This window comes from Pseudophryne corroboree, unplaced genomic scaffold (assembly GCF_028390025.1).
Source record: "Pseudophryne corroboree isolate aPseCor3 unplaced genomic scaffold, aPseCor3.hap2 scaffold_851, whole genome shotgun sequence".
Taxonomy (NCBI): Eukaryota; Metazoa; Chordata; class Amphibia; order Anura; family Myobatrachidae; genus Pseudophryne; species Pseudophryne corroboree.
In genome coordinates, this window is record NW_026970430.1 from 1 (window position 1) to 65,800 (window position 65,800).

Consider the following 65,800-nt stretch of genomic DNA (forward strand, 5'->3'; position numbering starts at 1 on the left):
GGGAGAACACATATTTTCAGATGAACATGGGAGGGCAGAAGGCTGCCTAATACTGAAGCACCCCCAAACAACAAACCAAATGCAACAACTAGTGCAAGCATTCCTGGGGGAAGTTCTGCAGAAGACGGATTTGCATACGGTGATGTCATCCAAGCAGTGGGTCAAAGTTGGCTTCAACCCTCATCTGCATATGAAAAGAGAAAAGGGGCGTGCAGGGCATGGCGGCCTTTTGCGGTGCTTGGATGACCCCTAGTTCGCATTAAACACCTCCACCCTCCTTTGGTGTGGGGCTCATGTTGGCCATGCCCCATCCCCTGAAGCATTCAAGCTGATTTCTTGCAGCAGCTGGGCACTGTAACAGCTCCAGAGCTGCTCTGTAAGGCAAGTAAAAGGGTGTGGGCCCTGCAGCACTACCTGTAGTTTGCATTGTGCATTGGAAGGCACAAAGTAAGCAGACGGGAGGAGAAGTCAGGATAGTGCACAAGGGTATAAAAGGGAGCGGCTGAAGAAAAGAGAAGTGGAAACAGACAGCAAACTAGGCTGGAGAGAGACCTGAGACAAAGAGATCTGAATTATACGAGAGCCGACCAGGGGAAACACAAATTAGGCAGTCAAGTTTCCCACATTTGGGGAAATCGCAGGAGCAGCACACCCAGAGTACAATGGGTGAGCCTTGCCCTGGGAGAAGCACCTTCATGATCATAGTATCTCACCTGGCAGGTAAGTAGGAGTTGGGCTAGAGCTGGGGAGGGTCGCTGCTCGGGTACCCCCCTGTAAAGTGAAGGAGATCCAACTGAGGCAGCACAAGGGAACTCTCGAAAAAAGAACAAGGCTAAAGGAAAATCTGAGACAAAGAAATCTGACTTTTACCAGAGCTGACCAGAGGAAAGCACAAACACAGTCTCCCACTACCACAAATAATGCAGTCAAGTTTCCCACATTTGGGGAAATCACAGGGGTCAGCATACCCAAAATGCAATGAATGAACCTCACCCTGGGAGAAAAATCTTCATGACCATGGTATCTCCTATGCAAAATAAGTATGATTTGGAATAGGGCTGGGGAGGGCCGCTGCTCATGCACATCTCTGTCAAGTAAAGGAGATTCAACTGAGGCAGCACAAGGGAACTCTCATCTTGGGACAACAACTGCAGGGAGAACATATATTTTCAGATGAACATGGGAGGGCAGAAGGCTGCCTAATACTGAAGCACCCCCAAACAACAAACCAAATGCAACAACTAGTGCAAGCATTCCTGGGGGAAGGCCTGCCGCAGATGGATTTGCATATGGTGATGTCATCCAAGCAGTGGGTCAAAGTTGGCTTCAACCCTCGTCTGCATATGAAAAGAGAAAAGGGGCGTGCAGGGCATGGTGGCCTTTTGCGGCGCTTGGCTGACCCCTAGTTTGCATTAAACACCTCCACCCTCCTTTGGTGTGGGGCTCATGTTGGCTATGCCCCAGCCCCTGAAGCATTCAAGCTGATTTCTTGCAGCAGCTGGGCACTGTAACAGCTCCAGAGCTGCTCTGTAAGGCAAGTAAAAGGGTGTGGGCCCTGCAGCACTACCTGTAGTTTGCATTGTGCATTGGAAGGCACAAAGTAAGCAGACGGGAGGAGAAGTCAGGATAGTGCACAAGGGTATAGAAGGGAGCGGCTGAAGAAAAGAGAAGTGGAAACAGACAGCAAACTAGGCTGGAGAGAGACCTGAGACAAAGAGATCTGAATTATACGAGAGCCGACGAGGGGAAACACAAATTATGCAGTCAAGTTTCCCACATTTGGGGAAATCGCAGGAGCAGCACACCCAGAGTGCAATGGTTGAGCCTTGCCCTGGGAGAAGCACCTTCATGATCATAGTATCTCACCTGGCAGGTAAGTAGGAGTTGGGCTAGAGCTGGGGAGGGTCGCTGCTCGGGTTCCCCCCTGTGAAGTGAAGGAGATCCAACTGAGGCAGCACCAGGGAACTCTCGAAAGAAGAACAAGGCTAGAGGAAGATCTGAGACAAAGAAATCTGACTTTTACCAGAGCTGACCAGAGGAAAGCACAAACACAGTCCCCCACTACCACAAATAATGCAGTCGAGTTTCCCACATTTGGGAAAATCACAGGGGTCAGCATACCCAGAATGCAATGAATGAACCTCACCCTGGGAGAACAATGTTCATGACCATGGAATCTCCTATGCAAAATAAGTATGATTTGGGATAGGGCTGGTGAGGGCAGCTGCTCAGGCACATCTCTGTCAAGTAAAGGAGATTCAACTGAGGCAGCACAAGTGAACTCTCATCTGGGGACAACAACTGCAGGGAGACCACATCTTTTCAGATGAACATGGGAGGGCGGAAGGCTGCCTAATACTGAAGCACCATCAAATATCAAACCATATGCAACAACTAGTACAAGCACTCCTGGGGGAAGGTCTGCAGCAGACGGATTTGCATACGGTGATGTTATCCAAGCAGTGGGCCAAAGTTGACTGGAACCCTCATCTGCATATGAAAAGAGAAAAGGGGCATGCAGGGCATGGCGGCCTTTCGCAGTGCTTGGATGACCCCTAGTTCGCATTAAACACCTCCCCCCTCCTTTGGTGTGGGGCTCGTGTTGGCCATGCCCCATCCCCTGAAGCATTCAAGCTGATTTCTTGCAGCAGCTGGGCACTGTAACAGCTCCAGAGCTGCTCTGTAAGGCAAGTAAAAGGGTGTGGGCCCTGCAGCACTACCTGTAGTTTGCATTGTGCATTGGAAGGCACAAAGTAAGCAGACGGGAGGAGAAGTCAGGATAGTGCACAAGGGTATAGAAGGGAGCGGCTGAAGAAAAGAGAAGTGGAAACAGACAGCAAACTAGGCTGGAGAGAGACCTGAGACAAATAGATCTGAATTATACGAGAGCCGACCAGGGGAAACACAAATTATGCAGTCAAGTTTCCCACATTTGGGGAAATCGCAGGGGCAGCACACCCAGAGTGCAATGGGTGAGCCTTGCCCTGGGAGAAGCACCTTCATGATCATAGTATCTCACCTGGCAGGTAAGTAGGAGTTGGGCTAGAGCTGGGGAGGGTCGCTGCTCGGGTACCCCCCTGTCAAGTGAAGGAGATCCAACTGAGGCAGCACAATGGAACTCTCGAAAGAAGAACAAGGCTAGAGGAAAATCTGAGACAAAGAAATCTGACTTTTACCAGAGCTGACCAGAGGAAAGCACAAACACAGTCCTCCACTACCACAAATAATGCAGTCAAGTTTCCCACATTTGGGGAAATCACAGGGGTCAGCATACCCAAAATGCAATGAATGAACCTCACCCTGGGAGAACAATCTTCATGACCATGGTATCTCCTATGCAAAATAAGTATGATTTGGAATAGGGCTGGGGAGGGCCGCTGCTCATGCACATCTCTGTCAAGTAAAGGAGATTCAACTGAGGCAGCACAAGGGAACTCTCATCTGGGGACAACAACTGCAGGGAGAACACATATTTTCAGATGAACATGGGAGGGCAGAAGGCTGCCTAATACTGAAGCACCCCCAAACAACAAACCAAATGCAACAACTAGTGCAAGCATTCCTGGGGGAAGTTCTGCAGAAGACGGATTTGCATACGGTGATGTCATCCAAGCAGTGGGTCAAAGTTGGCTTCAACCCTCATCTGCATATGAAAAGAGAAAAGGGGCGTGCAGGGCATGGCGGCCTTTTGCGGTGCTTGGATGACCCCTAGTTCGCATTAAACACCTCCACCCTCCTTTGGTGTGGGGCTCATGTTGGCCATGCCCCATCCCCTGAAGCATTCAAGCTGATTTCTTGCAGCAGCTGGGCACTGTAACAGCTCCAGAGCTGCTCTGTAAGGCAAGTAAAAGGGTGTGGGCCCTGCAGCACTACCTGTAGTTTGCATTGTGCATTGGAAGGCACAAAGTAAGCAGACGGGAGGAGAAGTCAGGATAGTGCACAAGGGTATAGAAGGGAGCGGTTGAAGAAAAGAGAAGTGGAAACAGACAGCAAACTAGGCTGGAGAGAGACCTGAGACAAAGAGATCTGAATTATACGAGAGCCGACCAGGGGAAACACAAATTATGCAGTCAAGTTTCCCACATTTGGGGAAATCGCAGGGGCAGCACACCCAGAGTGCAATGGGTGAGCCTTGCCCTGGGAGAAGCACCTTCATGATCATAGTATCTCACCTGGCAGGTAAGTAGGTGTTGGGCTAGAGCTGGGGAGGGTCGCTGTTCGGGCACCCCCCTGTCAAGTGAAAGAGATCCAACTGAGGCAGCACAAGGGAACTCTCGAAAGAAGAACAAGGCTAGAGGAAGATCTGAGACAAAGAAATCTGACTTTTACCAGAGCTGACCAGAGGAAAGCACAAACACAGTCCCCCACTACCACAAATAATGCAGTCGAGTTTCCCACATTTGGGAAAATCACAGGGGTCAGCATACCCAGAATGCAATGAATGAACCTCACCCTGGGAGAACAATCTTCATGACCATGGTATCTCCTATGCAAAATAAGTATGATTTGGGATAGGGCTGGTGAGGGCCGCTGCTCAGGCACATCTCTGTCAAGTAAAGGAGATTCAACTGAGGCAGCACAAGGGAACTCTCATCTGGGGACAACAACTGCAGGGAGACCACATCTTTTCAGATGAACATGGGAGGGCGGAAGGCTGCCTAATACTGAAGCACCATCAAATATCAAACCATATGCAACAACTAGTACAAGCACTCCTTGGGGAAGGTCTGCAGCAGACGGATTTGCATACGGTGATGTTATCCAAGCAGTGGGCCAAAGTTGACTGGAACCCTCATCTGCATATGAAAAGAGAAAAGGGGCATGCAGGGCATGGCGGCCTTTTGCAGTGCTTGGATGACCCCTAGTTCGCATTAAACACCCCCACCCTCCTTTGGTGTGGGGCTCATGTTGGCCATGCCCCATCCCCTGAAGCATTCAAGCTGATTTCTTGCAGCAGCTGGGCACTGTAACAGCTCCAGAGCTGTTCTGTAAGGCAAGTAAAAGGGTGTGGGCCCTGCAGCACCACCTGTTGTTCGCATTGTGCGTTGGAAGGCACAAATTAAGCAGACGGGAGGAGAAGTCAGGATAGTGCGCAAGGGCATACTTTTCTCTTAGTCCGGGGGCAAGGCTTCAAAATGGGGTCTGCAACGGAGGAGACACAGGGGGCGTGGTCACAGCAGCTTTTCTCTACAGCCTGCACCAGCAGGAGCCTACACCATTTTTTATGATCACGCTGAACTGCAGTGCGACTGCAATTACAGCATGGTCAAGAAGGGAGGCGTCATGCTGGGTGGCCATGCCCTGTCACTGTGCAGGAGCCAGCACAGCTCACACACTAGTCCCCGGGTGCAGCCCCCAACCCCCGGGACACCCGGAGCAACAAAATGTAGATTCAGGCCACCAGGCCACGCCCCTACCTATGAAACCATGCCTCCTTTTTACCATTGCGCTGTTTATCTGCGCGCACTGCATTACAATCTCCCTCGCCACCTTTCTGGGTGTCACCAGTGATAGTGACACCTCTGCCATGCTTGTAGCAGCTGGTCCTAAGATCTACGCCTCAAGCCCTGAGTGTTTGCCCTTGTGACTTGTTGATCATCATAGCGAAGCAGATGCTTACAGAAAACTGCAGGGGCTTAGATTGAAAATAAAAAAATTGATGGGTATAAGGTAGAGAGGAGCGGGTTCGGTTCTCCGAGAACCGAATTCCCCACGAACTCCACGTGGTTTACACTGGTCCGAGGCAGGCTCGGTTGTTCCCGCCTGACTCGGAAAACCTGAACAAGGGAAAATGTCATCATCCCGCTGTCGGATTCTTGCGAGATTCGGATTCCATATAAAGAGCTGCGCGTTGCTGCCATTTTTACTCGTGCATTGAAGAGAGAGCGGAGAGGACGTGGCTATGTTCTCTCAGTGGAAATCTCAATATCAGTGCTCAGTATCAGTGGTTACTTATTGCTGCTCAGTAATACTAGTAGTGTGTCTCTCCTGCTCAGTGTCAGTTCTCAGTAGTATCCTCATCAGTGCTCAGTATCACTGCTCATTGTCTTGTGCTGCATTGTGGTGCTCAGCATACTACAGTACATTACTAATAGTCCAGTGCTGCATCTTGCTGCTCAGTGTCAGTTCTAGTATCCTCATCAGTGCTCACTATCACTGCTCATTGCATTGTGGTGTTCTGTATACTACAGTAACATAGTAATATAGTATATATAGAGGAGCGGGTTCGGTTCTCCGAGAACCGAATTCCCGACGAACTCCACGTGGTTTACACTGGTCCGTGGCAGGCTCGGTTGTTCCCGCCTGACTCGGAAAACCTGAACAAGGGAAAATGTCATCATCCCGCTGTCGGATTCTCGCGAGATTCGGATTCCATATAAAGAGCTGCGCATTGCCGCCATTTTTACTCGTGCATTGAAGAGAGAGCGGAGAGGACGTGGCTATGTTCTCTCAGTGGAAATCTCAATATCAGTGCCCAGTATCAGTGGTTACTTATTGCTGCTCAGTAATACTAGTAGTGTGTCTCTCCTGCTCAGTGTCAGTTCTCAGTAGTATCCTCATCAGTGCTCAGTATCACTGCTCATTGTCTTGTGCTGCATTGTGGTGCTCAGCATACAACAGTACATTACTAATAGTCCAGTGCTGCATCTTGCTGCTCATGTTGGCTATGCCCCAGCCCCTGAAGCATTCAAGCTGATTTCTTGCAGCAGCTGGGCACTGTAACAGCTCCAGAGCTGCTCTGTAAGGCAAGTAAAAGGGTGTTGGCCCTGCAGCACTACCTGTAGTTTGCATTGTGCGTTGGAAGGCACAAAGTAAGCAGACAGGAGAAGTCAGGAGAGTGCACAAGGGCATAGAAGGCAGGGGCTCAAGAAAAGAGAAGTGGAAACAGACAGCAAACTAGGCTGGAGAGAGACCTGAGACAAAGAGATCTGAATTATACGAGTAGCCGACCAGAGGAAACACAAATTATGCAGTCAAGTGTCCCACATTTGGGGAAATCGTAGGAGCAGCACACCCAGAGTGCAATGGGTGAGCCTTGCCCTGGTAGAAGCACCTTCCTGATCATAGTATCTCACTTGGCAGGTAAGTAGGAGTTGGGCTTGAGCTGGGGAGGGTCGCTGCTCGGGCACCCCCCTGTCAAGTGAAGGAGATCCAACTGAGGCAGCACAAGGAAACTCTCAAAAAAAGAACAAGGCTAGAGGAAGATCTGAGACAAAGAAATCTGACTTTTACCAGAGCTGACCAGAGGAAAGCACAAACACAGTCCCCCACTACCACAAATAATGCAGTCGAGTTTCCCACATTTGGGGAAATCACAGGGGTCAGCATACCCAGAATGCAATGAATGAACCTCACCCTGGGAGAACAATCTTCATGACCATGGTATCTCCTATGCAAAATAAGTATGATTTGGGATAGGGCTGGGGAGGGCCGCTGCTCAGGCACATCTCTTTCAAGTAAAGGAGATTCAACTGAGGCAGCACAAGGGTACTCTCATCTGGGGACAACAACTGCAGGGAGAACACATATTTTCAGATGAACATGGGAGAGCTGAAGGCTGCCTAATACTGAAGCACCCCAAACAACAAACCAAATGCAACAACTAGTACAAGCATTCCTGGGGGAAGGTCTGCAGAAGACGGATTTGCATACGGTGATGTCATCCAAGCAGTGGGCCAAAGTTGGCTGGAACCCTCATCTGCATATGAAAAGAGAAAAGGGGTATGCAGGGCATGGCGGCCTTTTGCGGCGCTTGGATGACCCTTAGTTCGCATTAAACACCTCCACCCTCCGTCGGTGTGGGGCTCATGTTGGCTATGCCCCAGCCCCTGAAGCATTCAAGCTGATTTCTTGCAGCAGCTGGGCACTGTAACAGCTCCAGAGCTGCTCTGAAAGGCAAGTAAAAGGGTGTGGGCCCTGCAGCACTACCTGTAGTTTGCATTGTGCGTTGGAAGGCACAAAGTAAGCAGACAGGAGAAGTCAGGAGAGTGCACAAGGGCATAGAAGGCAGCGGCTCAAGAAAAGAGAAGTGGAAACAGACAGCAAACTAGGCTGGAGAGAGACCTGAGACAAAGAGATCTGAATTATACGAGTAGCCGACTAGAGGAAACACAAATTATGCAGTCAAGTGTCCCACATTTGGGGAAATCGTAGGAGCAGCACACCCAGAGTGCAATGGGTGAGCCTTGCCCTGGGAGAAGCACCTTCCTGATCATAGTATCTCACCTGGCAGGTAAGTAGGAGTTGGGCTAGAGATGGGGAGGGTCGCTGCTCGGGCACCCCCCTGTCAAGTGAAGTTCTGCAGAAGACGGATTTGCATACGGTGATGTCATCCAAGCAGTGGGTCAAAGTTGGCTTCAACCCTCATCTGCATATGAAAAGAGAAAAGGGGCGTGCAGGGCATGGCGGCCTTTTGCGGTGCTTGGATGACCCCTAGTTCGCATTAAACACCTCCACCCTCCTTTGGTGTGGGGCTCATGTTGGCCATGCCCCATCCCCTGAAGATGAACATGGGAGGGCAGAAGGCTGCCTAATACTGAAGCACCCCCAAACAACAAACCAAATGCAACAACTAGTGCAAGCATTCCTGGGGGAAGGCCTGCCGCTGATGGATTTGCATATGGTGATGTCATCCAAGCAGTGGGTCAAAGTTGGCTTCAACCCTCGTCTGCATATGAAAAGAGAAAAGGGGCGTGCAGGGCATGGTGGCCTTTTGCGGCGCTTGGCTGACCCCTAGTTTGCATTAAACACCTCCACCCTCCTTTGGTGTGGGGCTCATGTTGGCTATGCCCCAGCCCCTGAAGCATTCAAGCTGATTTCTTGCAGCAGCTGGGCACTGTAACAGCTCCAGAGCTGCTCTGTAAGGCAAGTAAAAGGGTGTGGGCCCTGCAGCACTACCTGTAGTTTGCATTGTGCATTGGAAGGCACAAAGTAAGCAGACGGGAGGAGAAGTCAGGATAGTGCACAAGGGTATAGAAGGGAGCGGCTGAAGAAAAGAGAAGTGGAAACAGACAGCAAACTAGGCTGGAGAGAGACCTGAGACAAAGAGATCTGAATTATACGAGAGCCGACGAGGGGAAACACAAATTATGCAGTCAAGTTTCCCACATTTGGGGAAATCGCAGGAGCAGCACACCCAGAGTGCAATGGTTGAGCCTTGCCCTGGGAGAAGCACCTTCATGATCATAGTATCTCACCTGGCAGGTAAGTAGGAGTTGGGCTAGAGCTGGGGAGGGTCGCTGCTCGGGTTCCCCCCTGTGAAGTGAAGGAGATCCAACTGAGGCAGCACCAGGGAACTCTCGAAAGAAGAACAAGGCTAGAGGAAGATCTGAGACAAAGAAATCTGACTTTTACCAGAGCTGACCAGAGGAAAGCACAAACACAGTCCCCCACTACCACAAATAATGCAGTCGAGTTTCCCACATTTGGGAAAATCACAGGGGTCAGCATACCCAGAATGCAATGAATGAACCTCACCCTGGGAGAACAATCTTCATGACCATGGTATCTCCTATGCAAAATAAGTATGATTTGGGATAGGGCTGGTGAGGGCAGCTGCTCAGGCACATCTCTGTCAAGTAAAGGAGATTCAACTGAGGCAGCACAAGTGAACTCTCATCTGGGGACAACAACTGCAGGGAGACCACATCTTTTCAGATGAACATGGGAGGGCGGAAGGCTGCCTAATACTGAAGCACCATCAAATATCAAACCATATGCAACAACTAGTACAAGCACTCCTTGGGGAAGGTCTGCAGCAGACGGATTTGCATACGGTGATGTTATCCAAGCAGTGGGCCAAAGTTGACTGGAACCCTCATCTGCATATGAAAAGAGAAAAGGGGCATGCAGGGCATGGCGGCCTTTTGCAGTGCTTGGATGACCCCTAGTTCGCATTAAACACCCCCACCCTCCTTTGGTGTGGGGCTCATGTTGGCCATGCCCCATCCCCTGAAGCATTCAAGCTGATTTCTTGCAGCAGCTGGGCACTGTAACAGCTCCAGAGCTGTTCTGTAAGGCAAGTAAAAGGGTGTGGGCCCTGCAGCACCACCTGTTGTTCGCATTGTGCGTTGGAAGGCACAAATTAAGCAGACGGGAGGAGAAGTCAGGATAGTGCGCAAGGGCATACTTTTCTCTTAGTCCGGGGGCAAGGCTTCAAAATGGGGTCTGCAACGGAGGAGACACAGGGGGCGTGGTCACAGCAGCTTTTCTCTACAGCCTGCACCAGCAGGAGCCTACACCATTTTTTATGATCACGCTGAACTGCAGTGCGACTGCAATTACAGCATGGTCAAGAAGGGAGGCGTCATGCTGGGTGGCCATGCCCTGTCACTGTGCAGGAGCCAGCACAGCTCACACACTAGTCCCCGGGTGCAGCCCCCAACCCCCGGGACACCCGGAGCAACAAAATGTAGATTCAGGCCACCAGGCCACGCCCCTACCTATGAAACCATGCCTCCTTTTTACCATTGCGCTGTTTATCTGCGCGCACTGCATTACAATCTCCCTCGCCACCTTTCTGGGTGTCACCAGTGATAGTGACACCTCTGCCATGCTTGTAGCAGCTGGTCCTAAGATCTACGCCTCAAGCCCTGAGTGTTTGCCCTTGTGACTTGTTGATCATCATAGCGAAGCAGATGCTTACAGAAAACTGCAGGGGCTTAGATTGAAAATAAAAAAATTGATGGGTATAAGGTAGAGAGGAGCGGGTTCGGTTCTCCGAGAACCGAATTCCCCACGAACTCCACGTGGTTTACACTGGTCCGAGGCAGGCTCGGTTGTTCCCGCCTGACTCGGAAAACCTGAACAAGGGAAAATGTCATCATCCCGCTGTCGGATTCTTGCGAGATTCGGATTCCATATAAAGAGCTGCGCGTTGCTGCCATTTTTACTCGTGCATTGAAGAGAGAGCGGAGAGGACGTGGCTATGTTCTCTCAGTGGAAATCTCAATATCAGTGCTCAGTATCAGTGGTTACTTATTGCTGCTCAGTAATACTAGTAGTGTGTCTCTCCTGCTCAGTGTCAGTTCTCAGTAGTATCCTCATCAGTGCTCAGTATCACTGCTCATTGTCTTGTGCTGCATTGTGGTGCTCAGCATACTACAGTACATTACTAATAGTCCAGTGCTGCATCTTGCTGCTCAGTGTCAGTTCTAGTATCCTCATCAGTGCTCACTATCACTGCTCATTGCATTGTGGTGTTCTGTATACTACAGTAACATAGTAATATAGTATATATAGAGGAGCGGGTTCGGTTCTCCGAGAACCGAATTCCCGACGAACTCCACGTGGTTTACACTGGTCCGTGGCAGGCTCGGTTGTTCCCGCCTGACTCGGAAAACCTGAACAAGGGAAAATGTCATCATCCCGCTGTCGGATTCTCGCGAGATTCGGATTCCATATAAAGAGCTGCGCGTTGCCGCCATTTTTACTCGTGCATTGAAGAGAGAGCGGAGAGGACGTGGCTATGTTCTCTCAGTGGAAATCTCAATATCAGTGCCCAGTATCAGTGGTTACTTATTGCTGCTCAGTAATACTAGTAGTGTGTCTCTCCTGCTCAGTGTCAGTTCTCAGTAGTATCCTCATCAGTGCTCAGTATCACTGCTCATTGTCTTGTGCTGCATTGTGGTGCTCAGCATACAACAGTACATTACTAATAGTCCAGTGCTGCATCTTGCTGCTCATGTTGGCTATGCCCCAGCCCCTGAAGCATTCAAGCTGATTTCTTGCAGCAGCTGGGCACTGTAACAGCTCCAGAGCTGCTCTGTAAGGCAAGTAAAAGGGTGTTGGCCCTGCAGCACTACCTGTAGTTTGCATTGTGCGTTGGAAGGCACAAAGTAAGCAGACAGGAGAAGTCAGGAGAGTGCACAAGGGCATAGAAGGCAGGGGCTCAAGAAAAGAGAAGTGGAAACAGACAGCAAACTAGGCTGGAGAGAGACCTGAGACAAAGAGATCTGAATTATACGAGTAGCCGACCAGAGGAAACACAAATTATGCAGTCAAGTGTCCCACATTTGGGGAAATCGTAGGAGCAGCACACCCAGAGTGCAATGGGTGAGCCTTGCCCTGGTAGAAGCACCTTCCTGATCATAGTATCTCACTTGGCAGGTAAGTAGGAGTTGGGCTTGAGCTGGGGAGGGTCGCTGCTCGGGCACCCCCCTGTCAAGTGAAGGAGATCCAACTGAGGCAGCACAAGGAAACTCTCAAAAAAAGAACAAGGCTAGAGGAAGATCTGAGACAAAGAAATCTGACTTTTACCAGAGCTGACCAGAGGAAAGCACAAACACAGTCCCCCACTACCACAAATAATGCAGTCGAGTTTCCCACATTTGGGGAAATCACAGGGGTCAGCATACCCAGAATGCAATGAATGAACCTCACCCTGGGAGAACAATCTTCATGACCATGGTATCTCCTATGCAAAATAAGTATGATTTGGGATAGGGCTGGGGAGGGCCGCTGCTCAGGCACATCTCTTTCAAGTAAAGGAGATTCAACTGAGGCAGCACAAGGGTACTCTCATCTGGGGACAACAACTGCAGGGAGAACACATATTTTCAGATGAACATGGGAGAGCTGAAGGCTGCCTAATACTGAAGCACCCCAAACAACAAACCAAATGCAACAACTAGTACAAGCATTCCTGGGGGAAGGTCTGCAGAAGACGGATTTGCATACGGTGATGTCATCCAAGCAGTGGGCCAAAGTTGGCTGGAACCCTCATCTGCATATGAAAAGAGAAAAGGGGTATGCAGGGCATGGCGGCCTTTTGCGGCGCTTGGATGACCCTTAGTACGCATTAAACACCTCCACCCTCCGTCGGTGTGGGGCTCATGTTGGCTATGCCCCAGCCCCTGAAGCATTCAAGCTGATTTCTTGCAGCAGCTGGGCACTGTAACAGCTCCAGAGCTGCTCTGAAAGGCAAGTAAAAGGGTGTGGGCCCTGCAGCACTACCTGTAGTTTGCATTGTGCGTTGGAAGGCACAAAGTAAGCAGACAGGAGAAGTCAGGAGAGTGCACAAGGGCATAGAAGGCAGCGGCTCAAGAAAAGAGAAGTGGAAACAGACAGCAAACTAGGCTGGAGAGAGACCTGAGACAAAGAGATCTGAATTATACGAGTAGCCGACTAGAGGAAACACAAATTATGCAGTCAAGTGTCCCACATTTGGGGAAATCGTAGGAGCAGCACACCCAGAGTGCAATGGGTGAGCCTTGCCCTGGGAGAAGCACCTTCCTGATCATAGTATCTCACCTGGCAGGTAAGTAGGAGTTGGGCTAGAGATGGGGAGGGTCGCTGCTCGGGCACCCCCCTGTCAAGTGAAGTTCTGCAGAAGACGGATTTGCATACGGTGATGTCATCCAAGCAGTGGGTCAAAGTTGGCTTCAACCCTCATCTGCATATGAAAAGAGAAAAGGGGCGTGCAGGGCATGGCGGCCTTTTGCGGTGCTTGGATGACCCCTAGTTCGCATTAAACACCTCCACCCTCCTTTGGTGTGGGGCTCATGTTGGCCATGCCCCATCCCCTGAAGATGAACATGGGAGGGCAGAAGGCTGCCTAATACTGAAGCACCCCCAAACAACAAACCAAATGCAACAACTAGTGCAAGCATTCCTGGGGGAAGGCCTGCCGCAGATGGATTTGCATATGGTGATGTCATCCAAGCAGTGGGTCAAAGTTTGCTTCAACCCTCGTCTGCATATGAAAAGAGAAAAGGGGCGTGCAGGGCATGGTGGCCTTTTGCGGCGCTTGGCTGACCCCTAGTTTGCATTAAACACCTCCACCCTCCTTTGGTGTGGGGCTCATGTTGGCTATGCCCCAGCCCCTGAAGCATTCAAGCTGATTTCTTGCAGCAGCTGGGCACTGTAACAGCTCCAGAGCTGCTCTGTAAGGCAAGTAAAAGGGTGTGGGCCCTGCAGCACTACCTGTAGTTTGCATTGTGCATTGGAAGGCACAAAGTAAGCAGACGGGAGGAGAAGTCAGGATAGTGCACAAGGGTATAGAAGGGAGCGGCTGAAGAAAAGAGAAGTGGAAACAGACAGCAAACTAGGCTGGAGAGAGACCTGAGACAAAGAGATCTGAATTATACGAGAGCCGACGAGGGGAAACACAAATTATGCAGTCAAGTTTCCCACATTTGGGGAAATCGCAGGAGCAGCACACCCAGAGTGCAATGGTTGAGCCTTGCCCTGGGAGAAGCACCTTCATGATCATAGTATCTCACCTGGCAGGTAAGTAGGAGTTGGGCTAGAGCTGGGGAGGGTCGCTGCTCGGGTTCCCCCCTGTGAAGTGAAGGAGATCCAACTGAGGCAGCACCAGGGAACTCTCGAAAGAAGAACAAGGCTAGAGGAAGATCTGAGACAAAGAAATCTGACTTTTACCAGAGCTGACCAGAGGAAAGCACAAACACAGTCCCCCACTACCACAAATAATGCAGTCGAGTTTCCCACATTTGGGAAAATCACAGGGGTCAGCATACCCAGAATGCAATGAATGAACCTCACCCTGGGAGAACAATCTTCATGACCATGGTATCTCCTATGCAAAATAAGTATGATTTGGGATAGGGCTGGTGAGGGCAGCTGCTCAGGCACATCTCTGTCAAGTAAAGGAGATTCAACTGAGGCAGCACAAGTGAACTCTCATCTGGGGACAACAACTGCAGGGAGACCACATCTTTTCAGATGAACATGGGAGGGCGGAAGGCTGCCTAATACTGAAGCACCATCAAATATCAAACCATATGCAACAACTAGTACAAGCACTCCTGGGGGAAGGTCTGCAGCAGACGGATTTGCATACGGTGATGTTATCCAAGCAGTGGGCCAAAGTTGACTGGAACCCTCATCTGCATATGAAAAGAGAAAAGGGGCATGCAGGGCATGGCGGCCTTTTGCAGTGCTTGGATGACCCCTAGTTCGCATTAAACACCTCCCCCCTCCTTTGGTGTGGGGCTCATGTTGGCCATGCCCCATCCCCTGAAGCATTCAAGCTGATTTCTTGCAGCAGCTGGGCACTGTAACAGCTCCAGAGCTGCTCTGTAAGGCAAGTAAAAGGGTGTGGGCCCTGCAGCACTACCTGTAGTTTGCATTGTGCATTGGAAGGCACAAAGTAAGCAGACGGGAGGAGAAGTCAGGATAGTGCACAAGGGTATAGAAGGGAGCGGCTGAAGAAAAGAGAAGTGGAAACAGACAGCAAACTAGGCTGGAGAGAGACCTGAGACAAATAGATCTGAATTATACGAGAGCCGACCAGGGGAAACACAAATTATGCAGTCAAGTTTCCCACATTTGGGGAAATCGCAGGGGCAGCACACCCAGAGTGCAATGGGTGAGCCTTGCCCTGGGAGAAGCACCTTCATGATCATAGTATCTCACCTGGCAGGTAAGTAGGAGTTGGGCTAGAGCTGGGGAGGGTCGCTGCTCGGGTACCCCCCTGTCAAGTGAAGGAGATCCAACTGAGGCAGCACAATGGAACTCTCGAAAGAAGAACAAGGCTAGAGGAAAATCTGAGACAAAGAAATCTGACTTTTACCAGAGCTGACCAGAGGAAAGCACAAACACAGTCCCCCACTACCACAAATAATGCAGTCAAGTTTCCCACATTTGGGGAAATCACAGGGGTCAGCATACCCAAAATGCAATGAATGAACCTCACCCTGGGAGAACAATCTTCATGACCATGGTATCTCCTATGCAAAATAAGTATGATTTGGAATAGGGCTGGGGAGGGCCGCTGCTCATGCACATCTCTGTCAAGTAAAGGAGATTCAACTGAGGCAGCACAAGGGAACTCTCATCTGGGGACAACAACTGCAGGGAGAACACATATTTTCAGATGAACATGGGAGGGCAGAAGGCTGCCTAATACTGAAGCACCCCCAAACAACAAACCAAATGCAACAACTAGTGCAAGCATTCCTGGGGGAAGTTCTGCAGAAGACGGATTTGCATACGGTGATGTCATCCAAGCAGTGGGTCAAAGTTGGCTTCAACCCTCATCTGCATTTGAAAAGAGAAAAGGGGCGTGCAGGGCATGGCGGCCTTTTGCGGTGCTTGGATGACCCCTAGTTCGCATTAAAAACCTCCACCCTCCTTTGGTGTGGGGCTCATGTTGGCCATGCCCCATCCCCTGAAGCATTCAAGCTGATTTCTTGCAGCAGCTGGGCACTGTAACAGCTCCAGAGCTGCTCTGTAAGGCAAGTAAAAGGGTGTGGGCCCTGCAGCACTACCTGTAGTTTGCATTGTGCATTGGAAGGCACAAAGTAAGCAGACGGGAGGAGAAGTCAGGATAGTGCACAAGGGTATAGAAGGGAGCGGTTGAAGAAAAGAGAAGTGGAAACAGACAGCAAACTAGGCTGGAGAGAGACCTGAGACAAAGAGATCTGAATTATACGAGAGCCGACCAGGGGAAACACAAATTATGCAGTCAAGTTTCCCACATTTGGGGAAATCGCAGGGGCAGCACACCCAGAGTGCAATGGGTGAGCCTTGCCCTGGGAGAAGCACCTTCATGATCATAGTATCTCACCTGGCAGGTAAGTAGGAGTTGGGCTAGAGCTGGGGAGGGTCGCTGTTCGGGCACCCCCCTGTCAAGTGAAAGAGATCCAACTGAGGCAGCACAAGGGAACTCTCGAAAGAAGAACAAGGCTAGAGGAAGATCTGAGACAAAGAAATCTGACTTTTACCAGAGCTGACCAGAGGAAAGCACAAACACAGTCCCCCACTACCACAAATAATGCAGTCGAGTTTCCCACATTTGGGAAAATCACAGGGGTCAGCATACCCAGAATGCAATGAATGAACCTCACCCTGGGAGAACAATCTTCATGACCATGGTATCTCCTATGCAAAATAAGTATGATTTGGGATAGGGCTGGTGAGGGCAGCTGCTCAGGCACATCTCTGTCAAGTAAAGGAGATTCAACTGAGGCAGCACAAGTGAACTCTCATCTGGGGACAACAACTGCAGGGAGACCACATCTTTTCAGATGAACATGGGAGGGCGGAAGGCTGCCTAATACTGAAGCACCATCAAATATCAAACCATATGCAACAACTAGTACAAGCACTCCTGGGGGAAGGTCTGCAGCAGACGGATTTGCATACGGTGATGTTATCCAAGCAGTGGGCCAAAGTTGACTGGAACCCTCATCTGCATATGAAAAGAGAAAAGGGGCATGCAGGGCATGGCGGCCTTTTGCAGTGCTTGGATGACCCCTAGTTCGCATTAAACACCTCCCCCCTCCTTTGGTGTGGGGCTCATGTTGGCCATGCCCCATCCCCTGAAGAATTCAAGCTGATTTCTTGCAGCAGCTGGGCACTGTAACAGCTCCAGAGCTGCTCTGTAAGGCAAGTAAAAGGGTGTGGGCCCTGCAGCACTACCTGTAGTTTGCATTGTGCATTGGAAGGCACAAAGTAAGCAGACGGGAGGAGAAGTCAGGATAGTGCACAAGGGTATAGAAGGGAGCGGCTGAAGAAAAGAGAAGTGGAAACAGACAGCAAACTAGGCTGGAGAGAGACCTGAGACAAAGAGATCTGAATTATACGAGAGCCGACCAGGGGAAACACAAATTATGCAGTCAAGTTTCCCACATTTGGGGAAATCGCAGGGGCAGCACACCCAGAGTGCAATGGGTGAGCCTTGCCATGGGAGAAGCACCTTCATGATCATAGTATCTCACCTGGCAGGTAAGTAGGAGTTGGGCTAGAGCTGGGGAGGGTCGCTGCTCGGGTACCCCCCTGTCAAGTGAAGGAGATCCAACTGAGGCAGCACAATGGAACTCTCGAAAGAAGAACAAGGCTAGAGGAAAATCTGAGACAAAGAAATCTGACTTTTACCAGAGCTGACCAGAGGAAAGCACAAACACAGTCCCCCACTACCACAAATAATGCAGTCAAGTTTCCCACATTTGGGGAAATCACAGGGGTCAGCATACCCAAAATGCAATGAATGAACCTCACCCTGGGAGAACAATCTTCATGACCATGGTATCTCCTATGCAAAATAAGTATGATTTGGAATAGGGCTGGGGAGGGCCGCTGCTCATGCACATCTCTGTCAAGTAAAGGAGATTCAACTGAGGCAGCACAAGGGAACTCTCATCTGGGGACAACAACTGCAGGGAGAACACATATTTTCAGATGAACATGGGAGGGCAGAAGGCTGCCTAATACTGAAGCACCCCCAAACAACAAACCAAATGCAACAACTAGTGCAAGCATTCCTGGGGGAAGTTCTGCAGAAGACGGATTTGCATACGGTGATGTCATCCAAGCAGTGGGTCAAAGTTGGCTTCAACCCTCATCTGCATATGAAAAGAGAAAAGGGGCGTGCAGGGCATGGCGGCCTTTTGTGGTGCTTGGATGACCCCTAGTTCGCATTAAACACCTCCACCCTCCTTTGGTGTGGGGCTCATGTTGGCCATGCCCCATCCCCTGAAGCATTCAAGCTGATTTCTTGCAGCAGCTGGGCACTGTAACAGCTCCAGAGCTGCTCTGTAAGGCAAGTAAAAGGGTGTGGGCCCTGCAGCACTACCTGTAGTTTGCATTGTGCATTGGAAGGCACAAAGTAAGCAGACGGGAGGAGAAGTCAGGATAGTGCACAAGGGTATAGAAGGGAGCGGTTGAAGAAAAGAGAAGTGGAAACAGACAGCAAACTAGGCTGGAGAGAGACCTGAGACAAATAGATCTGAATTATACGAGAGCCGACCAGGGGAAACACAAATTATGCAGTCAAGTTTCCCACATTTGGGGAAATCGCAGGGGCAGCACACCCAGAGTGCAATGGGTGAGCCTTGCCCTGGGAGAAGCACCTTCATGATCATAGTATCTCACCTGGCAGGTAAGTAGGAGTTGGGCTAGAGCTGGGGAGGGTCGCTGCTCGGGTACCCCCCTGTCAAGTGAAGGAGATCCAACTGAGGCAGCACAATGGAACTCTCGAAAGAAGAACAAGGCTAGAGGAAAATCTGAGACAAAGAAATCTGACTTTTACCAGAGCTGACCAGAGGAAAGCACAAACACAGTCCCCCACTACCACAAATAATGCAGTCAAGTTTCCCACATTTGGGGAAATCACAGGGGTCAGCATACCCAAAATGCAATGAATGAACCTCACCCTGGGAGAACAATCTTCATGACCATGGTATCTCCTATGCAAAATAAGTATGATTTGGAATAGGGCTGGGGAGGGCCGCTGCTCATGCACATCTCTGTCAAGTAAAGGAGATTCAACTGAGGCAGCACAAGGGAACTCTCATCTGGGGACAACAACTGCAGGGAGAACACATATTTTCAGATGAACATGGGAGGGCAGAAGGCTGCCTAATACTGAAGCACCCCCAAACAACAAACCAAATGCAACAACTAGTGCAAGCATTCCTGGGGGAAGTTCTGCAGAAGACGGATTTGCATACGGTGATGTCATCCAAGCAGTGGGTCAAAGTTGGCTTCAACCCTCATCTGCATATGAAAAGAGAAAAGGGGCGTGCAGGGCATGGCGGCCTTTTGTGGTGCTTGGATGACCCCTAGTTCGCATTAAACACCTCCACCCTCCTTTGGTGTGGGGCTCATGTTGGCCATGCCCCATCCCCTGAAGCATTCAAGCTGATTTCTTGCAGCAGCTGGGCACTGTAACAGCTCCAGAGCTGCTCTGTAAGGCAAGTAAAAGGGTGTGGGCCCTGCAGCACTACCTGTAGTTTGCATTGTGCATTGGAAGGCACAAAGTAAGCAGACGGGAGGAGAAGTCAGGATAGTGCACAAGGGTATAGAAGGGAGCGGTTGAAGAAAAGAGAAGTGGAAACAGACAGCAAACTAGGCTGGAGAGAGACCTGAGACAAAGAGATCTGAATTATACGAGAGCCGACCAGGGGAAACACAAATTATGCAGTCAAGTTTCCCACATTTGGGGAAATCGCAGGGGCAGCACACCCAGAGTGCAATGGGTGAGCCTTGCCCTGGGAGAAGCACCTTCATGATCATAGTATCTCACCAGGCAGGTAAGTAGGAGTTGGGCTAGAGCTGGGGAGGGTCGCTGTTCGGGCACCCCCCTGTCAAGTGAAAGAGATCCAACTGAGGCAGCACAAGGGAACTCTCGAAAGAAGAACAAGGCTAGAGGAAGATCTGAGACAAAGAAATCTGACTTTTACCAGAGCTGACCAGAGGAAAGCACAAACACAGTCCCCCACTACCACAAATAATGCAGTCGAGTTTCCCACATTTGGGAAAATCACAGGGGTCAGCATACCCAGAATGCAATGAATGAACCTCACCCTAGGAGAACAATCTTCATGACCATGGTATCTCCTATGCAAAATAAGTATGATTTGGGATAGGGCTGGTGAGGGCCGCTGCTCAGGCACATCTCTGTCAAGTAAAGGAGATTCAACTGAGGCAGCACAAGGGAACTCTCATCTGGGGACAACAACTGCAGGGAGACCACATCTTTTCAGATGAACATGGGAGGGCGGAAGGCTGCCTAATACTGAAGCACCATCAAATATCAAACCATATGCAACAACTAGTACAAGCACTCCTGGGGGAAGGTCTGCAGCAGACGGATTTGCATACGGTGATGTTATCCAAGCAGTGGGCCAAAGTTGACTGGAACCCTCATCTGCATATGAAAAGAGAAAAGGGGCATGCAGGGCATGGCGGCCTTTTGCAGTGCTTGGATGACCCCTAGTTCGCATTAAACACCTCCCCCCTCCTTTGGTGTGGGGCTCATGTTGGCCATGCCCCATCCCCTGAAGAATTCAAGCTGATTTCTTGCAGCAGCTGGGCACTGTAACAGCTCCAGAGCTGCTCTGTAAGGCAAGTAAAAGGGTGTGGGCCCTGCAGCACTACCTGTAGTTTGCATTGTGCATTGGAAGGCACAAAGTAAGCAGACGGGAGGAGAAGTCAGGATAGTGCACAAGGGTATAGAAGGGAGCGGCTGAAGAAAAGAGAAGTGGAAACAGACAGCAAACTAGGCTGGAGAGAGACCTGAGACAAATAGATCTGAATTATACGAGAGCCGACCAGGGGAAACACAAATTATGCAGTCAAGTTTCCCACATTTGGGGAAATCGCAGGGGCAGCACACCCAGAGTGCAATGGGTGAGCCTTGCCCTGGGAGAAGCACCTTCATGATCATAGTATCTCACCAGGCAGGTAAGTAGGAGTTGGGCTAGAGCTGGGGAGGGTCGCTGCTCGGGTACCCCCCTGTCAAGTGAAGGAGATCCAACTGAGGCAGCACAATGGAACTCTCGAAAGAAGAACAAGGCTAGAGGAAAATCTGAGACAAAGAAATCTGACTTTTACCAGAGCTGACCAGAGGAAAGCACAAACACAGTCCCCCACTACCACAAATAATGCAGTCAAGTTTCCCACATTTGGGGAAATCACAGGGGTCAGCATACCCAAAATGCAATGAATGAACCTCACCCTGGGAGAACAATCTTCATGACCATGGTATCTCCTATGCAAAATAAGTATGATTTGGAATAGGGCTGGGGAGGGCCGCTGCTCATGCACATCTCTGTCAAGTAAAGGAGATTCAACTGAGGCAGCACAAGGGAACTCTCATCTGGGGACAACAACTGCAGGGAGAACACATATTTTCAGATGAACATGGGAGGGCAGAAGGCTGCCTAATACTGAAGCACCCCCAAACAACAAACCAAATGCAACAACTAGTGCAAGCATTCCTGGGGGAAGTTCTGCAGAAGACGGATTTGCATACGGTGATGTCATCCAAGCAGTGGGTCAAAGTTGGCTTCAACCCTCATCTGCATATGAAAAGAGAAAAGGGGCGTGCAGGGCATGGCGGCCTTTTGTGGTGCTTGGATGACCCCTAGTTCGCATTAAACACCTCCACCCTCCTTTGGTGTGGGGCTCATGTTGGCCATGCCCCATCCCCTGAAGCATTCAAGCTGATTTCTTGCAGCAGCTGGGCACTGTAACAGCTCCAGAGCTGCTCTGTAAGGCAAGTAAAAGGGTGTGGGCCCTGCAGCACTACCTGTAGTTTGCATTGTGCATTGGAAGGCACAAAGTAAGCAGACGGGAGGAGAAGTCAGGATAGTGCACAAGGGTATAGAAGGGAGCGGTTGAAGAAAAGAGAAGTGGAAACAGACAGCAAACTAGGCTGGAGAGAGACCTGAGACAAAGAGATCTGAATTATACGAGAGCCGACCAGGGGAAACACAAATTATGCAGTCAAGTTTCCCACATTTGGGGAAATCGCAGGGGCAGCACACCCAGAGTGCAATGGGTGAGCCTTGCCCTGGGAGAAGCACCTTCATGATCATAGTATCTCACCAGGCAGGTAAGTAGGAGTTGGGCTAGAGCTGGGGAGGGTCGCTGTTCGGGCACCCCCCTGTCAAGTGAAAGAGATCCAACTGAGGCAGCACAAGGGAACTCTCGAAAGAAGAACAAGGCTAGAGGAAGATCTGAGACAAAGAAATCTGACTTTTACCAGAGCTGACCAGAGGAAAGCACAAACACAGTCCCCCACTACCACAAATAATGCAGTCGAGTTTCCCACATTTGGGAAAATCACAGGGGTCAGCATACCCAGAATGCAATGAATGAACCTCACCCTAGGAGAACAATCTTCATGACCATGGTATCTCCTATGCAAAATAAGTATGATTTGGGATAGGGCTGGTGAGGGCCGCTGCTCAGGCACATCTCTGTCAAGTAAAGGAGATTCAACTGAGGCAGCACAAGGGAACTCTCATCTGGGGACAACAACTGCAGGGAGACCACATCTTTTCAGATGAACATGGGAGGGCGGAAGGCTGCCTAATACTGAAGCACCATCAAATATCAAACCATATGCAACAACTAGTACAAGCACTCCTTGGGGAAGGTCTGCAGCAGACGGATTTGCATACGGTGATGTTATCCAAGCAGTGGGCCAAAGTTGACTGGAACCCTCATCTGCATATGAAAAGAGAAAAGGGGCATGCAGGGCATGGCGGCCTTTTGCAGTGCTTGGATGACCCCTAGTTCGCATTAAACACCCCCACCCTCCTTTGGTGTGGGGCTCATGTTGGCCATGCCCCATCCCCTGAAGCATTCAAGCTGATTTCTTGCAGCAGCTGGGCACTGTAACAGCTCCAGAGCTGTTCTGTAAGGCAAGTAAAAGGGTGTGGGCCCTGCAGCACCACCTGTTGTTCGCATTGTGCGTTGGAAGGCACAAATTAAGCAGACGGGAGGAGAAGTCAGGATAGTGCGCAAGGGCATACTTTTCTCTTAGTCCGGGGGCAAGGCTTCAAAATGGGGTCTGCAACGGAGGAGACACAGGGGGCGTGGTCACAGCAGCTTTTCTCTACAGCCTGCACCAGCAGGAGCCTACACCATTTTTTATGATCACGCTGAACTGCAGTGCGACTGCAATTACAGCATGGTCAAGAAGGGAGGCGTCATGCTGGGTGGCCATGCCCTGTCACTGTGCAGGAGCCAGCACAGCTCACACACTAGTCCCCGGGTGCAGCCCCCAACCCCCGGGACACCCGGAGCAACAAAATGTAGATTCAGGCCACCAGGCCACGCCCCTACCTATGAAACCATGCCTCCTTTTTACCATTGCGCTGTTTATCTGCGCGCACTGCATTACAATCTCCCTCGCTACCTTTCTGGGTGTCACCAGTGATAGTGACACCTCTGCCATGCTTGTAGCAGCTGGTCCTAAGATCTACGCCTCAAGCCCTGAGTGTTTGCCCTTGTGACTTGTTGATCATCATAGCGAAGCAGATGCTTACAGAAAACTGCAGGGGCTTAGATTGAAAATAAAAAAATTGATGGGTATAAGGTAGAGAGGAGCGGGTTCGGTTCTCCGAGAACCGAATTCCCCACGAACTCCACGTGGTTTACACTGGTCCGAGGCAGGCTCGGTTGTTCCCGCCTGACTCGGAAAACCTGAACAAGGGAAAATGTCATCATCCCGCTGTCGGATTCTTGCGAGATTCGGATTCCATATAAAGAGCTGCGCGTTGCTGCCATTTTTACTCGTGCATTGAAGAGAGAGCGGAGAGGACGTGGCTATGTTCTCTCAGTGGAAATCTCAATATCAGTGCTCAGTATCAGTGGTTACTTATTGCTGCTCAGTAATACTAGTAGTGTGTCTCTCCTGCTCAGTGTCAGTTCTCAGTAGTATCCTCATCAGTGCTCAGTATCACTGCTCATTGTCTTGTGCTGCATTGTGGTGCTCAGCATACTACAGTACATTACTAATAGTCCAGTGCTGCATCTTGCTGCTCAGTGTCAGTTCTAGTATCCTCATCAGTGCTCACTATCACTGCTCATTGCATTGTGGTGTTCTGTATACTACAGTAACATAGTAATATAGTATATATAGAGGAGCGGGTTCGGTTCTCCGAGAACCGAATTCCCGACGAACTCCACGTGGTTTACACTGGTCCGTGGCAGGCTCGGTTGTTCCCGCCTGACTATGAAAACCTGAACAAGGGAAAATGTCATCATCCCGCTGTCAGATTCTCGCGAGATTCGGATTCCATATAAAGAGCTGCGCGTTGCCGCCATTTTTACTCGTGCATTGAAGAGAGAGCGGAGAGGACGTGGCTATGTTCTCTCAGTGGAAATCTCAATATCAGTGCCCAGTATCAGTGGTTACTTATTGCTGCTCAGTAATACTAGTAGTGTGTCTCTCCTGCTCAGTGTCAGTTCTCAGTAGTATCCTCATCAGTGCTCAGTATCACTGCTCATTGTCTTGTGCTGCATTGTGGTGCTCAGCATACAACAGTACATTACTAATAGTCCAGTGCTGCATCTTGCTGCTCATGTTGGCTATGCCCCAGCCCCTGAAGCATTCAAGCTGATTTCTTGCAGCAGCTGGGCACTGTAACAGCTCCAGAGCTGCTCTGTAAGGCAAGTAAAAGGGTGTTGGCCCTGCAGCACTACCTGTAGTTTGCATTGTGCGTTGGAAGGCACAAAGTAAGCAGACAGGAGAAGTCAGGAGAGTGCACAAGGGCATAGAAGGCAGGGGCTCAAGAAAAGAGAAGTGGAAACAGACAGCAAACTAGGCTGGAGAGAGACCTGAGACAAAGAGATCTGAATTATACGAGTAGCCGACCAGAGGAAACACAAATTATGCAGTCAAGTGTCCCACATTTGGGGAAATCGTAGGAGCAGCACACCCAGAGTGCAATGGGTGAGCCTTGCCCTGGTAGAAGCACCTTCCTGATCATAGTATCTCACTTGGCAGGTAAGTAGGAGTTGGGCTTGAGCTGGGGAGGGTCGCTGCTCGGGCACCCCCCTGTCAAGTGAAGGAGATCCAACTGAGGCAGCACAAGGAAACTCTCAAAAAAAGAACAAGGCTAGAGGAAGATCTGAGACAAAGAAATCTGACTTTTACCAGAGCTGACCAGAGGAAAGCACAAACACAGTCCCCCACTACCACAAATAATGCAGTCGAGTTTCCCACATTTGGGGAAATCACAGGGGTCAGCATACCCAGAATGCAATGAATGAACCTCACCCTGGGAGAACAATCTTCATGACCATGGTATCTCCTATGCAAAATAAGTATGATTTGGGATAGGGCTGGGGAGGGCCGCTGCTCAGGCACATCTCTTTCAAGTAAAGGAGATTCAACTGAGGCAGCACAAGGGAACTCTCATCTGGGGACAACAACTGCAGGGAGAACACATATTTTCAGATGAACATGGGAGAGCTGAAGGCTGCCTAATACTGAAGCACCCCAAACAACAAACCAAATGCAACAACTAGTACAAGCATTCCTGGGGGAAGGTCTGCAGAAGACGGATTTGCATACGGTGATGTCATCCAAGCAGTGGGCCAAAGTTGGCTGGAACCCTCATCTGCATATGAAAAGAGAAAAGGGGTATGCAGGGCATGGCGGCCTTTTGCGGCGCTTGGATGACCCTTAGTTCGCATTAAACACCTCCACCCTCCGTCGGTGTGGGGCTCATGTTGGCTATGCCCCAGCCCCTGAAGCATTCAAGCTGATTTCTTGCAGCAGCTGGGCACTGTAACAGCTCCAGAGCTGCTCTGAAAGGCAAGTAAAAGGGTGTGGGCCCTGCAGCACTACCTGTAGTTTGCATTGTGCGTTGGAAGGCACAAAGTAAGCAGACAGGAGAAGTCAGGAGAGTGCACAAGGGCATAGAAGGCAGCGGCTCAAGAAAAGAGAAGTGGAAACAGACAGCAAACTAGGCTGGAGAGAGACCTGAGACAAAGAGATATGAATTATACGAGTAGCCGACTAGAGGAAACACAAATTATGCAGTCAAGTGTCCCACATTTGGGGAAATCGTAGGAGCAGCACACCCAGAGTGCAATGGGTGAGCCTTGCCCTGGGAGAAGCACCTTCCTGATCATAGTATCTCACCTGGCAGGTAAGTAGGAGTTGGGCTAGAGATGGGGAGGGTCGCTGCTCGGGCACCCCCCTGTCAAGTGAAGGAGATCCAACTGAGGCAGCACAAGGAAACTCTCGAAAAAAGAACAAGGCTAGAGGAAGATCTGAGACAAAGAAATCTGTCTTTTACCAGAGCTGACCAGAGGAAAGCACAAACACAGTCCCCCACTACCACAATTAATGCAGTCGAGTTTCCCACATTTGGGGAAATCACAGGGGTCAGCATACCCAGAATGCAATGAATGAACCTCACCCTGGGAGAACAATCTTCATGACCATGGAAACTTCTATGCAAAATAAGTATGATTTGGGATAGGGCTGGGGAGGGCCGCTGCTCAGGCACATCTCTGTCAAGTAAAGGAGATTCAACTGAGGCAGCACAAGGGAACTCTCATCTGGGGACAACAACTGCAGGGAGAACACATATTTTCAGATGAACATGGGAGGGCAGAAGGCTGCCTAATACTGAAGCACCCCCAAACAACAAACCAAATGTAACAACTAGTAAAAGCATTCCTGGGAGAAGGTCTGCAGAAGACGGATTTGCATACGGTGATGTCATCCAAGCAGTGGGCCAAAGTTGGCTGGAACCCTCATCTGCATATGAAAAGAGAAAAGGGTTATGCAGGGCATGGCGGCCTTTTGCGGTGCTTGGATGACCCCTAGTTCGCATTAAATACCTCCACCCTCCTTCGGTGTGGGGCTCATGTTGGCTATGCCCCAGCCCCTGAAGCATTCAAGCTGATTTCTTGCAGCAGCTGGGCACTGTAACAGCTCCAGAGCTGCTCTGTACGGCAAGTAAAAGGGTGTGGGCCCTGCAGCACTACCTGTAGTTCGCATTGTGCGTTGGAAGGCACAAAGTAAGCAGACGGGAGAAGTCAGGATAGTGCGCAAGGGCATAGAAGGGAGCGGCTCAAGAAAACAGAAGTGGAAACAGACAGCAAACTAGGCTGGAGAGAGACCTGAGACAAAGAGATCTGAATTATACGAGAGCCGACCAGGGGAAACACAAATTATGCAGTCAAGTTTCCCACATTTGGGGAAATCGCAGGAGCAGCACACCCAGAGTGCAATGGGTGAGCCTTGCCCTGGGAGAAGCACCTTCATGATCATAGTATCTCACCTGGCAGGTATGTAGGAGTTGGGCTAGAGCTGGGGAGGGTCGCTGCTCGGGTACCCCCCTGTCAAGTGAAGGAGGTCAAACTGAGGCAGCACAATGGAACTCTCGAAAGAAGAACAAGGCTAGAGGAAGATCTGAGACAAAGAAATCTGACTTTTACCAGAGCTGACCAGAGGAAAACACAAACACAGTCCCCCACTACCACAAATAATGCAGTTGAGTTTCCCACATTTGGGGAAATCACAGGGGTCAGCATACCCAGAATGCAATGAATGAACCTCACCCTGGGAGAACAATCTTTATGACCATGGTATCTCCTATGCAAAATAAGTATGATTTGAGATAGGGCTGGGGAGGGCCGCTGCTCAGGCACATCTCTGTCAAGTAAAGGAGATTCAACTGAGGCAGCACAAGGGAACTCTCATCTGGGGACAACAACTGCCGGGAGAACACATATTTTCAGATGAACATGGGAGGGCAGAAGGCTGCCTAATACTGAAGCACGCCCAAACAACAAACCAAATGCAACAACTAGTACAAGCATTCCTGGGAGAAGGTCTGCAGAAGACGGATTTGCATACGGTGATGTCATCCAAGCAGTGGGCCAAAGTTGGCTGGAACCCTCATCTGCATATGTTGAAGATACAATTTGTGAATTGCATTTAACACTATCTCCCTTTCCTGGGGAGAAGATGGTAGGGCCGATTTGAAAAACCGGCGAGGAGGCACCTCTTCGAATTTCAGCTTGTAACCCTGAGAAACAATTTCTATTGCCTAGGGATCCACCTGCGAATGAACCCAGATGTGGCTGAAAACTCGAAGACGTGCCCCCAACTGGGCGGACTCCTTTAGCGGAGCCCCAGCGTCATGCGGTGGATTTTGTAGAGGCCGGGGAGGACTTCTGTTCCTGGGAACTAGCTGTGTTGTGCAGCTTCTTCCCTCTGCCCTTACCTCTGGCAAGAAAGGACGCACCTCGTACTTTCTTGTTTCTCTGTGATCGAAAGGACTGTATTTGATAATGTGGTGCTTTCTTAGGCTGTGAGGGAATATAAGGCAAAAAATTTGATTTACCAGCTGTAGCTGTGGAGACTAGGTCCGAGAGACCTTCCCCAAACAATTCCTCACCCCTGTAAGGTAAAACCTCCATATGCCTTTTTGAGTCGGCATCACCTGTCCATTGCCGGGTCCATAGGACTCGTCTAGCAGAAATCGACATAGCGTTTATTCTAGAACCCAGTAGACTAATGTCACTTTGAGCATCTCTCATATATAGGACAGCATCTTTTATATGCCCTATGGTCAATAACATAGCATCCTTATCTAGGGTCTCAATCTCTGCTGATAAGGTATCTGTCCATGCTGCCACCGCGCTACAACCCCGGCCGACGCAATTGCCGGTCTGAGTAAGGTACCAGAATGTGTGTAAATGGACTTTAGGGTAACCTCCTGCTTGCGGTCAGCAGGGTCCCTGATGGTAGCCGTATCCTGGGATGGCAGCGCTACCTTTTTGGATAAGCGTGTCAATGCTTTATCCACCCTAGGGGAGGATTCCCACCGTATCCTGTCCATTGGCGGGAAAGGATACGCCATAAGAATCCTTTTGGGAATCTGCAGCTTTTTGTCTGGAGATTCCCAAGCTTTTTCACATAATTCGTTCAACTCATGTGAGGAGGGAAAGGTTATCTCAGGTTTCTTTCCCTTATACATGTGTACCCTCGTGTCAGGGACAGGGGACTCTGTGATGTGCAAAACATCTTTTATTGCAATAATCATATATCGAATACATTTAGCCAATTTTGGCTGTAACTTTGCATCATCGTAGTCGACACTGGAGTCAGAATCTGTGTCGGTATCTGTGTCAACTATTTGGGATAGTGGGCGCTTTTGAGACCCCGAAGGTCCCTGCGACATAGGGACAGGCATGGGTTGACTCCCTGACTGTTCCCTAGCTTCAGCTTTGTCTAATCTCTTGTGTAATAAGTTTACATTAGCACTTAAAACATTCCACATATCCATCCAGTCAGGTGTCGGCGTTGTCGATGGAGACACCACATTAATTTGCTCCTGCTCCTCTCTAGGAGAGCCTTCTACCTCAGACATGTCGACACACGTGTACCGACACACCATACACTCAGGGAATCCTCTTATCTGAGGACAGTTCCCCAACAAGGCCCTTTGGAGAGACAGAGAGAGAGAGTATGCCAGCACACACCCCAGCGCTATATGACCCAGGAAAAAAACACAATAATTTTATGTTTACCCAGTAGCGCTGTATTTCCATATATATATGCGCCTAATTATGTGCCCCCCTCTTCTTTAAGACCCTCTTTCTTCCGTGGTATAAGCAGGGGAGAGTCCGTGGAGCTTCCCCTCAGCGGTGCTGTGGAGAAAATGGCGCTGGTGAGTGCTGAGGGAGAAGCCCCACCCCCTCAGCGACGGGCTTCTGTCCCGCTCAAATATAGTAAAAAAATGGCGGGGGCTCTTATATATATATATACAGTGCCTAGCTGCATATATATTTATTTTGCCAAAGAGAGGTCTATATTGCTGCCCAGGGCGTCCCCCCTGCGCCCTTCACCCTTACACTGACTGCCGTGTGTGAGGTGTATTGGAGCAATGGAGCACAGCTTTACTGCTGTGCGTTACCTCAGTGAAGATCATGAAGTCTTCCGCCGCCTCTGAAGTCTTCTTTTCTTCTCATACTCACCCGGCTTCTATCTTCCGGCTCTGCGAGGGGGACGGCGGCGCGGCTCTGGGACGGACGGCGAGGGTGAGACCTGCGTACCGATCCCTCTGGAGCTAATGCTGTACAGTAGCCTAAGAAGCAGAGCCTATCAACTCACAGAAGTAGGTGTGCATCTCTCCCCTCCGCCCCTCGATGCAGGGAGTCTGTTGCCAGCAGGCTCCCTGAAAATAAAAAAATCTAACAAATATACTTTCTGTCAGGAAACTCAGGAGAGCTCCCTGAAAAGCACCCAGTCTCCTCTGGGCACAGTAGTAAACTGAGGTCTGGAGGAGGGGCATAGAGGGAGGAGCCAGTGCACACCCAGATCTAAAGTCTTTCTTAAAGTGCCCATGTCTCCTGCGGAGCCCGTCTATCCCCCATGGTCCTTACGGAATCCCCAGCATCCTCTAGGACGTAAGAGAAAAATTATGCTGGCAGAAAAATCCAATTGAGTGATTAAACAGCTCCAGAGCTGCTCTGTAAGGCAAGTAAAAGGGTGTGGGCCCTGCAGCACTACCTGTAGTTTGCATTGTGCATTGGAAGCCTAGTTTGCTGTCTGTTTCCACTTCTTTTTTCTTGAGCCCCTCCCGTCTATACCCTTGTGCACTATCCTGACTTCTCCTCCCGTCTGCTTACTTTGTGCCTTCCAATGCACAATGCAAACTACAGGTAGTGCTGCAGGGCCCACACCCTTTTACTTGCCTTACAGAGCAGCTCTTGAGCTGTTACAGTGCCCAGCTGCTGCAAGAAATCAGCGTGAATGCTTCAGGGGCTGGGGCATGGCCAACATGAGCCCCACACCGAAGGAGGGTGGGGGTGTTTAATGCGAACTAGGGGTCTCGCACAATGCGAACTACAGGTATTGCTGCAGGGCCCACACCCTTTTACTTGCCTTACAGAGCAGCTCTGGAGCTGTTACAGTGCCCAGCTGCTGCAAGAAATCAGCTTGAATCCTTCAGGGGCTGGGGCATAGCCAACATGAGCCCCACACCGACGGAGGGTGGAGGTGTTTAATGCGAACTAGGGGTCATCCAAGTGCCGCAAAAGGCCGCCATGCCCTGCACACCCCTTTTCTCTTTTCATATGCAGACGAGGGTTGAAGCCAACTTTGACCCACTGCTTGGATGACATCGCCATATGCAAATCCATCTGCTGCAGGCCTTCCCCCAGGAATGCTTGCACTAGTTGTTGCATTTGGTTTGTTGTTTGGGGGTGCTTCAGTATTAGGCAGCCTTCTGCCCTCCCATGTTCATCTGAAAATATGTGTTCTCCCTGCAGTTGTTGTCCCCAGATGAGAGTTCCCTTGTGCTGCCTCAGTTGAATCTCCTTTACTTGACAGAGATGTGCCTGAGCAGCGGCCCTCCCCAGCCCTATCCCAAATCATACTTATTTTGCATAGGAGATACCATGGTCATGAAGACTGTTCTCCCAGGGTGCGGTTCATTCATTGCATTCTGGGTATGCTGACCCCTGTGATTTCCCCAAATGTGGGAAACTCGACTGCATTATTTAATGCGAACTAGGGGTCATCCAAGCACCGCAAAAGGCCGCCATGCCCTGCATACCCCTTTTCTCTTTTCATAAGCAGACGAGGTTTGAAGCCAACCTTGACCCACTGCTTGGATGACATCACTTGCTGCCTTTCCAATGAAGCAAGTTTAATTTAATAATAGGTGAAAAACCATCCCTACAAAGGTGTTAATCAGATACTTGGCTTTGTGGACACTTTTCAGAGCACAAATTTGTTAGCATAAAAATAAAGCCAGAAAATGAAGAGCTGTTTAATCACTCAATTGGATTTTTCTGCCAGCATATTTCTTTTTCTCTGCAACCCACTGCTAAATTGTGCTTCCTAGCTGTTTTTATAAAATCACTGAATCAAATCTAACTCTGATTACATCAGAGAAGGCCAGGTACCCTACACCATAACAGGGGGTTTGAAATTTTGACTTGTCTACTTAAAGATCACCAAAATCTGATAACAAGGTCAATTAAGTCCCTGGGTGGGATTGAACCACCAACCTTTTGGTTAATAGCCTTACACACTAACTGATTGCGCCACAGCGACACTTTGCAAAAGTACATACTGACAAAGGCTAATAAGCATTCATCTAGAACGATTCCTAGAAACATTTTAAAAAGTCAATAATGTGGAGAGTTTTTGTAAGATGTTTCTTCCATCAACCAATGAAGAAACACATTGGTACTTTCCCATGATGAGTGAGTGCTTCAGGATCTTTTGCACTTACATGTGCAGCAGAGTACTGTAATGGAAGCATGCTGGGTCCATAACCCAGAGGTAGGCATATTGAAACTATCCTCTGCTATATGCATTTTTTTTTGTTAATTAAAGTAATCCAAAACTGGGATTGATATTTTTGCTCTTTTATTTTTACTTAAAGTACAATAACTTTTACCATTTTAATTTGTTTTAATAGTATATTGACAGTATTGTTTTCTTTCAAAAATCCAATTAATTTTCTTTACCCGATTATTAAAATGGTAATTGACAAAAACAAACTACATTGTCACCAGAAGAGCAATACAAAATGTACAAGTGATATATTAAAATCATCTTTCCAGCTTGAATTTCAATGATGCATTGGGGCAACGATTTTGTGAGAAACATCTTCACCCTTAAATAAAGATTTTCTTAATTCCTTACCTGTGTGCTAATTAGATATCACCTTGTTTTCACATTAAACAGACTTCCACATGAGAAAACAGCAAAGATGCAGTGGCGTTAATGTTTCCTGGTGTCAACCTGTATTATTTCCGTAGATATTGAAATGAGGATGCATCTTGCTGCCTTTCCAATGAAGCAAGTTTAATTTAGTAATAGGTGAAAAACCATCCCTACAAAGATGTTAATCAGATACTTGGCTTTGTGGACACTTTTCAGAGAACAAATTTGTAATCATAAAAATAAAGCCAGAAAATGAAGAGCTGTTTAATCACTCAATTGGATTTTTCTGCCAGCATTTTTCTTTTTCTCTGCAACCCACTGCTAAATTGTGCTTCCTAGCTGTTTTTTTTATAAAATCACTTAATCAAATCTAACTCTGATTACATCAGAGAAGGCCAGGTACCCTATACCATAAGAGGGGGTTTGCAATTTTGACTTGTCTACTTAAATATCACCAAAATGTGATCACAAGGTCAATTACGTCCCTGGGTGGGATTGAACCACCAACCTTTTGATAAATAGCTGAACACACTAACCGATTGCGCCACAGAGACACTTTGCAAAAAGCCCATACTGACAAAGACTAATAAGCATTCATCTAGAACGTTTCCTAGAAAAACTTTAAAAAGTCAATAATCTGGAGAGTTTTTGTAAGATGTTTCACCAGCAACCAATGAAGAAACACATTAGTACTTTCGCATGATGAGTGAGTGCTTCAGGATCTCTTGCACTTACATGTGCAGCAGAGTACTGCAATGGAAGCATGCTGGGCCCATAACCCAGAGGTAGGCAGATTGAAACTATCCTTTGCTATATGCATTTTTTTTTGTTCATTAAAGTAATCCAAAACTGGGATTGATATTTTAGCTTTTATTTTTACTTAAAGTACAATAACTTTTACCATTTTAATTTGTTTTAATAGTATATTGACAGTATTGTTTTCTTTCAAAAATCCAATTAATTTTCTTTATCCGATTATTAAAATGGTAATTGACAAAAACAAACTACATTGTCACCAGAAGAGCAATACAAAATGTACAAGTGATATATTAAAATCATCTTTCCAGCTTGAATTTCAATGATGCATTGGGGCAACGATTTTGTGAGAAACATCTTCACCCTTAAATAAAGATTTTCTTAATTCCTTACCTGTGTGCTAATTAGATATCACCTTGTTTTCACATTAAACAGACTTCCACATGAGAAAGCAGCAAGGATGCAGTGGCGTTAATGTTTCCTGGTGTCAACCTGTATTATTTCAGTAGATATTGAAATGAGGATGCATCTTGCTGCCTTTCCAATGAAGCAAGTTTAATTTAGTAATAGGTGAAAAACCATCCCTACAAATATGTTAATCAGATACTTGGCTTTGTGGACACTTTTCAGAGAACAAATTCGTTAGCATAAAAATAAAGCCAGAAAATGAAGAGCTGTTTAATCACTCAATTGGATTTTTCTGCCAGCATATTTCTTTTTCTCTGCAACCCACTGCTAAATTGTGCTTCCTAGCTGTTTTTTTTATAAAATCACTGATTCAAATCTAACTCTGATTACATCAGAGTAGGCCAGGTACCCTACACCATAAGAAGGGGGTTTGAAATTTTGACTTGTCTACTTAAAGATCACCAAAATCTGATAACAAGGTCAATTACATCCCTGGGTGGGATTGAACCACCAACCCTTTGATTAATAACCAAACACACTAACAGATTGCGCCACAGAGACACTTTACAAACGTACATACTGACAAAGGCTAATAAGCATTCATCTAGAACGTTTCCTAGAAAAACTTTAAAAAGTCAATAATCTGGAGAGTTTTTGTAAGATGTTTCTTCCATCAACCAACGAAGAAACACATTGGTACTTTCCCATGATGAGTGAGTGCTTCAGGATCTCTTGCACTTACATGTGCAGCAGAGTACTGCAATGGAAAAATGCTGGGCCCATAACCCAGAGGTAGGCAGATTGAAACTATCCTCTGCTATATGCATTTTTTTTGTTAATTAAAGTAATCCAAAACTGGGATTGATATTTTTGCTCTTTTATTTTTACTTAAAGTACAATAACTTTTACCATTTTAATTTGTTTTAATAGTATATTGACAGTATTGTTTTCTTTCAAAAATCCACTTAATTTTCTTTACCCTATTATTAAAATGGTAATTGACAAAAACAAACTACATTGTCACCAGAAGAGCAATACAAAATGTACAAGTGATATATTAAAATCATCTTTCCAGCTTGAATTTCAATGATGCATTGGGGCAACGATTTTGTGAGAAACACCTTCACCCTTAAATAAAGATTTTCTTAATTCCTTACCTGTGTGCTAATTAGATATCACCTTGTTTTCACATTAAACAGACTTCCACATGCGAAAGCAGCAAGGATGCAGTGGCGTTAATGTTTCCTGGTGTCAACCTGTATTATTTCAGTAGACATTGAAATGAGGATGCATCTTGCTGCCTTTCCAATGAAGCAAGTTTAATTTAGTAATAGGTGAAAAACCATCCCTACAAAGGTGTTAATCAGAGACTTGGCTTTGTGGACACTTTTCAGAGAACAAATTTGTTAGCATAAAAATAAAGCCAGAAAATGAAGAGCTGTTTAATCACTCAATTGGATTTTTTTGCCAGCATATTTCTTTTTCTCTGCAACCCACTGCTAAATTGTGCTTCCTAGCTGTTTTTATAAAATCACTGAATCAAATCTAACTCTGATTACATCAGAGAAGGCCAGGTACCCTACACCATAACAGGGGGTTTGAAATTTTGACTTGTCTACTTAAAGATCACCAAAATCTGATAACAAGGTCAATTACGTCCCTGGGTGGGATTGAACCACCAACCTTTTGGTTAATAACCATACACACTAACTGATTGCGCCACAGCGACACTTTGCAAAAAGCACATACTGACAAAGACTAATAAGCATTCATCTAGAACGTTTCCTAGAAAAACTTTAAAAAGTCAATAATCTGGAGAGTTTTTGTAAGATGTTTCTTCCAGCAACCAATGAAGAAACACATTAGTACTTTCGCATGATGAGTGAGTGCTTCAGGATCTCTTGCACTTACATGTGCAGCAGAGTACTGCAATGGAAGCATGCTGGGCCCATAACCCAGAGGTAGGCAGATTGAAACTATCCTTTGCTATATGAATTTTTTTTTTTGTTCATTAAAGTAATCCAAAACTGGGATTGATATTTTCGCTTTTATTTTTACTTAAAGTACAATAACTTTTACCATTTTAATTTGTTTTAATAGTATATTGACAGTATTGTTTTCTTTCAAAAATCCACTTAATTTTCTTTACCCTATTATTAAAATGGTAATTGACAAAAACAAACTACATTGTCACCATAAGAGCAATACAAAATGTACAAGTGATATATTAAAATCATCTTTCCAGCTTGAATTTCAATGATGCATTGGGGCAACGATTTTGTGAGAAACATCTTCACCCTTAAATAAAGATTTTCTTAATTCCTTACCTGTGTGCTAATTAGATATCACCTTGTTTTCACATTAAACAGACTTCCACATGAGAAAGCAGCAAGGATGCAGTGGCGTTAATGTTTCCTGGTGTCAACCTGTATTATTTCAGTAGATATTGAAATGAGGATACATCTTGCTGCCTTTCCAATGAAGCAAGTTTAATTTAGTAATAGGTGAAAAACCATCCCTACAAATATGTTAATCAGATACTTGGCTTTGTGGACACTTTTCAGAGAACAAATTAGTTAGCATAAAAATAAAGCCAGAAAATGAAGAGCTGTTTAAACACTCAATTGGATTTTTGTGCCAGCATATTTCTTTTTCTCTGCAACCCACTGCCAAATTGTGCTTCCTAGCTGTTTTTATAAAATCACTGAATCAAATCTAACTCTGATTACATCAGAGAAGGCCAGGTACCCTACACCATAACAGGGGGTTTGAAATTTTGACTTGTCTACTTAAAGATCACCAAAATCTGATAACAAGGTCAATTAAATCCCTGGGTGGGATTGAACAACCAACCTTTTGGTTAATAGCCTTACACACTAACTGATTGCGCCACAGCTACACTTAGCAAAAGTACATACTGACAAAGGCTAATAAGCATTCATCTAGAACGATTCCTAGAAACATTTTAAAAAGTCAATAATGTGGAGAGTTTTTGTAAGATGTTTCTTCCATCAACCAATGAAGAAACACATTGGTACTTTCCCATGATAAGTGAGTGCTTCAGGACCTCTTGCACTTACATGTGCAGCAGAGTACTGTAATGGAAGCATGCTGGGTCCATAACCCAGAGGTAGGCAAATTGAAACTATCCTCTGCTATATGCATTTTTTTTTGTTAATTAAAGTAATCCAAAACTGGGATTGATATTTTTGCTCTTTTATTTTTACTTAAAGTACAATAACTTTTACCATTTTAATTTGTTTTAATAGTATATTGACAGTATTGTTTTCTTTCAAAAATCCACTTAATTTTCTTTACCCGATTATTAAAATGGTAATTGACAAAAACAAACTACATTGTCACCAGAAGAGCAATACAAAATGTACAAGTGATATATTAAAATCATCTTTCCAGCTTGAATTTCAATGATGCATTGGGGCAACGATTTTGTGAGAAACATCTTCACCCTTAAATAAAGATTTTCTTAATTCCTTACCTGTGTGCTAATTAGATATCACCTTGTTTTCACATTAAACAGACTTCCACATGCGAAAGCAGCAAGGATGCAGTGGCGTTAATGTTTCCTGGTGTCAACCTGTATTATTTCAGTAGACATTGAAATGAAGATGCATCTTGCTGCCTTTCCAATGAAGCAAGTTTAATTTAGTAATAGGTGAAAAACCATCCCTACAAAGGTGTTAATCAGAGACTTGTCTTTGTGGACACTTTTCAGAGAACAAATTTGTTAGTATAAAAATAAAGCCAGAAAATGAAGAGCTGTTTAATCACTCAATTGGATTTTTCTGCCAGCATATTTCTTTTTCTCTGCAACCCACTGCTAAATTGTTCTTCCTAGCTGTTTTTATAAAATCACTGAATCAAATCTAACTCTGATTACATTAGAGAAGGCCAGGTACCCTACACCATAACAGGGGGTTTGAAATTTTGACTTGTCTACTTAAAGATCACCAAAATCTGATAACAAGGTCAATTAAGTCCCTGGGTGGGATTGAACCACCAACCTTTTGGTTAATAGCCTTACACACTAACTGATTGCGCCAAAACAACACTTTGCAAAAGAACATACTGACAAAGGCTAATAAGCATTCATCTAGAACGATTCCTAGAAACATTTTAAAAAGTCAATAATGTGGAGAGTTTTTGTAAGATGTTTCTTCCATCAACCAATGAAGAAACACATTGGTACTTTCCCATGATAAGTGAGTGCTTCAGGACCTCTTGCACTTACATGTGCAACAGAGTACTGTAATGGAAGCATGCTGGGTCCATAACCCAGAGGTAGGCAGATTGAAACTATCCTCTGCTATATGCATTTTTTTTTGTTAATTAAAGTAATCCAAAACTGGGATTGATATTTTTGCTCTTTTATTTTTACTTAAAGTACAATAACTTTTACCATTTTAATTTGTTTTAATAGTATATTGACAGTATTGTTTTCTTTCAAAAATCCAATTAATTTTCTTTACCCGATTATTAAAATGGTAATTGACAAAAACAAACTACATTGTCACCAGAAGAGCAATACAAAATGTACAAGTGATATATTAAAATCATCTTTCCAGCTTGAATTTCAATGATGCATTGGGGCAACGATTTTGTGAGAAACATCTTCACCCTTAAATAAAGATGTTCTTAATTCCTTACCTGTGTGCTAATTAGATATCACCTTGTTTTCACATTAAACAGACTTCCACATGAGAAAACAGCAAAGATGCAGTGGCGTTAATGTTTCCTGGTGTCAACCTGTATTATTTCCGTAGATATTGAAATGAGGATGCATCTTGCTGCCTTTCCAATGAAGCAAGTTTAATTTAGTAATAGGTGAAAAACCATCCCTACAAAGATGTTAATCAGATACTTGGCTTTGTGGACACTTTTCAGAGAACAAATTTGTTATCATAAAAATAAAGCCAGAAAATGAAGAGCTGTTTAATCACTCAATTAGATTTTTCTGCCAGCATTTTTCTTTTTCTCTGCAACCCACTGCTAAATTGTGCTTCCTAGCTGTTTTTTTTATAAAATCACTTAATCAAATCTAACTCTGATTACATCAGAGAAGGCCAGGTACCCTACACCATAAGAGGGGGTTTGCAATTTTGACTTGTCTACTTAAATATTACCAAAATCTGATCACAAGGTCAATTACGTCCCTGGATGGGATTGAACCACCAACCTTTTGATTAATAGCTGAACACACTAACCGATTGCGCCACAGAGACACTTTGCGAAAAGTACATACTGACAAAGACTAATAAGCATTCATCTAGAACGTTTCCTAGAAAAACTTTAAAAAGTCAATAATCTGGAGAGTTTTTGTAAGATGTTTCTTCCAGCAACCAATGAAGAAACACATTGTTACTTTCGCATGATGAGTGAGTGCTTCAGGATCTCTTGCACTTACATGTGCAGCAGAGTACTGCAATGGAAGCATGCTGGGCCCATAACCCAGAGGTAGGCAGATTGAAACTATCCTTTGCTATATGCATTTTTTTTTTGTTCATTAAAATAATCCAAAACTGGGATTGATATTTTAGCTTTTTTTTTTACTTAAAGTACAATAACTTTTACCATTTTAATTTGTTTTAATAGTATATTGACAGTATTGTTTTCTTTCAAAAATCCAATTAATTTTCTTTACCCGATTATTAAAATGGTAATTGACAAAAACAAACTACAGTGTCACCAGAAGAGCAATACAAAATGTACAAGTGATATATTAAAATCATCTTTCCAGCTTGAATTTCAATGATGCATTGGGGCAACGATTTTGTGAGAAACATCTTCACCCTTAAATAAAGATTTTCTTAATTCCTTACCTGTGTGCTAATTAGATATCACCTTGTTTTCACATTAAACAGACTTCCACATGAGAAAGCAGCAAGGATGCAGTGGCGTTAATGTTTCCGGGTGTCAACCTGTATTATTTCAGTAGATATTGAAATGAGGATGCATCTTGCTGCCTTTCCAATGAAGCAAGTTTAATTTAGTAATAGGTGAAAAACCATCCCTACAAATATGTTAATCAGATACTTGGCTTTGTGGACACTTTTCAGAGAACAAATTCGTTAGCATAAAAATAAAGCCAGAAAATGAAGAGCTGTTTAATCACTCAATTGGATTTTTCTGCCAGCATATTTCTTTTTCTCTGCAACCCACTGCTAAATTGTGCTTCCTAGCTGTTTTTTTTATAAAATCACTGATTCAAATCTAACTCTGATTACATCAGAGTAGGCCAGGTACCCTACACCATAAGAAGGGGGTTTGAAATTTTGACTTGTCTACTTAAAGATCACCAAAATCTGATAACAAGGTCAATTACATCCCTGGGTGGGATTGAACCACCAACCCTTTGATTAATAACCAAACACACTAACAGATTGCGCCACAGAGACACTTTACAAACTTACATACTGACAAAGGCTAATAAGCATTCATCTAGAACGTTTCCTAGAAAAACTTTAAAAAGTCAATAATCTGGAGAGTTTTTGTAAGATGTTTCTTCCATCAGCCAACGAAGAAACACATTGGTACTTTCCCATGATGAGTGAGTGCTTCAGGATCTCTTGCACTTACATGTGCAGCAGAGTACTGCAATGGAAAAATGCTGGGCCCATAACCCAGAGGTAGGCAGATTGAAACTATCCTCTGCTATATGCATTTTTTTTGTTAATTAAAGTAATCCAAAACTGGGATTGATATTTTTGCTCTTTTATTTTTACTTAAAGTACAATAACTTTTACCATTTTAATTTGTTTTAATAGTATATTGACAGTATTGTTTTCTTTCAAAAATCCACTTAATTTTCTTTACCCTATTATTAAAATGGTAATTGACAAAAACAAACTACATTGTCACCAGAAGAGCAATACAAAATGTACAAGTGATATATTAAAATCATCTTTCCAGCTTGAATTTCAATGATGCATTGGGGCAACGATTTTGTGAGAAACACCTTCACCCTTAAATAAAGATTTTCTTAATTCCTTACCTGTGTGCTAATTAGATATCACCTTGTTTTCACATTAAACAGACTTCCACATGCGAAAGCAGCAAGGATGCAGTGGCGTTAATGTTTCCTGGTGTCAACCTGTATTATTTCAGTAGACATTGAAATGAGGATGCATCTTGCTGCCTTTCCAATGAAGCAAGTTTAATTTAGTAATAGGTGAAAAACCATCCCTACAAAGGTGTTAATCAGAGACTTAGCTTTGTGGACACTTTTCAGAGAACAAATTTGTTAGCATAAAAATAAAGCCAGAAAATGAAGAGCTGTTTAATCACTCAATTGGATTTTTCTGCCAGCATATTTCTTTTTCTCTGCAACCCACTGCTAAATTGTGCTTCCTAGCTGTTTTTTTTATAAAATCACTGATTCAAATCTAACTCTGATTACATCAGAGTAGGCCAGGTACCCTACACCATAAGAAGGGGGTTTGAAATTTTGACTTGTCTACTTAAAGATCACCAAAATCTGATAACAAGGTCAATTACGTCCCTTAGTGGGATTGAACCACCAACCTTTTGATTAATAACCATACACACTGAGGCAGCACAAGGGAACTCTCGAAAGAAGAACAAGGCTAGAGGAAGAACTGAAACAAAGAAATCTGACTTTTACTAGAGCTGACCAGAGGAAAGCACAAACACAGTCCCCCACTACCACAAATAATGCAGTTGAGTTTCCCACATTTGGGGAAATCACATGGGTCAGCATACCCAGAATGCAATGAATGAACCTCACCCTGGGAGAACAATCTTCAAGACCATGGTCTCTCCTATGCAAAATAAGTATGATTTGGGATAGGGCTGGGGAGGGCCGCTGCTCAGGCACATCTCTGTCAAGTAAAGGAGATTCAACTGAGGCAGCACAAGGGAACTCTCATCTGGGGACAACAACTGCAGGGAGAACACATATTTTCAGATGAACATGGGAGGGCAGAAGGCTGCCTAATACTGAAGCACCCCCAAACAACAAACCAAATGCAACAACTAGTGCAAGCATTCCTGGGGGAAGGCCTGCAGCAGATGGATTTGCATATGGTGATGCCATCCAAGCAGTGGGTCAAAGTTGGCTTCAACCCTCGTCTGCATATGAAAAGAGAAAAGGGGCGTGCAGGGCATGGCGGCCTTTTGCGGCGCTTGGATGACCCCTAGTTCGCATTACACACCTCCACCCTCCTTCGGTGTGGGGCTCATGTTGGCTATGCCCCAGCCCCTGAAGCATTCAAGCTGATTTCTTGCAGCAGCTGGGCACTGTAACTGCTCCAGAGCTGCTCTGTAAGGCAAGTAAAAGGGTGTGGGCCCTGCAGCACTACCTGTAGTTTGCATTGTGCGTTGGAAGGCACGAAGTAAGCAGACGGGAGAAGTCAGGATAGTGCGCAAGGGCATAGAAGGGAGCGGCTCAAGAAAAGAGAAGTGGAAACAGACAGCAAACTAGGCTGGAGAGAGACCTGAGACAAAGAGATCTGAATTATACGAGAGCCGACCAAGGGAAACACAAATTATGCAGTCAAGTTTCCCACATTTGGGGAAATCACAGGGGCAGCACAACTAGAGTGCAATGGGTGAGCCTTGCCCTGGGAGAAGCACCTTCATGATCATAGTATCTCACCTGGCAGGTAAGTAGGAGTTGGGCTAGAGCTGGGGAGGGTCGCTGCTCGGGCACCCCCCTGTCAAGTGAAAGAGATCCAACTGAGGCAGCACAAGGGAACTCTCGAAAGAAGAACAAGGCTAGAGGAAGATCTGAGATAAAGAAATCTGATTTTTACCAGAGCTGACCAGAGGAAAGCACAAACACAGTCCCCCACTACCACAAATAATGCAGTCGAGTTTCCCACATTTGGGGAAATCACAGGGGTCAGCATACCCAGAATGCAATGAATGAACCTCACCCTGGGAGAACAATCTTCATGACCATGGTATCGCCTATGCAAAATAAGTATGATTTGGGATAGGGCTGGGGAGGGCCGCTGCTCAGGCACATCTCTGTCAAGTAAAGGAGATTCAACTGAGGCAGCACAAGGGAACTCTCATCTGGGGACAACAACTGCAGGGAGAACACATATTTTCAGATGAACATGGGAGGGCAGAAGGCTGCCTAATACTGAAGCACCCCCAAACAACAAACCAAATGCAACAACTAGTGCAAGCATTCCTGGGGGAAGGCCTGCAGCAGATGGATTTGCATATGGTGATGTCATCCAAACAGTGGGTCAAAGTTGGCTTCAACCCTCGTCTGCATATGAAAAGAGACAAGGGGCGTGCAGGGCATGGCGGCCTTTTGCGGCGCTTGGATGACCCCTAGTTCGCATTACACACCTCCACCCTCCTTCGGTGTGGGGCTCATGTTGGCTATTCCCCAGCCCCTGAAGCATTCAAGCTGATTTCTTGCAGCAGCTGGGCACTGTAACTGCTCCAGAGACGCTCTGTAAGGCAAGTAAAAGGGTGTGGGTCCTGCAGCACTACCTGTAGTTTGCATTGTGCGTTGGAAGGCACGAAGTAAGCAGACGGGAGAAGTCAGGATAGTGCGCAAGGGCATAGAAGGGAGCGGCTCAAGAAAAGAGAAGTAGAAACAGACAGCAAACTAGGCTGGAGAGAGACCTGAGACAAAGAGATCTGAATTATACGAGAGCCGACCAGGGGAAACACAAATTATGCAGTCAAGTTTCCCACATTTGGGGAAATCGCAGAAGCAGCACACCCAGAGTGCAATGGGTGAGCCTTGCCCTGGGAGAAGCACCTTCATGATCATAGTATCTCACCTGGCAGGTAAGTAGGAGTTGGGCTAGAGCTGGGGAGGGTCGCTGCTCGAGCATCCCCCTGTCAAGTAAAGGAGATTCAACTGAGGCAGCACAAGGGAACTCTCATCTGGGGACAACAACTGCAGGGAGAACACATATTTTCAGATAAAAATCTTGGTCATGCTCTGGTTTCTCTTCAGAACGAACAAATCTTTCGCCTTTTACTAAAGATTTCCGTGGAGAGGAGCAAAACCGAGTTTTATCTCAATTTTTGCATGCCCCATCTTTTTGGGGTTTCTTTTATCGGTTTAAAGATAGAATGAGTGTGCTTTAATGTAAGCTCATTTGCATAGAAATGATAGTAAATGTTTGTTTCTTTTCAAACAGAACTTTCTTGACCATGCTACTTGCTTGAAAGATCTGGGAGCACATGGAATACAGTACAAACCATGCTTATAGCAAGGAGAAGACAGGTGAGAAATCTGCTTTCTTTCAAATTGGGCGCTCACTTTGATCTGAATAAGGACTGCTGGCACGGCACTCAGGCGACAGGTGGAATCTTGGTCATGCTCTGGTTTCTCTTCAGAACGAACAAATCTTTCGCCTTTTACTAAAGATTTCCGTGGAGAGGAGCAAAACTGAGTTTTATCTCAATTTTTGCATGCCCCATATTATTGGGGTTTCTTTTATCGGATTAAAGACAGAACGAGTGTGCTTTCTTGTTAGCTTTAATGTAAGTTTATTTGCATAACAATGACAATAAATGTCTGTTTCTTTTCAAGCAGAACTTTCTTGACCATACTAATTGCTTGAAAGATCTGGGAGCACATGGAAAAGAGTACAAACCATGCTTATAGCAAGGGGAAGCCTGGTGAGAAATCTGCTTTCTTTCTTTCAAATTGGGTGCTCACTTTGAGCTGAATGAGGACTGCTGGCACGGCACTCAGGCGACAGGTGGAATCTTGGTCATGCTCTGGTTTCTCTTCAGAACGAACAAATCTTTCGCCTTTTACTAAAGATTTCCATGGAGAGGAGCAAAACTGAGTTTTATCTCAATTTTTGCATGCCCCGTCTTATTGGGGTTTCTTTTATCAGTTTAAAGATAGAACGAGTGTGCTTTAATGTAAGCTCATTTGCGTAGAAATGACAGTAAATGTTTGTTTCTTTTCAAACAGAACTTTCTTGACTATACTAATTGCTTGAAAGATCTGGGAGCACATGGAAAAGAGTACAAACCATGTTTATAGCAAGGGGAAGCCTGGTGAGAAATCTGCTTTCTTTCTTTCAAATTGGGTGCTCACTTTGAGCTGAATGAGGACTGCTGGCATGGCACTCAGGCGACAGGTAGAATCTTGGTCATGCTGTGGTTTCTCTTCAGAACGAACAAATCTTTCGCCTTTTACTAAAGATTTCCGTGGAGAGGAGCAAAACTGAGTTTTATCTCAATTTTTGCATGCCCCATCTTATTGGGGTTTTATTTTATTGGTTTAAAGATAGAACGAGTGTGCTTTAATGTAAGCTCATTTGCATAGAAATGACAGTAAATGTTTGTTTCTTTTCAAACAGAACTTTCTTGACCACACTAATTGTTTGAAAGATCTGGGAGCACATGGAAAAGAGTACAAACCATGTTTATAGCAAGGGGAAGCCTGGTGAGAAATCTGCTTTCTTTCATTCAAATTGGGTGCTCACTTTGAGCTGAATGAGAACTGCTGGCATGGCACTCAGGCGACAGGTGGAATCTTGGTCATGCTCTGGTTTCTCTTCAGAACTAACAAATATTTCGCCTTTTATTAAAGATTTCCGTGGAGAGGAGCAAAACTGAGTTTTATCTCAATTTTTGCATGCCCCATATTATTGGGGTTTCTTTTATCAGTTTAAAGACAGAACGAGTGTGCTTTCTTGTTAGCTTTAATGTAAGTTTATTTGCATAACAATGACAGTAAATGTTTGTTTCTTTTCAAACAGAACTTTCTTGACCATGCTACTTGCTTGAAAGATCTGGGAGCACATGGAAAACAGTACAAACCATGCAGTATCACAAGAGCCTTTATTTGATCTTTCATGAAGATAGAGCAGAATTGAGGACACGTCAACAATTTCTGCCGAAGGTGGTTCATCTTTCCACATGGTGCCTTTGGCCACTGACACCTTCGTTGAGTCAAAGTCTCTGGCTGTGGTCAGAACTTTGAAAATTTATGTCACCAGAACGGTTCAGATTAGGAAAACAGAGGCTCTGTTTGTCCTGTATGCTCCCAACATGATTGGGTGTCCTGCTTCCATGCAGACCATTATGCGCTGGATCTGTGGTAAGATTCAGCATGCTCATTCCACGGCAGGATTGCCGTTACTGAATTAGGTGAAGACCCATTCTACTAGAAAGGTGGGTTCATCCTGGGCAGCTGGTCGGGGAGTCTCGGCATTGCAACTTTGCCGAGCAGCTATTTAGTAAACACTTTTGCTAAGTTTTACAAGTTTGATACCTTGGCTGATGATAACCTCAAGTTGGGTCATTCGGTGCTGCAGAGTCGTACGCACTCTCCCACCCGTTCAAGAGCTTTGGTATAACCCCATGGTTCTTAATGTGACCCCAGCATCCTCTAGGTCGTATGAGAAAATAGGATTTTAATACCTACCGGTAAATCCTTTTCTCTTAGTACGTAGAGGATGCTGGGCACCCGTCCCAGTCCATACTGTGTCTGCAGTTATTACTTGTGGTTATACACATGTTGTGTTACGGTTCTGGTCAGCTTTTTGCTGCAATTGTTCATGCCGTTGGCTTGTGTTCTGTTGAATGCCACGTTCTGCGGCATGCTTAAGGTGTGAGCTGGTAAGATGCTCACCTTAGTTTAACAATAAATCCTTTCCTCGAAATGTCCGTCTCCCTGGGCACAGTTCCTATAACTGGAGTCTGGAGGAGGGGCATAGAGGGAGGAGCCAGTTCACACCCTTTGAAAGTCTTAAAGTGCCCATGTCTCTTGCGGATCCCGTCTATACCCCATGGTTCTTAATGTGACCCCAGCATCCTCTACGGACTAAGAGAAAAGGATGCCCTTGTGTACTATCCTGACTTCTCCTCCCGTCTGCTTACTTTGTGCCTTCCAACGCACAATGCGAACTACAGGTGGTGCTGCAGGGCCCACACCCTTTTACTTGCCTTACAGAGCAGCTCTGGAGCTGTTACAGTGCCCAGCTGCTGCAAGAAATCAGCATGAATGCTTCAGGGGATGGGGCATGGCCAACATGAGCCCCACACCAAAGGAGGGTGGGGGTGTTTAATGCGAACTAGGGGTCATCCAAGCACTGCAAAAGGCCGCCATGCCCTGCATGCCCCTTTTCTCTTTTTATATGCAGATGAGGGTTCCAGCCAACTTTGGCCCACTGCTTGGATGACATCACCGTATGCAAATCCGTCTGCTGCAGACCTTCCCCCAGGAATGCTTGTACTAGTTGTTGGATATGGTTTGATATTTGATGGTGCTTCAGTATTAGGCAGCCTTCCGCCCTCCCATGTTCATCTGAAAAGATGTGGTCTCCCTGCAGTTGTTGTCCCCAGACGAGAGTTCCCTTGTGCTTCCTCAGTTGAATCTCCTTAACTTGACGGGGGAGGGGCTGCCCGAGCTGCCACCCTCCCCAGCCCTATCCCAACTCATACTTATTTTACATATTAGATCTCTTGATCATGAAGATTGTTCTCACAGGGTGAGGTTCATCCATTATATTTTAAAATAGGAAGGTACAAATTACATATTTGAATTGCATCTATGTGCTGGATTCAAATGTCCCCCCCCCCTTCCTTTCTCAATTGTGCCCGTCAGCAGCTATTCTAAGGTTGCTGCCAATGGGTGTGACACATTAATTTCTTCTGTGGGGTACACTGGACTCCACAAGGATTCACATTGGGGTGTAGAGTAGGATCTTGATCTGAGGCACCAACCGGCTCAAAGCTTTTGACTGTTCCCAAGAAGCTCAGTGCATTCTCCTCTATAACCCCGCTTCCATGAACAGGGAGCTCAGTTTGTAGTTGGTGCCTTCAGTAGCAGGCCAATTAACAGGGGCCTGCCTCAGGCAGCCTATTCTTAGCTATTAATTTTGACAAGAAAAGAAGAACTTGTTTTATGAGAATCTACAAGGGCTGCAGCAGGCTAGGTCTAATAGACATCTTTACTGCAGCTTCATCACTCCCAGCGGCGCTGTATACTCCCGTGCCCTGGTTGCTGGGTCACTGCAGCGGAGGCTCCGGTTTCATCCTAAGGTCAGTCACACACACACCACCCTTCCGGATCACGAGGCCGCTGATGAAGGGGAGCGAGGCCGTAGGGGGTGGGCCGTGTGCGCACTGCGGTGGACACTGATTACTGGGCAGCCGCTCCACTAGCCACCAGGTACAGTTAAGGAGCACAGGTCTGGGGGTTTTTCTCCTATATTAACCCAATTTTGTACTGCCCGCAGCGCATTGTGATAGGTAATAGGGCCTGATTCAGGTTGGATTGCAATCGCAATAAGCGATCCAACTGCAAAAATTGCTAAGAGCATACGCATGTGCCTGCATTTTCTGCGGCACCCCGCAGAGAATGTGATCGCCTCTGCCTGTCAATCGGGGCGGGGAAGGGGGGGAGAGGTGGGTCAGCAACACTCCATTTCCAAGTCAGGGATGGAGCGGTGCGGGGGCAAGGCTTCAAAATGGGGTCTGCAACGGAGGAGACACAGGGGGCGTGGTCACAGCGGCTGTATGACATCACATTCAGCCGCTGTGATCACAAAAATGGTGGCGGCTTCCTGCGCGCACATACAGTCTGCACCAGCAGGAGCCTACACCATTTTTTATGATCACGCTGAACTGCAGTGCGACTGCAATTACAGCATGGTCAAGAAGGGAGGCGTCATGCTGGGTGGCCATGCCCTGTCACTGTGCAGGAGCCAGCACCGCTCACACACTAGTCCCCGGGTGCAGCCCCCAACCCCCGGGACACCCGGAGCAACAAAATGTAGATTCAGGCCACCAGGCCACGCCCCTACCTATGAAACCATGCCTCCTTTTTACCATTGCGCTGCTTATCTGCGCGCACTGCATTACAATCTCCCTCGCCACCTCTCTGGGTGTCACCAGTGATAGTGACACCTCTGCCATGCTTGTAGCAGCTGGTCCTAAGATCTACGCCTCAAACCCTGAGTGTTTGCCCTTGTGACTTGTTGATCATCATAGCGAAGCAGATGCTTACAGAAAACTGCAGGGGCTTAGATTGAAAATAAAAAAATTGATGGGTATAAGGTAGAGAGGAGCGGGTTCGGTTCTCCGAGAACCGAATTCCCCACGAACTCCACGTTGTTTACACTGGTCCGAGGCAGGCTCGGTTGTTCCCGCCTGACTCGGAAAACCTGAACAAGGGAAAATGTCATCATCCCGCTGTCGGATTCTCGCGAGATTCGGATTCCATATAAAGAGCTGCGCGTTGCTGCCATTTTTACTCGTGCATTGAAGAGAGAGCGGAGAGGACGTGGCTATGTTCTCTCAGTGGAAATCTCAATATCAGTGCTCAGTATCAGTGGTTACTTATTGCTGCTCAGTAATACTAGTAGTGTGTCTCTCCTGCTCAGTGTCAGTTCTCAGTAGTATCCTCATCAGTGCTCAGTATCACTGCTCATTGTCTTGTGCTGCATTGTGGTGCTCAGCATACTACAGTACATTACTAATAGTCCAGTGCTGCATCTTGCTGCTCAGTGTCAGTTCTAGTATCCTCATCAGTGCTCACTATCACTGCTCATTGCATTGTGGTGTTCTGTATACTACAATAACATAGTAATATAGTAACATAGTTTTTGAGGTTGAATAGAGGCAAATTGCCCATCGTGTTCAACCTGTTTTAAGTTGTGATGATTCTACATACTTGCTGAATAATGTTTTATGACTAGTTAGCTACTATAACTCATGTTACCCCCGGATTAACCATGTTGATATTTTAAGTATTATAACCTTGGATAGCTTTTTCATTCAGAAATGTATCCATTCCTTTTTTAAATCCAATTACAGAGTCCGCCATTACCACCTTCCCTGGCAGGGAATTCCACATCCTGATTGCCCTAACAGTGAAGAAACCTTTCCTCCATTGCGTTCTGAACTTTCCTCCAGTCGCAGCGAGTGACCACGTGTTCGTTTAATAAATAATTCCTCTGATAACTCTTTGTTATGTATCTTTACATATTTGAAGATATTAATAATATCTCCTCTTAGGCACCTCTTTTCTAGTGTATAAATATTCAGCCTAGTAAGTCTTTCCTTATAGTCCAGTACTTTTAGGCCTTTAATCAATTTAGTCTTCAGGATCTCTTACACTTCCATGAGCAGCAGAGTAGTGCAATGGAAGCATGCTGGGCCCATAACCCAGAGGTTGATTGATCGAAACTATCCTCTGCTATGTGCATTTTTTTTTGTTAATTAAAGTAATCAAAAACTGGGATTGATATTTTTGCTCTTTTATTTTTACTTAAAGTACAATAACTTTTACCATTTTAATTTGTTTTAATAGTATATTGACAGTATTGTTTTCTTTCAAAAATCCAATTAATTTTCTTTACCCGATTATTAAAATGGTAATTGACAAAACAAACTACATTGTCACCAGAAGAGCAATGCAAAATGTACAAGTGATATATTAAAATCATCTTTCCAGCTTGAATTTCAATGATGCATTGGGGCAACGATTTTGTGAGAAACATCTTCACCCTTAAATAAAGATTTTCTTAATTCCTTACCTGAGTGCTAATTAGATATCACCTTGTTTTCACATTAAACAGACTTCCACATGCGAAAGCAGCAAGGATGCAGTGGCGTTAATGTTTCCTGGTGTCAACCTGTATTATTTCAGTAGACATTGAAATGAGGATGCATCTTGCTGCCTTTCCAATGAAGCAAGTTTAATTTAGTAATAGGTGAAAAACCATCCCTACAAAGGTGTTAATCAGAGACTTGGCTTTGTGGACACTTTTCAGAGAACAAATTTGTTAGTATAAAAATAAAGCCAGAAAATGAAGAGCTGTTTAATCACTCAATTGGATTTTTCTGCCAGCATATTTCTTTTTCTCTGCAACCCACTGCTAAATTGTGCTTCCTAGCTGTTTTTATAAAATCACTGAATCAAATCTAAACATCAGAGAAGGCCAGGTACCCTACACCATAACAGTGGGTTTGAAATTTTGACTTGTCTACTTAAAGATCACCAAAATCTGATAACAAGGTCAATTAAGTCCCTGGGTGGGATTGAACCACCAACCTTTTGGTTAATAGCCTTACACACTAACTGATTGCGCCACAGAGACACCTTGCAAAAGTCAATACTGACAAAGGCTAATAATCATTCATCTAGAACGTTTCCTAGAAAAACTTTAAAAAGTCAATAATCAAGATACACATTGGTACTTTCCCATGATGAGTGAGTGCTTCAGGATTTCTTGCACTTACATGGGCTATTAACCAAAAGGTTGGAGGTTCAATCCCACCCAGGGATGTAATTGACCTTGTCATCAGATTTTGGTGATCTTTAAGTAGACAAGTCAAAATTTCAAACCCCCTCTTATGGTGTAGGGTACCTGGCCTTCTCTGACGTAATCAGAGTTAGATTTAATTAAGTGATTTTATAAAAAACAGCTAGGAAGCACAATATTTCTCTTTTGCAAAGAGATAGGCATTGGAAAATTCAGGGCTATAACGTGTAGATGAAGCACTAACAGGAGGCTTTAAAATTTTCATTCTAGTGTCTTTCGTTTGGGAGAAAAATGCAAAGGTACAATACAGCTTTTCCTTGCCGATATCTCTCTATTGCAAAGAGATAGGCATTGGAAAATTCAGGGCTATACCGTGTAGATGAAGCACTAACAGGAGGCTTTTAAATTTTCATTCTAGTGTCCTTCGTTTGGGAGAAAAATGCAAAGGTACAATACAGCTTTTCCTTGCCGATATCTCTCTTTTGCAAAGAGATAGGCATTGGAAAATTCAGGGCTATAACGTGTAGATGAAGCACTAACAGGAGGCTTTAAAATTTTCATTTTAGTGTCTTTCGTTTGGGAGAAAAATGCAAAGGTACAATACAGTTTTTCCTTGCCGATATCTCTCTTTTGCAAAGAGATAGGCATTGGAAAATTCAGGGCTATAACGTGTAGATGAAGCACTAACAGGAGGCTTTAAAATTTTCATTCTAGTGTCTTTCGTTTGGGAGAAAAATGCAAAGGTACAATACAGCTTTTCCTTGCCAATATCTCTCTTTTGCAAAGAGCTAGGCATTGGAAAATTCAGGGCAATAACGTGTAGATGAAGCACTAACAGGAGGCTTTAAAATTTTCATTCTAGTGTCTTTCGTTTGGGAGAAAAATGCAAAAGTACAATGCAGCTTTTCCTTGCCGATATCTCTCTTTTGCAAAGAGATAGGCATTGGAAAATGCAGGGCTATAACGTGTAGATGAAGCACTAACAGGAGGCTTTAAAATTTTCATTCTAGTGTCTTTCGTTTGGGAGAAAAATGCAAAGGTACAATACAGCATTTCCTTGCCGATATCTCTCTTTTGCAAAGAGATAGGCATTGGAAAATTCAGGGCTATAACGTGTAGATGAAGCACTAACAGGAGGCTTTAAAATTTTCATTCTAGTGTCTTTCGTTTGGGAGAAAAATGCAAAGGTACAATACAGCTTTTCCTTGCCGATATCTCTCTTTTGCAAAGAGCTAGGCATTGGAAAATTCAGGGCTATACCGTGTAGATGAAGCACTAACAGGAGGCTTTTAAATTTTCATTCTAGTGTCTTTCGTTTGGGAGAAAAATGCAAAGGTACAATACAGCTTTTCCTTGCCAATATCTCTCTTTTGCAAAGAGCTAGGCATTGGAAAATTCAGGGCTATAACGTGTAGATGAAGCACTAACAGGAGGCTTTAAAATTTTCATTCTAGTGTCTTTCGTTTGGGAGAAAAATGCAAAAGTACAATGCAGCTTTTCCTTGCCGATATCTCTCTTTTGCAAAGAGATAGGCATTGGAAAATTCAGGGCTATAACGTGTAGATGAAGCACTAACAGGAGGCTTTAAAATTTTCATTCTAGTGTCTTTCGTTTGGGAGAAAAAAGCAAAGGTACAATACAGCTTTTCCTTGCCGATATCTCTCTTTTGCAAAGAGATAGGCATTGGAAAATTCAGGGCTATAACGTGTAGATGAAGCACTAACAGGAGGCTTTAAAATTTTCATTCTAGTGTCTTTCGTTTGGGAGAAAAAAGCAAAGGTACAATACAGCTTTTCCTTGCCGATATCTCTCTTTTGCAAAGAGATAGGCATTGGAAAATTCAGGGCTATAACGTGTAGATGAAGCACTAACAGGAGGCTTTAAAATTTTCATTCTAGTGTCTTTCGTTTGGGAGAAAAATGCAAAGGTACAATACAGCTTTTCCTTGCCGATATCTCTCTTTTGCAAAGAGCTAGGCATTGGAAAATTCAGGGCTATAACGTGTAGATGAAGCACTAACAGTAGGCTTTAAAATTTTCATTCTAGTGTCTTTCGTTTGGGAGAAAAATGCAAAGGTACAATACAGCTTTTCCTTGCCAATATCTCTCTTTTGCAAAGAGCTAGGCATTGGAAAATTCAGGGCTATAACGTGTAGATGAAGCACTAACAGGAGGCTTTAAAATTTTCATTCTAGTGTCTTTCGTTTGGGAGAAAAATGCAAAAGTACAATGCAGCTTTTCCTTGCCGATATCTCTCTTTTGCAAAGAGATAGGCATTGGAAAATGCAGGGCTATAACGTGTAGATGAAGCACTAACAGGAGGCTTTAAAATTTTCATTCTAGTGTCTTTCGTTTGGGAGAAAAATGCAAAGGTACAATACAGCATTTCCTTGCCGATATCTCTCTTTTGCAAAGAGATAGGCATTGGAAAATTCAGGGCTATAACGTGTAGATGAAGCACTAACAGGAGGCTTTAAAATTTTCATTCTAGTGTCTTTCGTTTGGGAGAAAAATGCAAAGGTACAATACAGCTTTTCCTTGCCGATATCTCTCTTTTGCAAAGAGATAGGCATTGGAAAATTCAGGGCTATAACGTGTAGATGAAGCACTAACAGGAGGCTTTAACATTTTCATTCTAGTGTACTTCGTTTGGGAGAAAAATGCAAAGGTACAATACAGCTTTTCCTTGCCGATATCTCTCTGTTGCAAAGAGATAGGCATTGGAAAATTCAGGGCTATAACGTGTAGATGAAGCACTAATAGGAGGCTTTAAAATTTTCATTCTAGTGTCCTTCGTTTGGGAGAAAAATGCAAAGGTACAATACAGCTTTTCCTTGCCGATATCTCTCTTTTGCAAAGAGATAGGCATTGGAAAATTCAGGGCTATAACGTGTAGATGAAGCACTAACAGGAGGCTTTAAAATTTTCATTCTAGTGTCTTTCGTTTGGGAGAAAAATGCAAAGGTACAATACAGTTTTTCCTTGCCGATATCTCTCTTTTGCAAAGAGATAGGCATTGGAAAATTCAGGGCTATAACGTGTAGATGAAGCACTAACAGGAGGCTTTAAAATTTTCATTCTAGTGTCTTTCGTTTGGGAGAAAAATGCAAAGGTACAATACAGCTTTTCCTTGCCAATATCTCTCTTTTGCAAAGAGCTAGGCATTGGAAAATTCAGGGCAATAACGTGTAGATGAAGCACTAACAGGAGGCTTTAAAATTTTCATTCTAGTGTCTTTCGTTTGGGAGAAAAATGCAAAAGTACAATGCAGCTTTTCCTTGCCGATATCTCTCTTTTGCAAAGAGATAGGCATTGGAAAATGCAGGGCTATAACGTGTAGATGAAGCACTAACAGGAGGCTTTAAAATTTTCATTCTAGTGTCTTTCGTTTGGGAGAAAAATGCAAAGGTACAATACAGCATTTCCTTGCCGATATCTCTCTTTTGCAAAGAGATAGGCATTGGAAAATTCAGGGCTATAACGTGTAGATGAAGCACTAACAGGAGGCTTTAAAATTTTCATTCTAGTGTCTTTCGTTTGGGAGAAAAATGCAAAGGTACAATACAGCTTTTCCTTGCCGATATCTCTCTTTTGCAAAGAGCTAGGCATTGGAAAATTCAGGGCTATACCGCGTACATGAAGCACTAACAGGAGGCTTTTAAATTTTCATTCTAGTGTCTTTCGTTTGGGAGAAAAATGCAAAGGTACAATACAGCTTTTCCTTGCCAATATCTCTCTTTTGCAAAGAGCTAGGCATTGGAAAATTCAGGGCTATAACGTGTAGATGAAGCACTAACAGGAGGCTTTAAAATTTTCATTCTAGTGTCTTTCGTTTGGGAGAAAAATGCAAAAGTACAATGCAGCTTTTCCTTGCCGATATCTCTCTTTTGCAAAGAGATAGGCATTGGAAAATTCAGGGCTATAACGTGTAGATGAAGCACTAATAGGAGGCTTTAAAATTTTCATTCTAGTGTCTTTCGTTTGGGAGAAAAAAACAAAGGTACAATACAGCTTTTCCTTGCCGATATCTCTCTTTTGCAAAGAGATAGGCATTGGAAAATTCAGGGCTATAACGTGTAGATGAAGCACTAACAGGAGGCTTTAAAATTTTCATTCTAGTGTCTTTCGTTTGGGAGAAAAATGCAAAGGTACAATACAGCTTTTCCTTGCCGATATCTCTCTTTTGCAAAGAGCTAGGCATTGGAAAATTCAGGGCTATAACGTGTAGATGAAGCACTAACAGTAGGCTTTAAAATTTTCATTCTAGTGTCTTTCGTTTGGGAGAAAAATGCAAAGGTACAATACAGCTTTTCCTTGCCGATATCTCTCTTTTGCAAAGAAATAGGCATTGGAAAATTCAGGGCTATAACGTGTAGATGAAGCACTAACAGGAGGCTTTAAAATTTTCATTCTAGTGTCCTTCGTTTGGGAGAAAAATGCAAAGGTACAATACAGCTTTTCCTTGCCGATATCTCTCTTTTGCAAAGAGATAGGCATTGGAAAATTCAGGGCTATATCGTGTAGATGAAGCACTAACAGGAGGCTTTAAAATTTTCATTCTAGTGTCTTTCGTTTGGGAGAAAAATGCAAAGGTACAATACAGCTTTTCCTTGCCAATATCTCTCTTTTGCAAAGAGCTAGGCATTGGAAAATTCAGGGCTATAACGTGTAGATGAAGCACTAACAGGAGGCTTTAAAATTTTCATTCTAGTGTCTTTCGTTTGGGAGAAAAATGCAAAAGTACAATGCAGCTTTTCCTTGCCGATATCTCTCTTTTGCAAAGAGATAGGCATTGGAAAATGCAGGGCTATAACGTGTAGATGAAGCACTAACAGGAGGCTTTAAAATTTTCATTCTAGTGTCTTTCGTTTGGGAGAAAAATGCAAAGGTACAATACAGCATTTCCTTGCCGATATCTCTCTTTTGCAAAGAGATAGGCATTGGAAAATTCAGGGCTATAACGTGTAGATGAAGCACTAACAGGAGGCTTTAAAATTTTCATTCTAGTGTACTTCGTTTGGGAGAAAAATGCAAAGGTACAATACAGCTTTTCCTTGCCGATATCTCTCTTTTGCAAAGAGATAGGCATTGGAAAATTCAGGGCTATAACGTGTAGATGAAGCACTAATAGGAGGCTTTAAAATTTTCATTCTAGTGTCCTTCGTTTGGGAGAAAAATGCAAAGGTACAATACAGCTTTTCCTTGCCGATATCTCTCTTTTGCAAAGAGATAGGCATTGGAAAATTCAGGGCTATAACGTGTAGATGAAGCACTAACAGGAGGCTTTAAAATTTTCATTCTAGTGTCTTTCGTTTGGGAGAAAAATGCAAAGGTACAATACAGCTTTTCCTTGCCGATATCTCTCTTTTGCAAAGAGCTAGGCATTGGAAAATTCAGGGCTATAACGTGTAGATGAAGCACTAACAGGAGGCTTTAAAATTTTCATTCTAGTGTCTTTCGTTTGGGAGAAAAATGCAAAGGTACAATACAGCTTTTCCTTGCCGATATCTCTCTTTTGCAAAGAGATAGGCATTGGAAAATTCAGGGCTATAACGTGTAGATGAAGCACTAACAGTAGGCTTTAACATTTTCATTCTAGTGTCTTTCGTTTGGGAGAAAAATGCAAAGGTACAATACAGCTTTTCCTTGCCGATATCTCTCTTTTGCAAAGAGATAGGCATTGGAAAATGCAGGGCTATAACGTGTAGATGAAGCACTAACAGGAGGCTTTACAATTTTCATTCTAGTGTCTTTCGTTTGGGAGAAAAATGCAAAAGTACAATGCAACTTTTCCTTGCCGATATCTCTCTTTTGCAAAGAGATAGGCATTGGAAAATGCAGGGCTATAACGTGTAGATGAAGCACTAACAGGAGGCTTTAAAATTTTCATTCTAGTGTCTTTCGTTTGGGAGAAAAATGCAAAGGTACAATACAGCATTTCCTTGCCGATATCTCTCTTTTGCAAAGAGATAGGCATTGGAAAATTCAGGGCTATTACGTGTAGATGAAGCACTAACAGGAGGCTTTAAAATTTTCATTCTAGTGTCCTTCGTTTGGGAGAAAAATGCAAAGGTACAATACAGCTTTTCCTTGCCGATATCTCTCTTTTGCAAAGAGATAGGCATTGGAAAATTCAAGGCTATAACGTGTAGATGAAGCACTAACAGGAGGCTTTAAAATTTTCATTCTAGTGTCTTTCGTTTGGGAGAAAAATGCAAAGGTACAATACAGCTTTTCCTTGTCGATATCTCTCTTTTGCAAAGAGCTAGGCATTGGAAAATTCAGGGCTATAACGTGTAGATGAAGCACTAACAGTAGGATTTAAAATTTTCATTCTAGTGTCTTTCGTTTGGGAGAAAAATGCAAAGGTACAATACAGCTTTTCCTTGCCGATATCTCTCTTTTGCAAAGAGATAGGCATTGGAAAATTCAGGGCTATAACGTGTAGATGAAGCACTAACAGGAGGCTTTAAAATTTTCATTCTAGTGTCTTTCGTTTGGGAGAAAAATGCAAAGGTACAATACAGTTTTTCCTTGCCGATATCTCTCTTTTGCAAAGAGATAGGCATTGGAAAATTCAGGGCTATAACGTGTAGATGAAGCACTAATAGGAGGCTTTAAAATTTTCATTCTAGTGTCCTTCGTTTGGGAGAAAAATGCAAAGGTACAATACAGCTTTTCCTTGCCGATATCTCTCTTTTGCAAAGAGATAGGCATTGGAAAATTCAGGGCTATAACGTGTAGATGAAGCACTAACAGGAGGCTTTAAAATTTTCATTCTAGTGTCTTTCGTTTGGGAGAAAAATGCAAAGGTACAATACAGCTTTTCCTTGCCGATATCTCTCTTTTGCAAAGAGCTAGGCATTGGAAAATTCAGGGCTATAACGTGTAGATGAAGCACTAACAGTAGGCTTTAACATTTTCATTCTATTGTCTTTCGTTTGGGAGAAAAATGCAAAGGCACAATACAGCTTTTCCTTGCCGATATCTCTCTTTTGCAAAGAGATAGGCATTGGAAAATTCAGGGCTATAACGTGTAGATGAAGCACTAACAGGAGGCTTTAAAATTTTCATTCTAGTGTCTTTCGTTTGGGAGAAAAATGCAAAAGTACAATGCAGCTTTTCCTTGCCGATATCTCTCTTTTGCAAAGAGATAGGCATTGGAAAATGCAGGGCTATAACGTGTAGATGAAGCACTAACAGGAGGCTTTAAAATTTTCATTCTAGTGTCTTTCGTTTGGGAGAAAAATGCAAAAGTACAATACACTTTTCCTTGCCGATATCTCTCTTTTGCAAAGAGATAGGCATTGGAAAATTCAGGGCTATAACGTGTAGATGAAGCACTAATAGGAGGCTTTAACATTTTCATTCTAGTATCCTTCGTTTGGGAGAAAAATGCAAAGGTACAATACATCTTTTCCTTGCCGATATCTCTCTTTTGAAAAGAGATAGGCATTGGAAAATTCAGGGCTATAACGTGTAGATGAAGCACTAACAGGAGGCTTTAAAATTTTCATTCTAGTGTCTTTCGTTTGGGAGAAAAATGCAAAGGTACAATACAGCTTTTCCTTGCCGATATCTCTCTTTTGCAAAGAGCTAGGCATTGGAAAATTCAGGGCTATAACGTGTAGATGAAGCACTAACAGTAGGCTTTAAAATTTTCATTCTAGTGTCTTTCGTTTGGGAGAAAAATGCAAAGGTACAATACAGCTTTTCCTTGCCGATATCTCTCTTTTGCAAAGAGCTAGGCATTGGAAAATTCAGGGCTATAACGTGCAGATGAAGCACTAACAGTAGGATTTAAAATTTTCATTCTAGTATCTTTCGTTTGGGAGAAAAATGCAAAGGTACAATACAGCTTTTCCTTGCCGATATCTCTCTTTTGCAAAGAGATAGGCATTGGAAAATTCAGGGCTATAACGTGTAGATGAAGCACTAACAGGAGGCTTTAAAATTTTCATTTTAGTGTCTTTCGTTTGGGAGAAAAATGCAAAGTTACAATACAGTTTTTCCTTGCCGATATCTCTCTTTTGCAAAGAGATAGGCATTGGAAAATTCAGGGCTATAACGTGTAGATGAAGCACTAATAGGAGGCTTTAAAATTTTCATTCTAGTGTCCTTCGTTTGGGAGAAAAATGCAAAGGTACAATACAGCTTTTCCTTGCTGATATCTCTCTTTTGCAAAGAGATAGGCATTGGAAAATTCAGGGCTATAACGTGTAGATGAAGCACTAACAGGAGGCTTTAAAATTTTCATTCTAGTGTCTTTCGTTTGGGAGAAAAATGCAAAGGTACAATGCAGCTTTTCCTTGCCGATATCTCTCTTTTGCAAAGAGCTAGGCATTGGAAAATTCAGGGCTATAACGTGTAGATGAAGCACTAACAGTAGGCTTTAACATTTTCATTCTAGTGTCTTTCGTTTGGGAGAAAAATGCAAAGGTACAATACAGCATTTCCTTGCCGATATCTCTCTTTTGCAAAGAGCTAGGCATTGGAAAATTCAGGGCTATAACGTGTAGATGAAGCACTAACAGTAGGCTTTAAAATTTTCATTCTAGTGTCTTTCGTTTGGGAGAAAAATGCAAAGGTACAATACAGCTTTTCCTTGCCGATATCTCTCTTTTGCAAAGAGATAGGCATTGGAAAATTCAGGGCTATAACGTGTAGATGAAGCACTAACAGGAGGCTTTAAATTTTTCATTCTAGTGTCCTTCGTTTGGGAGAAAAATGCAAAGGTACAATACAGCTTTTCCTTGCCGATATCTCTCTTTTGCAAAGAGATAGGCATTGGAAAATTCAGGGCTATAACGTGTAGATGAAGCACTAACAGGAGGCTTTAAAATTTTCATTCTAGTGTCTTTCGTTTGGGAGAAAAATGCAAAAGTACAATGCAGCTTTTCCTTGCCGATATCTCTCTTTTGCAAAGAGATAGGCATTGGAAAATGCAGGGCTATAACGTGTAGATGAAGCACTAACAGGAGGCTTTAACATTTTCATTCTAGTGTACTTCGTTTGGGAGAAAAATGCAAAGGTACAATACAGCTTTTCCTTGCCGATATCTCTCTTTTGCAAAGAGATAGGCATTGGAAAATTCAGGGCTATAACGTGTAGATGAAGCACTAATAGGAGGTTATAAAATTTTCATTCTAGTGTCCTTCGTTTGGGAGAAAAATGCAAAGGTACAATACAGCTTTTCCTTGCCGATATCTCTCTTTTGCAAAGAGATAGGCATTGGAAAATTCAGGGCTATAACGTGTAGATGAAGCACTAACAGGAGGCTTTAAAATTTTCATTCTAGTGTCTTTCGTTTGGGAGAAAAATGCAAAGGTACAATACAGCTTTTCCTTGCCGATATCTCTCTTTTGCAAAGAGCTAGGCATTGGAAAATTCAGGGCTATAACGTGTAGATGAAGCACTAACAGGAGGCTTTAAAATTTTCATTCTAGTGTCTTTCGTTTGGGAGAAAAATGCAAAGGTACAATACAGCTTTTCCTTGCCGATATCTCTCTTTTGCAAAGAGATAGGCATTGGAAAATTCAGGGCTATAACGTGTATATGAAGCACTAACAGGAGGCTTTAAAATTTTCATTCTAGTGTCTTTCGTTTGGGAGAAAAATGCAAAGGTACAATACAGCTTTTCCTTGCCGATATCTCTCTTTTGCAAAGAGATAGGCATTGGAAAATTCAGGGCTATAACGTGTAGATGAAGCACTAACAGTGGACTTTAAAATTTTCATTCTAGTGTCTTTCGTTTGGGAGAAAAATGCAAAGGTACAATACAGCTTTTCCTTGCCAATATCTCTCTTTTGCAAAGAGCTAGGCATTGGAAAATTCAGGGCTATAACGTGTAGATGAAGCACTAACAGGAGGCTTTAAAATTTTCATTCTAGTGTCTTTCGTTCGGGAGAAAAATGCAAAGGTACAATACAGTTTTTCCTTGCCGATATCTCTCTTTTGCAAAGAGATAGGCATTGGAAAATTCAGGGCTATAACGTGTAGATGAAGCACTAACAGGAGGCTTTAAAATTTTCATTCTAGTGTCCTTCGTTTGGGAGAAAAATGCAAAGGTACAATACAGCTTTTCCTTGCCAATATCTCTCTTTTGCAAAGAGCTAGGCATTGGAAAATTCAGGGCTATAACGTGTAGATGAAGCACTAACAGGAGGCTTTAAAATTTTCATTCTAGTGTCTTTCGTTTGGGAGAAAAATGCAAAGGTACAATACAGCATTTCCTTGCCGATATCTCTCTTTTGCAAAGAGATAGGCATTGGAAAATTCAGGGCTATTACGTGTAGATGAAGCACTAAAAGGAGGCTTTAAAATTTTCATTCTAGTGTCTTTCGTTTGGGAGAAAAATGTAAAAGTACAATGCAGCTTTTCCTTGCCGATATCTCTCTTTTGCAAAGAGATAGGCATTGGAAAATTCAGGGCTATAACGTGTAGATGAAGCACTAACAGGAGGCTTTAAAATTTTCATTCTAGTGTCTTTCGTTTGGGAGAAAAATGTAAAAGTACAATGCAGCTTTTCCTTGCCGATATCTCTCTTTTGCAAAGAGATAGGCATTGGAAAATTCAGGGCTATAACGTGTATATGAAGCACTAACAGGAGGCTTTAAAATTTTCATTCTAGTGTCTTTCGTTTGGGAGAAAAATGCAAAGGTACAATACAGCTTTTCTTTGCCGATATCTCTCTTTTGCTAAGAGATAGGCATTGGAAAATTCAGGGCTATAACGTGTAGATGAAGCACTAAAAGGAGGCTTTAAAATTTTCATTCTAGTGTCCTTCGTTTGGGAGAAAAATGCAAAGGTACAATACAGCTTTTCCTTGCCGATATCTCTCTTTTGCAAAGAGATAGGCATTGGAAAATTCAGGGCTATAACGTGTAGATGAAGCACTAATAGGAGGCTTTAAAATTTTCATTCTAGTGTCCTTCGTTTGGGAGAAAAATGCAAAGGTACAATACAGCTTTTCCTTGCCGATATCTCTCTTTTGCAAAGAGATAGGCATTGGAAAATTCAGGGCTATAACGTGTAGATGAAGCACTAACAGGAGGCTTTAAAATTTTCATTCTAGTGTCTTTCGTTTGGGAGAAAAATGCAAAGGTACAATACAGCTTTTCCTTGCCGATATCTCTCTTTTGCAAAGAGATAGGCATTGGAAAATTCAGGGCTATAACGTGTAGATGAAGCACTAACAGGAGGCTTTAAAATTTTCATTCTAGTGTCTCTCGTTTGGGAGAAAAATGCAAAGGTACAATACAGCATTTCCTTGCCGATATCTCTCTTTTGCAAAGAGATAGGCATTGGAAAATTCAGGGCTATTACGTGTAGATGAAGCACTAAAAGGAGGCTTTAAAATTTTCATTCTAGTGTCTTTCGTTTGGGAGAAAAATGTAAAAGTACAATGCAGCTTTTCCTTGCCGATATCTCTCTTTTGCAAAGAGATAGGCATTGGAAAATTCAGGGCTATAACGTGTAGATGAAGCACTAATAGGAGGCTTTAAAATTTTCATTCTAGTGTCCTTCGTTTGGGAGAAAAATGCAAAGGTACAATACAGTTTTTCCTTGCCGATATCTCTCTTTTGCAAAGAGATAGGCATTGGAAAATTCAGGGCTATAACGTGTAGATGAAGCACTAACAGGAGGCTTTAAAATTTTCATTCTAGTGTCTTTCGTTTGGGAGAAAAATGCAAAGGTACAATACAGCTTTTCCTTGCCGATATCTCTCTTTTGCAAAGAGATAGGCATTTGAAAATTCAGGGCTATAACGTGTAGATGAAGCACTAACAGGAGGCTTTAAAATTTTCATTCTAGTGTCCTTCGTTTGGGAGAAAAATGCAAAGGTACAATACAGCTTTTCCTTGCCGATATCTCTCTTTTGCAAAGAGATAGGCATTGGAAAATTCAGGGCTATAACGTGTAGATGAAGCACTAATAGGAGGCTTTAAAATTTTCATTCTAGTGTCCTTCGTTTGGGAGAAACATGCAAAGGTACAATACAGCTTTTCCTTGCCGATATCTCTCTTTTGCAAAGAGATAGGCATTGGAAAATTCAGGGCTATAACGTGTAGATGAAGCACTAACAGGAGGCTTTAAAATTTTCATTCTAGTGTCTTTCGTTTGGGAGAAAAATGCAAAGGTACAATACAGCTTTTCCTTGCCGATATCTCTCTTTTGCAAAGAGCTAGGCATTGGAAAATTCAGGGCTATAACGTGTAGATGAAGCACTAATAGGAGGCTTTAAAATTTTCATTCTAGTGTCTTTCGTTTGGGAGAAAAATGCAAAAGTACAATGCTGCTTTTCCTTGCCGATATCTCTCTTTTGCAAAGAGATAGGCATTGGAAAATTCAGGGCTATAACGTGTAGATGAAGCACTAACAGGAGGCTTTAAAATTTTCATTCTAGTGTCCTTCGTTTGGGAGAAAAATGCAAAGGTACATTACAGCTTTTCCTTGCCAATATCTCTCTTTTGCAAAGAGCTAGGCATTGGAAAATTCAGGGCTATAACGTGTAGATGAAGCACTAACAGGAGGCTTTAAAATTTTCATTCTAGTGTCTTTCGTTTGGGAGAAAAATGCAAAGGTACAATACAGCTTTTCCTTGCCGATATCTCTCTTTTGCAAAGAGATAGGCATTGGAAAATTCAGGGCTATAACGTGTAGATGAAGCACTAACAGGAGGCTTTAAAATTTTCATTCTAGTGTCCTTCGTTTGGGAGAAAAATGCAAAGGTACAATACAGCTTTTCCTTGCCGATATCTCTCTTTTGCAAAGAGATAGGCATTGGACAATTCAGGGCTATAACGTGTAGATGAAGCACTAACAGGAGGCTTTAAAATTTTCATTCTAGTGTCTTTCGTTTGGGAGAAAAATGCAAAGGTACAATACAGCTTTTCCTTGCCGATATCTCTCTTTTGCAAAGAGCTAGGCATTGGAAAATTCAGGGCTATAACGTGTAGATGAAGCACTAACAGGAGGCTTTAAAATTTTCATTCTAGTGTCTTTCGTTTGGGAGAAAAATGCAAAGGTACAATACAGCTTTTCCTTGCCAATATCTCTCTTTTGCAAAGAGCTAGGCATTGGAAAATTCAGGGCTATAACGTGTAGATGAAGCACTAACAGGAGGCTTTAAAATTTTCATTCTAGTGTCCTTCGTTTGGGAGAAAAATGCAAAGGTACAATACAGCTTTTCCTTGCCGATATCTCTCTTTTGCAAAGAGATAGGCATTGGAAAATTCAGGGCTATAACGTGTAGATGAAGCACTAATAGGAGGCTTTAAAATTTTCATTCTAGTGTCCTTCGTTTGGGAGAAACATGCAAAGGTACAATACAGCTTTTCCTTGCCGATATCTCTCTTTTGCAAAGAGATAGGCATTGGAAAATTCAGGGCTATAACGTGTAGATGAAGCACTAACAGGAGGCTTTAAAATTTTCATTCTAGTGTCTTTCGTTTGGGAGAAAAATGCAAAGGTACAATACAGCTTTTCCTTGCCGATATCTCTCTTTTGCAAAGAGCTAGGCATTGGAAAATTCAGGGCTATAACGTGTAGATGAAGCACTAATAGGAGGCTTTAAAATTTTCATTCTAGTGTCTTTCGTTTGGGAGAAAAATGCAAAAGTACAATGCTGCTTTTCCTTGCCGATATCTCTCTTTTGCAAAGAGATAGGCATTGGAAAATTCAGGGCTATAACGTGTAGATGAAGCACTAACAGGAGGCTTTAAAATTTTCATTCTAGTGTCCTTCGTTTGGGAGAAAAATGCAAAGGTACATTACAGCTTTTCCTTGCCAATATCTCTCTTTTGCAAAGAGCTAGGCATTGGAAAATTCAGGGCTATAACGTGTAGATGAAGCACTAACAGGAGGCTTTAAAATTTTCATTCTAGTGTCTTTCGTTTGGGAGAAAAATGCAAAGGTACAATACAGCTTTTCCTTGCCGATATCTCTCTTTTGCAAAGAGATAGGCATTGGAAAATTCAGGGCTATAACGTGTAGATGAAGCACTAACAGGAGGCTTTAAAATTTTCATTCTAGTGTCCTTCGTTTGGGAGAAAAATGCAAAGGTACAATACAGCTTTTCCTTGCCGATATCTCTCTTTTGCAAAGAGATAGGCATTGGACAATTCAGGGCTATAACGTGTAGATGAAGCACTAACAGGAGGCTTTAAAATTTTCATTCTAGTGTCTTTCGTTTGGGAGAAAAATGCAAAGGTACAATACAGCTTTTCCTTGCCGATATCTCTCTTTTGCAAAGAGCTAGGCATTGGAAAATTCAGGGCTATAACGTGTAGATGAAGCACTAACAGGAGGCTTTAAAATTTTCATTCTAGTGTCTTTCGTTTGGGAGAAAAATGCAAAGGTACAATACAGCTTTTCCTTGCCAATATCTCTCTTTTGCAAAGAGCTAGGCATTGGAAAATTCAGGGCTATAACGTGTAGATGAAGCACTAACAGGAGGCTTTAAAATTTTCATTCTAGTGTCTTTCGTT

At 44.4% G+C, this 65,800-nt stretch overlaps 43 non-coding genes and 5 pseudogenes across 43 annotated transcripts; 6 read left to right on the forward strand and 42 right to left on the reverse strand.

Annotated features, from left to right (window-relative positions):
* Positions 1-565: 565 nt before the first annotated feature.
* LOC135043101 (U1 spliceosomal RNA) lies at positions 566-728 on the reverse strand. The gene has a single exon (XR_010236116.1). It is a non-coding gene; the product is annotated as a U1 spliceosomal RNA (small nuclear RNA).
* Positions 729-880: 152 nt separating this feature from the next.
* LOC135043181 (U1 spliceosomal RNA) lies at positions 881-1,044 on the reverse strand. The gene has a single exon (XR_010236183.1). It is a non-coding gene; the product is annotated as a U1 spliceosomal RNA (small nuclear RNA).
* Positions 1,045-1,745: 701 nt separating this feature from the next.
* LOC135043092 (U1 spliceosomal RNA) lies at positions 1,746-1,881 on the reverse strand (annotated as a pseudogene).
* Positions 1,882-2,033: 152 nt separating this feature from the next.
* On the reverse strand, positions 2,034-2,197 carry LOC135043170 (U1 spliceosomal RNA). The gene has a single exon (XR_010236172.1). It is a non-coding gene; the product is annotated as a U1 spliceosomal RNA (small nuclear RNA).
* A 674-nt stretch (positions 2,198-2,871) lies between these two features.
* On the reverse strand, positions 2,872-3,034 carry LOC135043058 (U1 spliceosomal RNA). The gene has a single exon (XR_010236083.1). It is a non-coding gene; the product is annotated as a U1 spliceosomal RNA (small nuclear RNA).
* Positions 3,035-3,186: 152 nt separating this feature from the next.
* On the reverse strand, positions 3,187-3,350 carry LOC135043150 (U1 spliceosomal RNA). Its single transcript, XR_010236153.1, has one exon. It is a non-coding gene; the product is annotated as a U1 spliceosomal RNA (small nuclear RNA).
* A 674-nt stretch (positions 3,351-4,024) lies between these two features.
* LOC135043054 (U1 spliceosomal RNA) lies at positions 4,025-4,187 on the reverse strand. Its single transcript, XR_010236079.1, has one exon. It is a non-coding gene; the product is annotated as a U1 spliceosomal RNA (small nuclear RNA).
* A 152-nt stretch (positions 4,188-4,339) lies between these two features.
* Positions 4,340-4,503, reverse strand: LOC135043120 (U1 spliceosomal RNA). The gene has a single exon (XR_010236126.1). It is a non-coding gene; the product is annotated as a U1 spliceosomal RNA (small nuclear RNA).
* A 2,424-nt stretch (positions 4,504-6,927) lies between these two features.
* Positions 6,928-7,091, reverse strand: LOC135043111 (U1 spliceosomal RNA). The gene has a single exon (XR_010236121.1). It is a non-coding gene; the product is annotated as a U1 spliceosomal RNA (small nuclear RNA).
* A 152-nt stretch (positions 7,092-7,243) lies between these two features.
* On the reverse strand, positions 7,244-7,407 carry LOC135043050 (U1 spliceosomal RNA). Its single transcript, XR_010236076.1, has one exon. It is a non-coding gene; the product is annotated as a U1 spliceosomal RNA (small nuclear RNA).
* Positions 7,408-8,077: 670 nt separating this feature from the next.
* LOC135043088 (U1 spliceosomal RNA) lies at positions 8,078-8,241 on the reverse strand. Its single transcript, XR_010236111.1, has one exon. It is a non-coding gene; the product is annotated as a U1 spliceosomal RNA (small nuclear RNA).
* Positions 8,242-9,076: 835 nt separating this feature from the next.
* Positions 9,077-9,212, reverse strand: LOC135043093 (U1 spliceosomal RNA; annotated as a pseudogene).
* Positions 9,213-9,364: 152 nt separating this feature from the next.
* LOC135043132 (U1 spliceosomal RNA) lies at positions 9,365-9,528 on the reverse strand. Its single transcript, XR_010236135.1, has one exon. It is a non-coding gene; the product is annotated as a U1 spliceosomal RNA (small nuclear RNA).
* Positions 9,529-11,952: 2,424 nt separating this feature from the next.
* LOC135043112 (U1 spliceosomal RNA) lies at positions 11,953-12,116 on the reverse strand. The gene has a single exon (XR_010236122.1). It is a non-coding gene; the product is annotated as a U1 spliceosomal RNA (small nuclear RNA).
* A 152-nt stretch (positions 12,117-12,268) lies between these two features.
* Positions 12,269-12,432, reverse strand: LOC135043062 (U1 spliceosomal RNA). The gene has a single exon (XR_010236087.1). It is a non-coding gene; the product is annotated as a U1 spliceosomal RNA (small nuclear RNA).
* A 670-nt stretch (positions 12,433-13,102) lies between these two features.
* Positions 13,103-13,266, reverse strand: LOC135043089 (U1 spliceosomal RNA). The gene has a single exon (XR_010236112.1). It is a non-coding gene; the product is annotated as a U1 spliceosomal RNA (small nuclear RNA).
* An 835-nt stretch (positions 13,267-14,101) lies between these two features.
* Positions 14,102-14,237, reverse strand: LOC135043094 (U1 spliceosomal RNA; annotated as a pseudogene).
* A 152-nt stretch (positions 14,238-14,389) lies between these two features.
* LOC135043142 (U1 spliceosomal RNA) lies at positions 14,390-14,553 on the reverse strand. Its single transcript, XR_010236145.1, has one exon. It is a non-coding gene; the product is annotated as a U1 spliceosomal RNA (small nuclear RNA).
* Positions 14,554-15,227: 674 nt separating this feature from the next.
* LOC135043059 (U1 spliceosomal RNA) lies at positions 15,228-15,390 on the reverse strand. Its single transcript, XR_010236084.1, has one exon. It is a non-coding gene; the product is annotated as a U1 spliceosomal RNA (small nuclear RNA).
* Positions 15,391-15,542: 152 nt separating this feature from the next.
* LOC135043153 (U1 spliceosomal RNA) lies at positions 15,543-15,706 on the reverse strand. The gene has a single exon (XR_010236156.1). It is a non-coding gene; the product is annotated as a U1 spliceosomal RNA (small nuclear RNA).
* Positions 15,707-16,380: 674 nt separating this feature from the next.
* Positions 16,381-16,543, reverse strand: LOC135043055 (U1 spliceosomal RNA). The gene has a single exon (XR_010236080.1). It is a non-coding gene; the product is annotated as a U1 spliceosomal RNA (small nuclear RNA).
* Positions 16,544-16,695: 152 nt separating this feature from the next.
* LOC135043143 (U1 spliceosomal RNA) lies at positions 16,696-16,859 on the reverse strand. Its single transcript, XR_010236146.1, has one exon. It is a non-coding gene; the product is annotated as a U1 spliceosomal RNA (small nuclear RNA).
* A 674-nt stretch (positions 16,860-17,533) lies between these two features.
* Positions 17,534-17,696, reverse strand: LOC135043085 (U1 spliceosomal RNA). Its single transcript, XR_010236108.1, has one exon. It is a non-coding gene; the product is annotated as a U1 spliceosomal RNA (small nuclear RNA).
* Positions 17,697-17,848: 152 nt separating this feature from the next.
* Positions 17,849-18,012, reverse strand: LOC135043154 (U1 spliceosomal RNA). The gene has a single exon (XR_010236157.1). It is a non-coding gene; the product is annotated as a U1 spliceosomal RNA (small nuclear RNA).
* A 674-nt stretch (positions 18,013-18,686) lies between these two features.
* On the reverse strand, positions 18,687-18,849 carry LOC135043060 (U1 spliceosomal RNA). Its single transcript, XR_010236085.1, has one exon. It is a non-coding gene; the product is annotated as a U1 spliceosomal RNA (small nuclear RNA).
* Positions 18,850-19,001: 152 nt separating this feature from the next.
* Positions 19,002-19,165, reverse strand: LOC135043156 (U1 spliceosomal RNA). The gene has a single exon (XR_010236159.1). It is a non-coding gene; the product is annotated as a U1 spliceosomal RNA (small nuclear RNA).
* A 674-nt stretch (positions 19,166-19,839) lies between these two features.
* LOC135043076 (U1 spliceosomal RNA) lies at positions 19,840-20,002 on the reverse strand. Its single transcript, XR_010236100.1, has one exon. It is a non-coding gene; the product is annotated as a U1 spliceosomal RNA (small nuclear RNA).
* Positions 20,003-20,154: 152 nt separating this feature from the next.
* Positions 20,155-20,318, reverse strand: LOC135043155 (U1 spliceosomal RNA). The gene has a single exon (XR_010236158.1). It is a non-coding gene; the product is annotated as a U1 spliceosomal RNA (small nuclear RNA).
* Positions 20,319-20,992: 674 nt separating this feature from the next.
* Positions 20,993-21,155, reverse strand: LOC135043078 (U1 spliceosomal RNA). The gene has a single exon (XR_010236102.1). It is a non-coding gene; the product is annotated as a U1 spliceosomal RNA (small nuclear RNA).
* Positions 21,156-21,307: 152 nt separating this feature from the next.
* Positions 21,308-21,471, reverse strand: LOC135043157 (U1 spliceosomal RNA). The gene has a single exon (XR_010236160.1). It is a non-coding gene; the product is annotated as a U1 spliceosomal RNA (small nuclear RNA).
* Positions 21,472-22,145: 674 nt separating this feature from the next.
* Positions 22,146-22,308, reverse strand: LOC135043077 (U1 spliceosomal RNA). Its single transcript, XR_010236101.1, has one exon. It is a non-coding gene; the product is annotated as a U1 spliceosomal RNA (small nuclear RNA).
* A 152-nt stretch (positions 22,309-22,460) lies between these two features.
* LOC135043166 (U1 spliceosomal RNA) lies at positions 22,461-22,624 on the reverse strand. Its single transcript, XR_010236169.1, has one exon. It is a non-coding gene; the product is annotated as a U1 spliceosomal RNA (small nuclear RNA).
* Positions 22,625-25,048: 2,424 nt separating this feature from the next.
* On the reverse strand, positions 25,049-25,212 carry LOC135043113 (U1 spliceosomal RNA). Its single transcript, XR_010236123.1, has one exon. It is a non-coding gene; the product is annotated as a U1 spliceosomal RNA (small nuclear RNA).
* A 152-nt stretch (positions 25,213-25,364) lies between these two features.
* On the reverse strand, positions 25,365-25,528 carry LOC135043074 (U1 spliceosomal RNA). Its single transcript, XR_010236098.1, has one exon. It is a non-coding gene; the product is annotated as a U1 spliceosomal RNA (small nuclear RNA).
* A 682-nt stretch (positions 25,529-26,210) lies between these two features.
* On the reverse strand, positions 26,211-26,362 carry LOC135043100 (U1 spliceosomal RNA; annotated as a pseudogene).
* A 152-nt stretch (positions 26,363-26,514) lies between these two features.
* On the reverse strand, positions 26,515-26,678 carry LOC135043049 (U1 spliceosomal RNA). Its single transcript, XR_010236075.1, has one exon. It is a non-coding gene; the product is annotated as a U1 spliceosomal RNA (small nuclear RNA).
* Positions 26,679-27,349: 671 nt separating this feature from the next.
* LOC135043080 (U1 spliceosomal RNA) lies at positions 27,350-27,512 on the reverse strand. The gene has a single exon (XR_010236104.1). It is a non-coding gene; the product is annotated as a U1 spliceosomal RNA (small nuclear RNA).
* Positions 27,513-27,664: 152 nt separating this feature from the next.
* On the reverse strand, positions 27,665-27,828 carry LOC135043160 (U1 spliceosomal RNA). The gene has a single exon (XR_010236163.1). It is a non-coding gene; the product is annotated as a U1 spliceosomal RNA (small nuclear RNA).
* Positions 27,829-31,601: 3,773 nt separating this feature from the next.
* LOC135043117 (U1 spliceosomal RNA) lies at positions 31,602-31,780 on the forward strand (annotated as a pseudogene).
* A 9,938-nt stretch (positions 31,781-41,718) lies between these two features.
* On the reverse strand, positions 41,719-41,882 carry LOC135043172 (U1 spliceosomal RNA). Its single transcript, XR_010236174.1, has one exon. It is a non-coding gene; the product is annotated as a U1 spliceosomal RNA (small nuclear RNA).
* Positions 41,883-42,553: 671 nt separating this feature from the next.
* On the reverse strand, positions 42,554-42,716 carry LOC135043116 (U1 spliceosomal RNA). The gene has a single exon (XR_010236125.1). It is a non-coding gene; the product is annotated as a U1 spliceosomal RNA (small nuclear RNA).
* A 152-nt stretch (positions 42,717-42,868) lies between these two features.
* On the reverse strand, positions 42,869-43,032 carry LOC135043164 (U1 spliceosomal RNA). Its single transcript, XR_010236167.1, has one exon. It is a non-coding gene; the product is annotated as a U1 spliceosomal RNA (small nuclear RNA).
* Positions 43,033-43,703: 671 nt separating this feature from the next.
* Positions 43,704-43,866, reverse strand: LOC135043073 (U1 spliceosomal RNA). Its single transcript, XR_010236097.1, has one exon. It is a non-coding gene; the product is annotated as a U1 spliceosomal RNA (small nuclear RNA).
* A 144-nt stretch (positions 43,867-44,010) lies between these two features.
* LOC135043125 (U5 spliceosomal RNA) lies at positions 44,011-44,126 on the forward strand. The gene has a single exon (XR_010236129.1). It is a non-coding gene; the product is annotated as a U5 spliceosomal RNA (small nuclear RNA).
* Positions 44,127-44,396: 270 nt separating this feature from the next.
* LOC135043124 (U5 spliceosomal RNA) lies at positions 44,397-44,512 on the forward strand. Its single transcript, XR_010236128.1, has one exon. It is a non-coding gene; the product is annotated as a U5 spliceosomal RNA (small nuclear RNA).
* A 286-nt stretch (positions 44,513-44,798) lies between these two features.
* Positions 44,799-44,914, forward strand: LOC135043135 (U5 spliceosomal RNA). The gene has a single exon (XR_010236138.1). It is a non-coding gene; the product is annotated as a U5 spliceosomal RNA (small nuclear RNA).
* Positions 44,915-45,188: 274 nt separating this feature from the next.
* On the forward strand, positions 45,189-45,304 carry LOC135043129 (U5 spliceosomal RNA). Its single transcript, XR_010236133.1, has one exon. It is a non-coding gene; the product is annotated as a U5 spliceosomal RNA (small nuclear RNA).
* A 275-nt stretch (positions 45,305-45,579) lies between these two features.
* LOC135043136 (U5 spliceosomal RNA) lies at positions 45,580-45,695 on the forward strand. Its single transcript, XR_010236139.1, has one exon. It is a non-coding gene; the product is annotated as a U5 spliceosomal RNA (small nuclear RNA).
* Positions 45,696-65,800: the final 20,105 nt, after the last annotated feature.